The 69,505-nt window shown below is 38.4% G+C and overlaps 2 protein-coding genes across 2 annotated transcripts; one reads left to right on the top strand and one right to left on the bottom strand.

The window, feature by feature from the left end:
• The first annotated feature begins 9,162 nt into the window (after positions 1 to 9,162).
• On the top strand, positions 9,163 to 26,432 carry TMEM192 (transmembrane protein 192). Its single transcript, XM_039700071.1, has 6 exons — positions 9,163 to 9,312; positions 12,170 to 12,316; positions 16,349 to 16,613; positions 18,556 to 18,690; positions 22,396 to 22,498; positions 24,810 to 26,432. Exons 1-6 carry the CDS (start codon positions 9,271 to 9,273, stop codon positions 24,931 to 24,933), a joined length of 816 nt encoding a protein of 271 aa, XP_039556005.1. The 5' UTR covers positions 9,163 to 9,270; the 3' UTR covers positions 24,934 to 26,432.
• Positions 26,433 to 29,477: 3,045 nt separating this feature from the next.
• APELA (apelin receptor early endogenous ligand) lies at positions 29,478 to 34,825 on the bottom strand. The gene is made up of 3 exons (XM_039700104.1): positions 34,501 to 34,825; positions 33,997 to 34,093; positions 29,478 to 31,777 (listed from the first exon to the last, which is right to left on the bottom strand). Exons 1-2 carry the CDS (start codon positions 34,574 to 34,576, stop codon positions 34,005 to 34,007), a joined length of 165 nt encoding a protein of 54 aa, XP_039556038.1. The 5' UTR covers positions 34,577 to 34,825; the 3' UTR covers positions 29,478 to 31,777; positions 33,997 to 34,004.
• Between the last annotated feature and the right edge of the window lie 34,680 nt (positions 34,826 to 69,505).

Here is a 69,505-nt window from a genome sequence, read left to right as displayed (position 1 = left end):
AGGGCGCGGCGGGGACGGGCCGCTCTGCGCAGGCGCGGCGGCGGGACGCGGCCCGGCCTGTGCGGTCCGTGCTGCGGTGGCGGCCGGAGCTCCGGTACCCGCGGGGGAAAGGAGCGCCTCGCCGGAGTGTTCCGCCCCCGAGGTGGGACAGCCTCCTCCCAGGGGCTTTGGAAAGAGGAAGCTGAGACGCCGCTGCCCCTGCTGAAAGTGTGGCCTCCGAGTGGGATGAGCCTGGGTCTAGCGCCCAAGTGCGAGTCTCCCGCTTCCCGGGAAAGCGGTGGCTCAGGACGGGCCGGAGAGCGACACCCGGAGCTGCCCTGCGCAGCGACACGTCCCGCCGAGCGCCCGGGTCAGCGTGCCCTCAGCAACAGCGAGGGTGGCTTGGGGCGCTCGCGTGGGGACACACAGGTGCTGTGTCCCACGGGGGAAAAGAAAAAAAAAATTAAAAAATGAAAGCGGTCCTCAGTGAGAAAATCCACCAGCAGGTGCACACCATGAGGGACATGGGCAACTTCTTGGCAGGCCAGCCAAGGAGCTGGCCCGACACCAGCTCATGCAGGTGGCTTCTGCTCGAGCAGGGGCCGAAGGGAAGAGCAGAAGTGCGTCGGGACGGAGGAGCTGAACAGGGTCTAGTTCCCTGTGACCTGCTGGATGTTGCCGTCTTTTATTTGATCAACTCCAGCAGGAACACTGCTGCTCAAAACAGCTGGCCTCCTCTGTTTTGCAAACATTGCTGACGTTGATCATTGAGTACTTGAGTTGTGTCTCAGGGTTTGCTGAAGTCGCCTCTGTGATGCAAAATGGCAAAAAGAAAAACGAACAGACATCTATTTCAAATGTGTCTTTGTAAACAACACTAATTCAAGCAGTGATCAAGAATACTACATTTAGAATTTCTGACTTGGGGCACTAAAGGAGAATTTACTGTATTTAAACCTCTGTAAATTACTTCGAAATCTTTGGAGATTGTGTAGTGGAAAATGGATTTAGCAGGCTGAACACAATTCAGGTATTTAAATCTGATTGTGTCTGTAAAATTAAAATGCTTCTTCACTGGACTAAAAGATTTTAAATTGGAATAGTATCTCTAAAAGAATAAATCTACTAATAACCAACCAACACTATTTTTATAAGAGTGAGAAGAGTTTGAGGCAGCATATTTCAAGTAAGACACAAAACAAACTGGCAGGAGTGTTTTGGGTGAAGACTTATTGTAGATGGGTAGTGAAAGCCTTCACCAGTGTTTCTAATAAAATCACTAGCTATTAAAACTAAATGTATTTTAATCTGTTATTTTCATTTTTGCTAATCTCCAATAACACTCCTCACTAGGCAAATTCCATTTTCTTTTAGTTTTCTCAGTTTACCAATCCTTTTTCACTACAGTGATGTTTGATTTGGGAACACTTCAAAATTTTTTCAATGGGTTACCACTGGAGGTTTTTCTAAATTAAATCATCACAATTGGCAGTGCCTGTTTTTATGAAGTCTGTGCTTTGTAACTACTGAATTTTTCTCTTCTCAAGAGACAACTAGATTTGCCTCTGGGTTGTATTGGAGAAGACAAGGTACTTGCTAAAGATTTAAATGCACAACAAAACCTGCTTGCAGGGAAGTCGGCTCCAAAGGAGCCAGCCAGAAATAATGCTCTCTGAAATGGAGGTTTAAACTCAACTGGCTCCACGTAGCATAGCATGTCTGAGGTCTGAGTTCATAAGCAGGTGTGGCCTGGGTAGATCCGAGAGTGGACGATGACTGTCACATCACACTTCCAGGTTTCTGTAATTCAGAGTAAACTCCTGGACACATCACTTTGTAAGACAAGGATCCCAACTTCTACTGATCCATAAAACCTAAGTGAATTCTACTGTGTTGTGTTTAAGGGTCCGCACGAGACCACTGTAAACTTGTGAGCTGGTCTGGAAGCTGAGGAGTTTTGTTCACTCTTCACATATAAATCCTGCAAGTAGGTAGGCAGCTGCAGATTCTGCACATTCTGCTCCATGCTAACACGAAGAACTGTTTAGCAATGTTACTATTGTGGTTTAACCCCAGCCAGCAGCCACACCCCAGGCAGCCACTCACTCACTCCCCCAACAGTAGGATCAGGGACAAAATCAGAAGGCTAAAAGGTAGATAATTTTGGTTGAGATTAAGTTTAACAGGGAAAGCAGAAGCTGCACACACAAGCAAAGCAAATCAAGGAATTAATTCACTGCTTCCCAGGGCAGGCAGGTGTTCTGCCATCCAGGAGAGCAGGGCCTTGGCTCATCCTCCAGGAAAGCAGGCCCCCATCACATGTAAGGGTTACTTGGGAAAACAAACACCATCACTCCAAATATCCTCCCCTTCCTCCTTCTTCTCCCCACTTTATATACTAAGCATGTTGTCACATGGTGTGGGAATGTCCCTTTGGTCAGTTGGGGTCACCTGTCCTGGCTCTGTCTCCTTCAAACCTTCCATGCACCCTCAAATTCCCCACCAGCCTGGCCGTAAAAAGCAGAAACAGCCTTGGCTCTGTGTGAGCCCTGCTCAGCAATAACAGGAACATGCCTATGTTATCAACTCGGTTCAGCACAAATCCAAAATACAGCTCCATGCCAGTCACTGTGAAGAAAATTAACTCTACCCCAGCCAAAACCAGTACAAACATTTATTCTTAACATTAAACATTTCCTATCTGTGACTTCTCTCATTTTCTTGCAGTGTTCTTTTGGCTTCAGAGCGAATGTTCAACATCAGTTAATTTCTGTGATGCAGAGCATCAAAAAGAAACAAATAGGGCAAGGTTCAATTTTTTTTTCCTGAAAAGTATATCTTTGTAGTTCAGTAATTTCAAGAGGAATCAAAGCAAAAACTACTTCATCCAAAATACATTATGTGGTTATGGCAAAACAATTTGTATCTCTAACCATGAGAAAACACGTCCTTTAAATACAATGCCTAGATTTTGATGGGATTCTGCTAGATCCAATACCTCTTCTTAGAAAAGAACTTTCAGAGAAAAAACTTATTTATATATGTCTGTGGGTGTATGTATGTAGTTTTGAAAGGAAACGGGCTATGTATCTTATCTATGATGAAATAGCTGTCATTTTTGTTTATGCTGCAGCAATTCAAATTACTGCTTTTACTGAGAAAATTCCCTGTCATGTTTCAGGCTGTCCCTGTAATAATTCTCATCACTTTTCCACTTGTTTTAGTGAGTTACAAAGGAATGTGGCCAATGCTTACTTAGGATCACATGGCTCTTCAGATCTATTGACACCAGAAATACTTTACTCATACAGAAACCCCAATACTATCCATCAGTGAATTGCATCCAGTGAAAATGAAGTCATGCTACCAGAGCTCTGCTTGCTAACAAGATAGTCCCACAAGTTACATGGTCCTACAAGTGGAATAACTAATCCTGGTAAAAGTCAATGTGACTGCATATATACATGGTGGTGTATCAGCATGTTTAAGGGACCATGCTCTAGGCTGATGTGGTCACGTTAGAAGAAAATCTGGTTTAGGTTTAGCCACAGAGGACACTGATATAAGTCCTTAGTTATTTTTAATTGACAAATGTAGGTTAGGAAGACATCTCCAAAAAAGGACAAAATATAAGGTGGTAAGAACATTTGCTCTTGTTTAAGATGTTAGAAGTCATAACTGCTGAAGGGTTTGGGTAGAATGCTTATGAGGACATGCTGCTGAGGCTGGGATTCTTTTCATGAAGAGAGGAGAGGAAAGGAAGGGCTCTAGAATCGAATACTTCAGGACCTCTCAGTACTCCTATTGCCTCAAACAGAAAAACAATGTGCTTCTTCACTCTGTTAGCTTTTAGATTATCCATTATATTTGTATCCTACTGAATTGACTTGAGAGTAAATTATGTACAAAAATATACATAAAGATAAGTATGCATTTATCCAAAATATGTGAGGGCACACATGCATTTATTTTTCCATCAATGACACAACCATCCAGCAGCAGACCTTTATGCAACCCAGGCCCCTGTATCTAAACAAATCCACAAGGACCTTTGTGGAATTCATGGCAGGACTTGAGTTCAACACAGACACTAGCTACTACTACATTCTTTTGTCTAAGACACCAGCACTAATATCAGCATTAATCCAGCATTGCCTAATCTTAAAAGGCCTCACTCTAGTAGAAGAGACTCCTTTTTCTTGCTTGAGAAGCATGGAATATTTAAATGGTTCTTCAGAGAACCATTGAGCTAAGGACATCAATGCAGTTGAGAAGAATTACACTGAAAAGTAATGTGAAAAGGAAATGCGGGAAAGTGCATGCAGCAGACTGAGAAAGGGACCAGATTGCAGAGGAATATGTACTGGAGAGTAGGCAGAGAGAGAAAAAATAAAACATGTAAATTTGGATTGTGAAATAAGGAATAGCAAAGCAGCTGCTATCAAAGAGAAATTGTACTGGGACCAAAATCAGTTAAATACAATTAAGCATGGATTAAAATATTTTGTCTTTTCTAGCATTTATTTTCCTGTGTGAACAATTGCAAAAGCACTAAGAAAGACACATACTTAATGAAAATAGGTGAAGGGATAAGATTTGTTCTGTAAAATTCATGGACCTTATAATGATGATGATGATGATGAAAATTAGTAACTATCAACTGTTTTTTCAGTGTTCAAAACCAGATATAGTGTAATTCCTAAAAGGACTTGATAAGACACACAATCTAGTAAACAGACTTTAGGTACTCTAATCCTATTTCTGGAAAATAAGGACACATAAAAAGCAAATGGTATGACACTTTTTAATTCTACTTGATGGAGAAGCCAGGTCCCTGTGGTCAGTGCTGTGTTCCTTCTAGATTACAGCTTCCAAAAGGAAGTCCTGGCTGAAATAAGAATTACAAATGGAAGCAAATGTAGGTCATAGCCATGATTCATATTTGTACTGCAAACTACAAAGATGCCAAGATAACTTGTTGAGTAGTTCTGAGACCAAATGATGCAAAGGTTTGGATTTCACATATAGTGTATTCCTGAGATGACTGTGAAAGGGATGGAGCGACTCCTGCTCTCATACCTGCAGACTTGTGTTGCTTCCTGTACACTGGATAAGGCAGTCAGGTCTCTATACTGAGTGGGTTCCATTCACCAAACCAGAAGAAAGCCCATCAAAAATTACCAGATTTCACCTTGTAGCCATGTTACCACTTAGACCTGATGCAAAGGTACCAGCAGAAACCTGCAGCAAGGATGTCTTGGGAAAATGTCTTGGACCATCCCAATCAGCAATGTGCAAAGCTCATGAGGAGTTTCACCCTTAACACAGAATTATATGTTACTGAAATAAGTTATGCACCATTTTTTTTGTACAGCCTACACCAGAAAAAAAAACCAACAAAACTTATTTGTAACATTTAGGTTTTAGCAAACAATGCATCATAAGCAGTCATTGGAGTTTTTTCCTGATTATTTTACTTTATAAGAGTGTAGAAAAGACTTTTGTTTATTGTTGTGTTCTCTCCTACTTGTTTAGCTTGTCAAAACATTGTTTTCTTGAAAATGAAGCAAAAGTAATTTTCTTCATGGATAATAACTGCAAGCTACCTATTACATGCAGCCCGTTAAAGCCTGTGTACTTCTCCTCCATCATATTCCCACTCTAACAGCAATGTTGGGAGATAGTCCTAACCAGGTCAATCAACCAACACACCTCTTTCTCAGAAGAAAACGGCTACAGCTCATTAATTAAAACCACATTTAAACAATTGATGTACTGCCATCTAGTGCTTCCTGAATGCACAACGAGACAGAGAGATGGACTCGTTTAGGTAGTCCTGGGTATCCAGGATTGGCCTACTGCATACCAGTAGTTAAAATCATCAATTTCCTCTAATCGTGCTCATTGTGAGCTTACCTAAGAACAGTAATTGGGAGCAATTTATACTGTGAAAAGAGACATAGTATGCTAAAGTAAACAATCTGAATATGTACTGTTTCATATGCATATAAACAAGACAGAAGGAGCAGTATTTGCAGAGTCTACATCACTTGAGGGGACATTCAGTGAAAATGAAAAATGCTGTAGACTGGGAAAAAGCAAGTGGGATATACCTCACACATTGTACAGATTCTTTTGTTGTACAAAGAGGCAATGAAAACAAAGACATTAAAATACTAAAATGTTTAGGGAGGTATAGCAATTACAATCACATAGGTCTAGTTACTGCACATAATTTTGCAGAGAGGCTGTTCATAGAAAGTGAAAAGCAAATCATGCTGCTGTTCCAGAAATTGAGTTTATCTTCATTTGGAATAACCTTTTCTGTGTGTGTGTAAGAAAGACTAGAAGTATTTATACTTCTTGTATTTGTAAGCATATACTCATTGTTTAATAAAATAGCTCAGGATCAGTACTTGTAGCTATACAGAATGTCTATTAAAATTGGACTCCTAGTAAACTGGAAAAAAAAAATTAAGGGGAAATTTAAGTCAAAGATAAAGATATTAAAAGATTTAGTCTAATAATTCTGGTATAAGCAGGTACATAACGAGGAGTTTATTATGGTGTTTCTGGAGTGGAATTTTCACTGGTATCAAGGACAGTCCCTTGCCAATATTTCTATGCAAAAGAACATTGGGATCCAGACTAATATAGTGAGGTTAAAAAATTGGTAACTTCAGAACTTAAAATATTCAAAAGAATATTTGTTGGAATGTTAATATTTAACCATACACCCTAAAAAGTTAGTTTACACAAACTAGTTCTTGACAAATCAGTTTTAAGATTTTCAGACAAACTATACAGAAAATGAAGAAAAAAAACTGTGGGAAAAAAATAAACTAATTTTTCCTTGAAATTTCATTTTCTGTCTTTATTTCAATTTTATCAGTAGTTTTCTCAAGGTAATTATCTCAAACATACCTCTTTTTTAAGAAAATCACCTTAGAAAGTATATAATCTAAGGTGATTATATAATACTGAAATATTTGTAGAAAAAGCTCTATTTCCTTTTATATAGTTCAAATAAATGCTTGTCATATTGTGATAGTTTTATAACAGAATGTAAACAAAAATGTGATTTTGAAAAATCAGAACAAAGTGAAAAAATTACTCTGCAGAAGGAGTAATTTTCACCCTGCAAATTAGGCATTTGCTTAAGTGCTAAATCATGTAAAACTCAAAATCATCTTTAGCACAAAGTAAGATAGACTGTGATAGTTAATTCTGAACTTTTATACTGCTAGTGTATATTTCTAAGAGTAGCTATGAAATTGAAAAGTTGTATCCTTTATTTAACCCCAATTTATTTGATTTTTAAAATATCTAAGAAATCAGTAATTATTTTTTTTAGGAATCAAGAGTGCCCATTCTGTTTTTCACGCTTTTTCTCTTTGGTATTATTTTGCTCTTTGTCTCATCTACATAAAGTAGTCCAAATTCTCTCTCTACAGCCATATCATCTACCCTTTTTCATCAGTCCTAACTCTGGAATTCATTATGGACATGTAAGACATTTTGCAAAATCGTCTGTACTAATAGATTAGCTGAAGTAACCCATGGCCACACTAAGCCTCCAGCATTCAAATTTGTATATTAATCAGTGAAAGACTGAAAGAGTTTTTACCAATGCCAGTGTAACGCTCTTCTCTTTTCAATAGCTCACATTTAAAGGCCACAGAATTTTTAACGGGCATTTTTCTTAGGAAGCAAAATCTGCATAGCAAGTGGCAGGTTTTGATTACGTGATTACCGTGCATAAATAGCCCCGTGCTGCTCAACACAAAAAGTTGACACTTACATGATATGAAAATCTGAAACTATATACGGATTGAAAGGTTCCTTTGTATTAAACATATTCAGCGGTGAACTGGTTTTTTTAACCCCCACAGGAATTTAAAAATTTACAGGAGCTTGAAATAAAATTAGTACTTCTGAAGTGTCTGTAATATGAGGCTACAACATAGACTGCACTTACTACAGTATGCCTTTCAGGATTATTACAGCCAATTCATGCAAATAAAATTTTCTACTATTATTTTTACCTTTTCACTTCCCATTTGTATTTTAAGTAATGCTGGGATCTGTCACAACCCCATATTCTCAGAGCAGAGACTGTATTCTTTACATAGAACTGAATACAGTTTAAGTACTAATTGTACTTGTAGTATGAAAAAAGAAACAGTAATGATAATTATATCTTATAGCTGAATGTGAAAAAATTTGTGAGCTCAATCCTGTTTCCATTCATGCCAAATTTTACATGAAACTAAGAGGAAGAAAAGTAGATATTATGTCTTTTTGTGAGGATACAATTGTGCCAGCTAGTCCCCAAATATTGTAGTTATTAGTGATATGGCAAAGGTAATGCCTAAGTAGAGCATTTACTCCTGTGCATCTGTCTAAGTAGAGCTTTCCCTAAGGGCAGCATAGCACTGTTGGGCCATACCACATCTTTTTATCTTACCCTTACCAGATACTTTCATCATTACTGATGGAGTTGCAGTGGAAATAATTTAGGACAGGCCATATCTTCATCTATTTTAGACTGCCCAGCATTAGATCATGCTTCAGGAGGCAGACTTGCAAGTTTGTGTACACTAAAATTACAATGTCTGCAAAATTTGATGAGGATGGAACAGGAATGGAGCAGAAGAGAATGCTTCTTTATTAGAACCTATCTACATCACTAAAACCTCTCACTACAAAAAATACTGTGAATTTAGCAATTAAAATGATATATCAAAACCAAAACAAAGATTGAGTTATCTAGTAAGAACAAGAGCAGACTACTACTATAGAGATTACATACGTGTTTTACGTAAAACAGTTGAAGCTGGCAATCACATATTTCTGACTATGTTAACTGGTGTTGTATGCAGTAAGTATTTATGCACTTCACATATTTAAACTTGTAATTTTTTCCCTAACTGGGCTCTTCAGTAGTCCATTGGGAACTCTTCATTTCCTATTCAGTAAAAACAAGGTTTACAATTATATATAAAATTATAGCTGTTCAAATGAGTGCTAAAAAATGTAAACTTACTGGGACTTTAGGATTTCAAAATTACAATTAGAAGAATTTGTTCTTTTGATTTTATCTTAAACACTTGTCTAATGGCATGTCTCACACACACTGCACATATGTATGCAAATTGTGGCCTCACTTCACTGTCACTGCTGGCGGGGCGGGGCGGGGCGGCGGCGCTGCCCGTGGCCGGCCCAGGGCGGCAGGGCCGTGCCGGGGGTGCCCATTAAACGCCGCCCGGGCGGCTGTGGTGGGAGGCGGCGATGGCGCTGACGGCGGGGAGGCGGCGGCAGGACCTGGACAACGTGAGCGCGGCGGGCGGGAGCGGGGCCGCGGCCGCGGGGACCCCGCCCGGGTGAGCGGCCGGGCCGCCGCTGAGGGTGGGCGCCGCCGGGCGAGCGCCTCATGTTCCGCGCCGTCTCTTCCTTCCGCCTCTTCCTGGCTGTTTTCCGTCCCGGGCGCCCGAGGCTTTATCTGTTCCTTCCGGGGGCGCCCGGCGGCCCAGGCGCGTCCCAGGGGCCGCCTCCGAAGTGAGGAGGCCGCCGCGGCCCCTCGCTCCCCGCGCTGCCCCTCCCCAGCCGGGCTTGAAATATCCCCGAGGCATTTGGGCCTGGGCTTGTTTTTAATCGAGGTTATTAGCCTCTAATCGGGGCTGCTCGTGTGGCTGCTTCAGGTTTTCTGGGTTATTTTTCCACAGGCGGATCCTGTCTGTGCCATCTCTGGATTATGAGCTGCTCGCTGGCGTGACCGCGGCGTTTCTGTGTTTGTTTGAATGTTTCTCCCCGCCCCAGCTGGAAGCCTGCGTGGGCAAGGCTTGCTGGCTGTGGCTTGTTCCTGCCTGCCCTCCTCCTTGTGCTGCCGCTGGGCTGCTGTGGAAGCGATCACATGCTGGAAGTGGATCAGGGAGCCAGGAGGCTAAAGCTTTAACCTGTGCTCAGCAAAAGTGCCAAGCAAGTCTGGATTTAAGGCATCTTGACTTTTGACAGCTGTGGCTTTGGCTCATCTTAATGCAATGAAACCCATGTTTGCTCCAGTTAGGAAGGACGCTTACTGGCTTTTCTTTATGTCAAATTGACTGCATGGGAACATCATGTCCCATGCTTTAATTCCCCTCCTCTCCATGTTGTCTGTAATAAAATCTATTTGCAGATATTATGTAATCTAGTGCTTCCTAATGCTAGCTGTATTTTAGGATACAAAGATGGACTGTAGCCAGTCTTGTGAGAAAGTGGCATGGTCAAACCTCTGATAAAGCTTTGTCTGTGAAGGAGTGCCCTGATCCCTCATGGAAATGAGGGAATGGTGAAATGCAGAAATGGTGAATAATTTAGTCCCATGAGACAAAGGATATTGTCCTAGGAAGAATTGCTGGGTTTGTGGGAGATGTGAGCTGTTAACCCCACTACTGATTCTGTGATCATAGAATGGTTTGGGTTGAAGGTCCTTTAAAGATCTATTTCCAACCCCCCCTGCCATGGGTAGGAACACCATCCACTAAACCAGCTTGCTCAAAACCCCAGCTAGCCTGGCCTTGAACACTTCCAGGAATGGGGCATCTGCAGCTTCACCAGGCAACTGTTCAATGTCTCTCCACCCTCACAGTAACTAACTTTTTACTGATGTGTAATTAGGTGAGATGCCTTGGCTGCTGGAGTGTTGGTCCTTGCTCTCAGAGCTTAAATTACACCTGGCCTTTGAAAATGGGCAAAGGAGGGCTAGAGGGCATCTTTGCTTTCATGGTTCTAGATTTTATGTCAGTGACATAAGAAGAGTGCCATTTGTAAACATTTAGGTGTGCAGTAAAAGGTCATTTTACCAGTCAGGTATTTCAGTAAGGGTCATTTTCAGTCAATGACTGGGCTAACTAAAAGGTATCAAATAGCTGAGGCTGGTCTGTTCACACTCCTCTGTGGTAGGGCAAGTGTAGTGTTCACAGTTCTAAAATAAAACTGGTTGTTGACTGAAATAACTCCTGATTACTATTTCCTTCACTGTAGGTAGTTGTCTGTAGGTGAAATAACACTGGGGAGACAATCTACATTGTCCTCATTGACATGAGATATAAACCTAGGTGTAATCCCTCTCTTCCTGTGTTAGTGTGTAGAAGGATGGCATGTTTCATTTGTGTTGAGGCTTGTGCTGCTTTTTCTCATGGCAAAGATAAGTCCTCAGTTTATAAATCAGTAAATAGCCTGGTGAAACCTGGCACATCTGAGTAGCCAGAAGCCTGGAGTGGGATGAAGTCTGCCCTTGTCTTGTTGTTCTGGGCTATGGTTGGTATCATGAAGAACAGCAGTCAAGACTTGAGAGGAAATCTTGAGCTGTTTTCTCTTCTGAGGCAAGGGACGTAACAGGATGCTAAGGGAGAAACTCTAGCAGTTTTGGCCATTGTAGTGCCTTGTGTGTGTTCCACTTAATATGTATTGAATGACTTTGCCCTGGCCTGAAAGGAGCAGGGATGCATAACTGTGGGGCGGGTTCCTTGTCCAAAGTTTTTCCCTCCACCCATACTTAGTTTTACCTTCTGCTTAGTAAGAGACACTACATTTGAGCTGAATGTGAAGTCAAAGAGCTAGCCCTTGGCTCCAACATGACATGGGCAGGCTGCACTCTCTCTGGTGTAGGTAGAGAATGTCTTGCTCAGCACTTGGTAGCGCCTTCTCTGTGAGCTGCTGCTTCTTTGCTGCCTGAGTTCAGCTCTAGTTACTGCTGCAGGTGTTTTAACATGTCAATAGTATCAAAGGCTGAATACTCAAAACTGTTACACTGCAACTTTGTTGTTGCCTCCAGCTATAGTCAGACAAATGAAAGAACAACAAAGACTTTTGCAGTACCTGTATAAAGCATGTGAGAGAGACTTTGTGCCTTTTCCCCGTAAATATACTGCTGCTTCTGACATCTTAGGATTGAAGCTCAGATATTTGTAATACATTTTAAAAACTGAAGTTCCTGAAGACTCAGTGTGATACTGGGAAGTTGGATTCTTCAGGGACATAAAGATGTGATGAGAGTTTACCTAGATTTAAGAGCTTTCTGGAGATATGAACCTAGTGGAGGTTTTCCTTCTCAAGGCTTGATTTGCTAAGAGGAAATTCTAAAACCTTTGTACATTACTTTTAGAGCTTATCTGTTGCTATTGTTTGCCTTCCCCTTCTGTTCCAGGGCTCCTTGGAAATAACACAGAGTTTGGAAGATGATCCTCTACTGGATGCACCACTCATTTCGTCTCATACATTGCATTCCCAGCTGAGGCCAAGATTTCATGCTATCCCAGCAGTTCTCCTTGCCAATTTCCTGTTGCTAATACATGTAAGTTTAAGAAGCATGATTTCTCTAAGACACTTGTTGTCTCTTGTCTGAATCCTTCAGAATCCACTGTTCATGTGACAGAATTCTGATGATATGACAGTGAATTGCATACACTGGCTGTTCTTCCAAACCAGTGAGGTCCACTTTGCCAATAAATTTTGATAGTGTATATGCTATCAAATACTTTCTGCCTTCTTGTTCTGGTTGCTGGTGCTATGATACATCTTGTTAAGAGGAAGAGCATTTTAAATAGTAGTTCTTCTATGCTGTTGGAAATGTAATTTAAAAATAATATTATTGCCATAGAAGTGCTATGCTAGTTACAGAGGACTGAGATAATTTTCGTGCCTTGCCTTCTGAGAGCAAACCTAATTTCAGAGAGAGGTTAGCTAAACAATTAAAGCTGGACTTGCTTAGGGGGTGTTGCATGTTAGTGGAAGGAGAAAGAAAGTGATCCAAATGTTACTTCCTGCTCTCATTTCTGGAGGTTAAGAGCAAAAAGCACAAATACTGAACAGTATCTAGGCATTTATGGAGGCTGGCAGACAGAAGCAGAGAGAGAGTCCTGCCTAGTAGTGAGTTTTTCCTTGATAAGCTGAAGAGGCTTGTTGTTGCTTGTGAGTATGTAGCAACCAGATATGAAGAAGGAAGGCTGAAGAGCTCAGAGCTCAAGATCTCGCTGAAATGTCATTTTCATGTCTTTTAGGGACATGGGTTAGTTGTGGATGTGGTAGTTTTAAATAAAAGGTGGACTTGATGATCTTAAGGGTCTTTTCCAACCTAGATTCTATGATTCTATAGTACCAGTGACACAAGCTGTTTTAGAGCTTCATTAGATCTCAAATACAAAATGCAGTGCCCAGTGTTCTTGAAAACATGCTCTCTGCCAGGACTTGAAAAGCACATACCAACCTCTTTGGGCAGTTGTTCAATGTTCTTTAGCCTTCTAATTTTAGGAGTAGCTGTTTTGTGGCCCTTGTAGTAGTATCCAGAAATGCTCCTCTGGCTGTCAGGTAGACTTAAGAAAGACCTCTGCTGTTCTGCTGAGTAGACTACCACAATTCCCAACAGAAACCATGTATCCAGCCTTCTCCCTTCCCCTACCAAAAGAACTCTGTGTCATTCCCTTATAGAAGGCACTTGAAATGTGCTATTGGTAACAGGGCAGTGACTATTTTCTGCCAAGCCTTGGGGCTTTTCTGTCTCCTACCATAACTAATGCAGCCAAATGTTAAGTCACCTAGATCCTAGGAAACTGCTGCCTGTTGTCCTCCCACTTTTTCTTTCCTGCAAATGGAGAGAAGTGTGGTTAGATGAAATGGGAAAACTTCTGTGGCATCTGTCAACAACACATTTTCACAGGTTAAGTCTTGTTGTTGTTGCTGAACCTGCTTCAGTGACCAGTTGGTCCTTGGAGCAAAATGGAGAAGTATCCTTTTCTGTTGGCAAAACAGCATTATACTTGCTACCTTCAGTGGCACTGTCTCTCTCACTGAAAGGATGGGTGGGCAAAACAAGCTTATTGGATATCCTTCCCCTGTGCTTCTGCAAATGTGCATAAATCTTGTGGAATGTGAAGAGAGGCCAGGTTAGCTTCTGATGCACAGTCTGCCAAAGGGATAAATGTCCTGGGAAAGATAAGCCATCATAGGATTATGCAGTAGAGCTGTAATGCATCTCTGAAGCAATTTGTATGTAACTTGGAGTATTTCTTCTCCACCTTCATGTGCCAAGAAATGGAGTTAGGCATCAAAATAGCTGCTGTGATGCAGCTGCCTAGTTACATACAATTCTGGAAAGTGGTAGGATGTACTGGACTGTGGTAGGACTGGATTTTTGAGTGCCTTTCCTTTTGCCAAGCCTTCCTTTTCTGAGGGCTTCCCATCAGGAGGCTGGAGAGCAATGTGAAGAGTACAGGCTAGAAATAATGTCCTTATATGAATCCTTTCTTTCCTTTAACCTCTGTGTGTGTGCACATACACAAAATTGAACTTAAATACTACTCTTTATATTAATAACTTTTTGTATGTAAAAAATATGCATGGGGTGAAACACCTATTATTGAACTGCCCAACAATGCAAGTAAAACATATTTAATAAATACCACTCTAAATGCCAGCTTCCTGTTTCCTCTTGTGTGCACTGCTGTAGTAGTTTAGTGGAGATGCAATGCTAGATCAGTCCTGCTTGCATCAGTTTAATATAGCCATTTTCTTTACTGAAATATATTCCTAACACCTGGAAGGAGTAGAACTAATTGTATCACTATTGTAAAATGGCAAACCTAACAGTAAACAGATCAAATAAAATAGCTGAATTATTCATAGCTTTATAAGAAAAGAAGGTGGTAAAATAATAGATTAAACAAATGATAAACCTGCCTCTTATTTCACTACTTAACCTAGCAACTTAACCTATCTCAAGGTAATATGGTATTTAATTTGTATTTGAAGTAATGGTTTTATGGATAATGTGGGGTACACTTCTATTTTGGTTTGGGTTTCTTTACTTCCACCTTCTATCCTATCTGTCCTCTGTAATGTCTTTTTTAGGTATTGACAGTTGTGTGAAAATTATTCCCCTTTCTTGCTCCCTTCCCAATTACCTAACTCTGGTCACAACCTGAGCAAGCTAAGAGCAGTTTGTCTCAAAAGTAATTAAGTAGTTCTGAAAAGTTAATTTCTGTGAAGAGTGCTGCTTGAGAAAATATAAAAACAGGAAATAAAAGTTCAAGGGGGTGGAAAGGAGGCAGTGGGATGTTAAATATTCATAGAACTAAGTGTGGAAACAAAGGCTGCAAAAAAAAATGGGGTGCTTTCCTCTGTCTTCAGTTCTGATGTGCTGTTTCTGTCAGTTATGACATGCAGAACATCTGACACTTTTTTTAAGCTAAGTGTATTAGAACTCATTTTTAGACTTGAGACAAATTGGTTTCTTTTTGTTTTGTATATTAGTAGCTCTCAATTTATTTCTGTATTGGTGGGAGTTGTTTCTCTTTACAGTTCTGTTTTAAAAATATTCCTGTTCTGTAGAATGAACCAGAATGAGAAAGTATAATACTGTTCTTGTTCACTGAATGTACACAGTAGAGAAAATATTTTCTGTGACAAAACTCTATAAATATTAAGAAAGCCCTATGTGTATACATATACTACAGGCAATATGCAGGCACAGCTTTGCTAATTGGCCAAAAGATTGCTGATGCTTGCTGCTGATGCTGGAAATTTGGAGAGGAGTCTAGAAGACAGGAAAAGTTATGGCATAATGGTAGTGGTCTGAAAGGATAAATATATGTACAGTCTGACTATATATGCACTCAGACTGACAATCTGTCTGGTTTTTCTGACAAGTAAAAAGGTAAAGTGGAAAAATATGATGGTAAATATACTACTAAGGAATGATTACCAATTGGCAAAGATGCCTAGCTGGTGCTAATTCACTTTAAATTACTCTGATGATTCACTTTTCTAAAGTCAATGTGGAGATGATCTTCAGTGGCTGTAGGAAAGCATTGATTTTCACTTAGGAAATGTCAATTTTGGGAAATATCAGTTTCAGGAAATATGGAGTGTACTGATAAGATAAGAGCCTGTCCCACAGAGCAGCATTATGTGTACTTGAATGAGTCTAAAAAGAAGTGGTTTCTCTTTTCTAGGAGCATAAATTAAGTTTTCTTTAAAGTAAAAAGGCATAGTAAGGAGGGTCCAGAAATGAAATAAATTCACTATGAAGACTCAAGGAACAGTGAAATTGATTTAGTAGAAATTCTGGGAAGGGTGACAATTACCAGCTCTGTTCTGCTGGAGACTGCTTGCCCTCCTGGAAGTCAGTCTTACAATTTAGCAGAGTGAAATGTAGTGGCTGTAACAAGTGTCTAATGTTTTATATGTTACATCAACTCTAATAAAATCAATTCAGAAAGCAATGCATAATGAATTAACTACATAATCCTGGTTTTGTTTCAGGGGTTTTTTTCATATATATAGCTAAGTGTTGACTTTAAAGGTTTTTTTCTCTTCCTTTCTCTTCCAGGTTGCTTTTGTTGTTCTAGCATTTTTAGCAGCTATGTTTTGCTCCTACCCCAATCCAAACCAAGATAAGTGCCCTGGGAACTACACTCACCCGCTTAAAGTGCAGACTGTCATAATAATTGCAAAAATAATTCTGTGGGTTCTGCATGTCTGTTTTGAACGATATGTGCAACACCACCACAGCAGAGTCAGAAGAAGAGGTTACTTCTCCATATACCGATCAACAAGGCATCTGAAAAGGCTGCCACTGCTGATACATGCCACAGGTGACATGAACTTGGGGTTTCTTCCATCTAAAGCTTTAGACTGTGACACAATAAGAGACTGAGCAGGTTATATATCATTGTGTATTCTATATTATGAACTTTTAAGAACCTGTCTGTGAGCCCTTACGAATGATCCTTTAGTCAAATTAACCTCTGTACTGATCTTTCTGGTGCGCCAGATGCAGGTTGTAAGGAACTGTTTCTAGTGCAAAAATGCTCAGGACTAGGTTGAGTAAAACATTTAGTCATTAGCATTTAGTCTTCAGCCATGGAGTATTCAGTCAGCAAGGTTGGTGTTTGGCTGCTAGTGATCTTGATTTGCATATTCATTTGTCTGGTTGGATATGTGGTAAGCCTGCTAGTCCTTCCAGGAAGCTGCTCTTCTCTTTTCAAATTCAGCAATCCACATAGAAACAGATGAATTGCTTGTTGCCCAACAGCTGTCTGAATTCAGTGAAATAACCAATTTTCTGACCCTCACTGAGGATGTGTAACATTCAGCCCTATATCTGACTGCCTTTCTCTACTTTCTATGGACAAAAGGTGGCGTATTGGAGTGATTTAACTATATTTTAAAGTTACATCTCTGCCAAGTTTAGCTGTAAAGCGTTGGTGCACCTAACTGATGAAGCTTTTCTACAAGTCACTGTAAAAACTGAAATCCATTTAACTTAAGGGGATTTTTCCCACAAATAGCAGTAGAAAAGGGCAGAGCAATGGCTTCTGCAGTGTTTCTGCCTCTTATAATCCCACCTCCCTCCTGGAGTCAATAAATCCCTTTTTTTCACCGGAGTTAATAAGTGAAATGGTCCTGTTCTATATAGAAATCTAGCTTTCTTTCCACACAGTCTCTAAAAGAGCTAGTCAGCTTGATAAATGTGCAACACTTCAGGCTCTGGCCACTAGATAGAGCTCTGAAGATGTAGAAATGTTTGGGGTGCAGTGACAGAAGCAGGCCACAGGAGGCTTAATCACGTTAAAAGGATTATTTCTGCCTGTTGCAGTGTAATTGGCAATCCTTTACCCTGGTTTCAGTCTTAGATGAAGCCCACTTCTCCCCTACTAGACAAACTCTGGGCGTTTGTGAATGTTCAGATGCAATCAGGTGAATTTTGATCATCTGTTGTTGAGAAGGTAGTTCTTCCATTACTGCAAGCTTCCTGCCATGGTAATGACTGCTGATACCACTTCCTTCACTTGACTGGCACAGCAGGAAAGAGAAGTACAGTTCCCTAGCTACATTAATGGTCTTTATAAATGTAGTTCTTTATCCAGACACTGATCTGACACATTTTTACAGGAAGGAAGAAAACACTTCACACTCAGTATTAGAAAAGATTTTCAGGCCTGTAACTCAGTATTTTTTCTCCTTGACTAATTGTACTAATTTCAATTAAATTTTCAGTTATGTTCAAGTATTAAGATAATAGCAAGTGGAAGCCTATGTAAGTAGGCTTTGAAAGGAACGTGTTAAGGATTTTTGTTTTTTGCTCTGTTAGCCTAATTTAAATATGTTTTAAATCCACTGCTTGAGGAAAATACTCCCTCATTTTCAGCTGACTTACATGATCTCTTAGGAATTGAAAGAATGACTAAGAAGAATAGCATCAACAAAGCCAGAAACAGTTTAAGCCCATGTACCTATTTTAGGTATTTCTAGTGTGTTTCTTCCACTCTTGTTTTTTAAGTCAGAAGAATCTATAAGAAAACTCCTAATTGTCTACCATTACAAGCATATCCTGAAATGAAACCTCATTTTGCTACCAGCAAGTATGAGCTTGCATGTTAAGGAAATTAGCTGAAGGGGCAAGCATGGTATGAAATGGAAAAGCATTACTGAAGTGTTGCAACCTATGCAGATACTACGCATGAGAAAGCATTTGTTAATTTTCAATAGCTAATAAAATTAATAAATCTTTAAAATATAACATTTGTTTTCTAGGTAATACAGCCCTGCTCTTGATTCTGTCGGTGCAGCATTCCTTTCCTGATCACAGCAAAGTTTACCTGTATCTTATCCTGGGAATCCTGAGCCTGGAGATGATCAGTTCCCTGACATGCTTAGTGATTTACACAGGTGAGAGAGGCAAGCTTAGCCTTCTTGTGTGACATTCATTATAGCTGGTACTCAACTGTTTGTTTGCCCTCACAGTAGTTCACTTGTGGTTCCCCAAGGCATTTAACTGCCATTATAAATACAAAACTATTCTGTGCTTGTAGAAGGAGAACTAAGGCAAATTCAAAACAAATTGGGAAAGGTTGTCAGGCTTGATTTGGTTCCAAGGGCTGCTAAATGAAAGCTCCATGTTATCTTAAAGCTGTTAATCTAGTGAAGTGGCAATAAATGCCTAATTAATTCAAAAACTGTCTCGTGAACAGGTTTGTCTGTTTATCAGTGTTTCACAAATGCATGCACCACAAGCTGTGAAGCAGTAAGAGCTAGCTGGCTTAGTCAGAACTGTCTGGGATTTACATGTGGGGTTTGCGTACCTGATTGTGTGATTGTGCCTTTTCCAGTCTCTTCCTCTTTCCCTGGTCCCACCCCAAAGGCTTCAGTTTCTCTTTGACACTAAAATTGAAGATTCCTTCCAATGAATATTTAAAAGATGGATGGTTTTGGAAGCTGTGATCATATCAAAACACTGTAGTGCTTTATAAAACTGTGAGGCTTTGCTTTGTGCTATCACTGTTGGTTTGTAAGGTTGTCTGCTTTAGGTTTGGCATAACGTATGAGACTTGATAAAACATTTGGCTTTAACTTTGCAAAACTATCTAAAATGCTGATAAATGCTTAAAAGAAAACTTTGGTGTGTTCATAGTAATGCAATGGCACACAGAGATACTGGTAAGTAGCTTGTTTATCTAGGAAATAAAACCTATTCTGACTCTCCTTCAACAGCATCAAAAATGCACCAAGAAATAAGGTCCCAGTCCTAAACTATGTCTTTGTCTTACAAGTGTGCAGAAGCCTGAGTGCTGCAGGCTGGTCAGGCTTTCCCCTCAATGGCCCAGCATGGCTCAAGTAGACTGACTGTCTTCTGAAAGAATAAAGGCGGTGATGAGGGAATGCAATCATGGCAGTGCTGGAAAACTATTCCAACAATGCTGGAGATCATCCCTTCTTTGCATACGCATACTTACTTTCCTGGGAAACTCGGGAAATAAGAGATAAATTGTAAAACTTTAATAGTATGCCAGGAATTTCAGAGAAATGCTATTTCTAGCCCCGAGGCCTGCTGGAGCTCAAAGAGCTGCATTGTGTGACTCTTACCTTGGCCAAAAAGGATAAGTGCAAGAAAGATGACCTGCATAGTAGTAAGGTCTGAGCTTGTACTTCTGTAAGAACTCTCAAAACTATTTTTCTGCTTATTTGTCACCAAAAGGGTATTGTTTCCTGATTTTTACTTATGCCAGTTCCTGTGACCTTCAAATTCATTAACCATGTTTGTGCTATTACTGTTGGTTTGTAAGGCTTTAGGTTTGGTGTAACTTATGAAGACTTGATAAAAACACTTGCCTTTTAAACTTGGCAAAACTATCTAAAATCTTGATAAGTAAATGCATAAACAAGGAAGTTGTGGGGTGCATTGTTGTGCTTTGCAGCTCAAAGAGGCTTGATGAAGGGTCCAGTGAATCTTGGAACTAAGGGGAAGAGTTAGGAGTTGTATTGCTAGGAAGGAGTAAGGCAATGTCTTCTACCAACAGCTGCCTTATCTCTTGAGCAGACTCAAATCAACATAAAATTCATTCTCTACAGCTTGGTGTACAGAACTAGGGTTAATTTTTATGTGACTTTACACCTGCTGAAAGATGAGGAAGACTTCCAGTCACCCTAAGTTGCTTTTTCCAGTGGGTGATGTAATTTGTTCTCTTGTTTTCCATCCCAGTGCTTGAGATAAGCTGAGACTGCTTGCATGTCTGTCTTTATCTGTAGTGGTGGGTTTTAAGGTTTTTCAACATTTTACTATCGAATTAAGGCTGTACTGAGGCAAAACAAATGTATTTGGGGAATTTTGAAAATACCCTGAGAATCTGTAGTAATAATGACATTCAGATGGGTTTTTTCTCTTAGCCAGAGCAGAGTATGTGACTGGGTGGAAGCATGAAGCTTCTTTAATGGAATAGTTTTAAGGGCAGCCCTCTGCTAAGGTTTAGAATTCCCCTCTTCAAGGCAAGCACTTAGCAGATTCTGCTAAAATAGTATCAGCTGAGCAACAATGGGGAGACTAAGGTAAATTTACACTAAGAACTACTGACCCACCCTTTTTTGTATTAGTTTTGTATAATTTTGGAGAGAAGGCAGCACCAGTTCACATACTGTTTCTTCACAGTTAAGTAATTATTTAACTATGAGAATGAGACATAAATGCTTATCTGTAGAAGGTTCATGTACCTGACTTATTTTCTGTTAAATAATACTGTCTCACAAATCAGGAATACCTGACTGTAATTCTAGGTACTTCTCATGCTTGTTGGACCTGTTTATCAATTGTATGATAGACAATTTCCTGTGAAGGACTGCTGCCTTCCTTAAAATTATCTCCTTGCAGCAGTGTGTATATATAGCTGTAGGATGCAGAGGCAGAGATTCAGAAATCTACAAGGAATTGCTGTGATTGACCTATAATAGACTTGACATATATAAATCGTTCACGTGAGGTAAAAGTGCATGGAATGAAGTACGATACAGACAGCTCTAAATGTCAGCTTACTATTCTAAGTTTTTTACTGCTAGGATAGGGAGTAAAGCTTTTAAAGACTTACTAAATATATGTATTTAATTACTTTCTCACATACTTCTAATATCACTTGAATAAAAGACCAACATTCCCACAAACAACACATGTTGAGAATTCCACATCCATTCCTTTGTGGTTTTATTTGTAGAGAAATACCATCATAGAAATAACTAACCTTTGAGCCTAACTCGTAGTTAACCTCTGGAGGGTCTTAGCATTGTTTTAGCAGGGTGGCCTGTAATAAACCCCATCATAGTACTGACTTGTAAGGACACTCCTCTGTTACAGTAGTGTGGATTTCTCACAGAGTTGCACTGTAATGTTTTTTGTGGCATTAGATGCATTGTTTCACAAGCAGCCCTAACTGTAGAGTCCCAAATGCATACTCTGGATATTTTGATATTTTCTCTGAATCAGGATCTGACATTGAATGGCTTTAAATATTTTCAGCTTCCTTTTTGAAATAATGCAGAGGGTGCCTACAAATTTTCCCACCCATACATCTGTTAAATTTAGCCTTAAACTCTATTCACAGGTGCCCAGGAATGACTTCTGGGTTTGATAGCCAAGACTGCTTGGTTCACAATGGCTTTCTGTAGCAAGTCTGCCCTAGTCTGAGCAGGCAGACAAGGTGCTGCTTCACTGCAGCTGGTGTAGTTAAAGTAGTATTTATTGAAGAGCTTAAGCTAGAAGTTCTGAACCAGCTACCAGTACAAAACTTCTTAAAAAAATTTTATGCCATTTAGCTTAATTTTGCCTGAACTTGGGAGAGTGAATCTTGGTACCCTGTAAAAGGCAACTAAGGTTTCATCCTCTCTTAGGGGGCAGATTAAACTTTGCAGATGTTAAGCAGTATGTTCAAGCTTCCCCATTAAAGTCTGCTTTTGCTTTCCCATTTCCCATTCTCTACTTTGTCTTTCCATGTCCTATCCTAAGGTAATCTTAGGATCATCTGTTACAGATTTTTATAACTTGGACTCTGGTGTTAAAGCTTCTTTTTTCCCCCCTCCACTTTCCAAGTAATTTATAAAGCTTTCTTACAGTGAGAATAAGCAACTTCAATCGTGCCAAGCCAAGACCTGACATAATTGAAGAAGAAAAGATGTATGCCTACCCTAGTCACATTACCTCAGAAGTTGGATTCAGGTAAGAATTCTGTATTCATTTTGTGCTGTGTTCAGCAATGGTATATAGGTAACATGAATGGAATTGCTTGATTTCCTGTAGACTTCCATGCAATCTTAAACCTGTCAGCTAAACCAGAGGTGGGAATAACAGCTCTGAAGGAACTGTGTATAAGCCTCCCATTTTAGATGCACAGATGAGATGCAGCAGTCTTGTAGTTTCTCCATAGTAAATGACAATTTACTATGATACAGAAATCCTCAAACATAAGGATGGAGGTGATTTGACCATTTATGGCTGGTTACATGAATTTTTAATCTAAATAGTTGTGCTTAATCTGGTTTAGTTAATTTTATATTAGGTTTAAGGAGAGAGGGTGTTGTCTTAAACTGTTACTTAAAGCAAGCCTACAGAAGCCTAGCTGCTTTAGCTAGTTTTTTCAGGGAAGGAGATATATTTTGGGCAGTTGATAGACAAAGAAGAAAACTGAGCAGCTCTCAGTTCTGTGCCAGCAGTTGGACATGAGATTCTAGCAATTGGTTTGGAATCTATTTTGAGTTTGGGAAGGAACTTTTAAGGTGTGGTGGGCACTTAAGGAGTAAGGAAGGTCTCAGTGAGAGTAGAAGCTGTCCAAGAGTAACTGAAACTGTCCCAGGCACTGAGGCTTATTTTTCATTTGTTCTTTGTGTACCTGCCAACTGCTCAGTCATTTTTCAGTTGCTGAAATCAGTCTGGTATGACTTAATATAAACTAGTAATTGAAAATATCATGGATTTCTGTAGAAGAATTAGAGATTTTCTAATACAGTATGACTTGCTTCTATATGTGCTGCCTTCATGAAAGGTTGACTAATGAGAGATGACTAATACTTTGGGACTTTCCCTGGTATCACAAATGCAGCATGCACATGCTTTTATGGAAGTTGGAAGTAGATGTCCAGGATACAGGAAGGATTTAGAATTGTCTTGAATTTTGATACCATGTCTGACTTCCATTTTGATATAAAAACCATGGTGATTGTATGGTGGACCTCATTTCTTTCTCATTCATATTCTCCCCTGAGAAATTCTCAAATGCCCAGGGAATGTGTCTGCAACAATGACCAGCTAAGGAAAAAACTCTGCTCATTTTTGATTAAAGAGTGCAAACTTCCTGTGAGAACTGATTGGAAAACCGTTATTTTAATTTAGCTCTATACAACTCTGACTCTCGTTCCCTTGGGAGTTAACATCTATTGAAAAGTGAATCCTGTCAGCCCTTCAGTTGACCTTGGTATAAGAATGTTTTTTGAATATCATAACCTCTGTAACCTAAGCTACTGATTGGGAGCCTTAAGTTGGTAGTGCACTTTACTGGTAAAGGTTGCAAGTTTTCTGTTTACAAAATTTGTGTTCTGTACTTTCCCCAGTTTATCTGCAGTGGGTTTTTAATTGGACCTAAGCTTTTTTTTCACTCAATATCCTTCTCAACACTTTCTAAGAACTATGAAATGGGCAGTGTTCCTCTACAAAATGCTGTAAGGCTGAGGAACAACTTTCTCAGCACTAAGATGCTCACAAGCGTACTAAGAGGGCAGATTCCCAAGTCAGCTGAGAAGAAATAATGTGTAACAAAAGAGTAGACTACACTCAGGAATTGGTATTTCATCTTGCTGTATCTTAAAAATTCCTAATTAGATTTGACAAAATTCTGTACTTTTTTTCTCTCAATTAAGTGAGCTTTATTTAAATGTTTCAGTGTTACTATTGAAATTAAAATGAGAGATATCTGAAAACTGGATATATTTTAAGGGGGGAGGGTAGTTGTACAGGAGATCGTAGAAGTAGCACAACTTTTTGGTGCTGATGCTGTCATGGTGTGTGACAGATATTGCTGTATATAGTAGCATATAATGTATGCTACTCCAGGTTAATCAATTTCTATCTTTACGATGGAAAAGCTTATGGTCTCCCACAGCTGAAAGATATTATGCCTGCTCAAAACAAGCTTCCTAATGTGTGTGGGAAGGGTTCCACATTTGTTGCTACAATTCTAGCATATTGTCTGTCTTGGTTTCTTAAACAGTAAGATCCTCACTCTGTAACTGTCTAGCAGGAAATATCTAACTCAGTTCTATATACATGGCATGAAGTTCTTTCTACATTCTCGTGCAAAATAGAGTTACACATATAGGTGTTGTAGATTGCCTCTTCTCTCAAAAATTAGTTGATCCCAGGAAAAGTGAAACTAAAAGAAACAACTGTTTAAGTATGTGTTAATTAGCTCTGATATTTCACATATTAGAAGGCTGCTGTCTTTTACTGAAACCCATATTTACTTTTGTTACTCAAGGGAAAATTCCAGTTTAGAAGAGATAGTTGAGAAGCAAGGAGATGTAATAGAGTATCTCCAGCGACACAATGCACTGCTCAGCAAGAGACTGTTGGCGTTAACATCTCAGCAAATCAAAACCTAACAGCATTTGGGAAACTCCTGCAAGAGCTCTGGAGGAGAACGTGAAGTAATGTAATATCCAGACTGGCTTGTACAGATGTGACTCTTCAGTCATCTTTCACGTTTTGAAATGCAAGTTAAGCTGGAAGGATAAGCTGTGCATAAACTATAAACCTATTACAACTGGACACTCTGGCTCTCTTCAAATCCTCAGTCCTGGAAAAAAGTTCTGCGGCTTCAAGGATTTTTAATTCCTCATAAGTTAAAGTTGGACCTGAGTTAATGGTTTAACTTTGCCCAGTTGTTGTTATTATTTTGTACTGCTGTGTAACCATTAAGCTTCAGGCTACCAAAGTATTTTATATTTCTGGAATACAAATTTGTTCTGTAGAAAAATCTGACTTTCCAAGGGATATATATATATATATTCTATTTCTGAAGCTGAGATTAGATGTGTTCTGTCACTGATTCCCTTTACTTCCAGGGATAGAGGTGTGGATTACTTCAGTAATCCAATACAGGTACTTGTTTTCTAGATGTCTCCTTTTCTCCTTTGTCAGGTAAGTGGAGAAATTTGGCATCCAATTTGGGATTATAAAAAAGTGGTGGGTGGCCTAAAACTGTTAATCTCACATACAAGTTTGTGGTACAAAAACCATGCCGTGATAAGCAATTGTTCAGAATTCTGGCTTTAAAGCTCTTAAGAGGGATCCTTATTACTATCCCATTACTAGGAGTTTGTGTTAGTAACAGGACTCCTAGTCTGCCAACTGAACTAACAAAGCAAAAATACTTGAGCATGAGCTTTTCCATTGATCTGGTAACTAACTTGTGTTGAATGCTTTTAAAGATGTTGTCAAAAATACTTGTTACATACTTGCTCTTCACTTTGGCCCTTCAAGAAAGTCAGCATCTTGATTCAAAAGTTGAAGTGGTGTATGTGGGGAAGTGGAAAGCAGCAGAAGACAGGAAGGTCTTTTAGAAGTTGAAGAAACAAGAATTCTTGGTTTTAATTTATGGTGAATTAAGGCTGGTGAAAGAAACATTTTGTTCTGGGTACTATTTTGTCTACCAATGTAGACAAAGAATTATTTTAGAAGCCAATACCTCTCTGGGGATAGGGTAATCACTAATCAAAACTGGGAAGAAGACTCTTAAGAGGAATGGTCTTGTAGTTGAATATAAGAAAGGAAAATTAATGCATCCTACTTTGGTGTTAGGGCACAACTTTAGAAGTACCTAGACAGTTTAGTGTGCAAAAAATATGGGGGTTGTCTCATTCAGAGCAAAATAAATATTGGAGGCTTTGCTGCTATCCAACATTAGACTGTTCTCCTTAGCTGTTGTTTCTTGAAAATGCAGCCAGAATTTTATAGTATACATGTATGGAATAAAGTTACTTGTTTTTAGAACTCAGGTTTTGATGTGACTCTCTATGTCAATTTATATAATTTCTATGAAAACCAGTAAAATGTGACTGTGAAATCCATGCACAATAAATGCAACCAAGAAGAGTGTGAATTCTGTTATTTCCAAGCTCATGTACAGATGGTTCCAACAAGCAACCTGCAGATTTTTCTGTTATGCTGAAGTTCTTACAGCAGTGTTGGCACTTAAAACTAGCCAAACAAGGATAGCTGTTCACTTGTTTTGAAGCTTTAAGTTTAGCTTTATTCCCCTTTCTGGATAATGTGTCTTTCCATCATGCTTCAGACTTCTCTGCCACTTGTATTTCTTTCCAGCATTGAGAAGAATGCTGCATAGTGAGGCAGAATGGCTTTCCCTTGTTTTGAGGTCATTACTCAAACCTTCCTCTTATCTCTGACTGCTCAAGGTAAACCTTGGATTAACCAGTGGTGTTGCTTTCTGTGGAACATGGTGACTGGAAAAAAAAGCAAGTATAGCTTTCTGTGTGCACACATGTACATCTTCTGCCCTTTAAATGTTACCTTTCCTAAGTACATAAGTGATAACAAATGATAACAACCACCCACCCCTTGCCCCAGTTTTATATCTTTATCATACTCCCAACTATGTCTTGTTTTCTCAGTGTCTTTTTAAGCTTTTTCTTTGGGCAGGGTGGAGGCTTTTAACATTTGTATGGGCTCCAGCTGGAAGCTGGTTATCTGTAGTACTCACTCTGAACACTTGAACCACTGGCCATGGTAGAGCTGCAGTGAATTGTCAAGTAGGAGCTGCTGCTGTGTGTGACAGACCCAGGCCCCTTGTCTGCAGCAGATGGGCCAAGGCCAGCCTTGTTTGGAGGCAGAAGTATTCCCCAACCCCAGGTTCCCCTGTGCTGCCTGCCCCAGTGCATGGCATGGTGTTTCTGGGCTCTGTGGGCCTGGGCACCAGAACCTGTGTTCTGGTTCTGCAGGCACCTGCCTCCTCCTGGTCACCACCCTGCCCGTGGCTGAGCTCACTGCAGGTGCTCAGGGGCCTGTGTGCAATCAGCTGCTTCACAGGCCACGTGGAAGGGCTGAATGGCTGCTGCTGTGCAAGGGAGATGAAGCTCAGCTGTGACCTTGCTGTGTCTGACATCCACAGTGCTAAATTGAACAATGACTCCTAATTGTTCTGGTTCTGCTGTATCCTGTTTATCAGATGCCTCTCTGCTGCTGCAAGGTTGGGTGCTGGGGTGGCCAGTGCTGTCCGTGCCCAGTGTGGCAGCCTGGGTGCCTGTCCCTGCAGTGCCAGCACCTGCTCATGGGTTGTACTGTCTGAAGTGAAATCCGTGGTGTGCTGTGCACGCAGTAAGCACTGGAGCATTGGGTCCAAGTTTCAGGGGGGCAAAAGGTGCTGCTTTGTGAGCACGGGTTTGCATGTGCTCTGCTGCAGAGTAGTACTTTGCTAACCACCAACAAAGCCCTGCTCTGGTGAGGTGTGGCAAGCCCACAAAGCTGTTATTCTGAACAGCTGAAGTGATACCCTATGTAACCACAGCTGCTGAAATCAATCTGTATTTGCAGGTCTTGGTAAGAGCTACCTGATTGCAACTGGCGCAGCAGGAAGATAACAAAAGTGAAGAAATGTTTCCTAATATATGCTTAAACCGTACCTTAAAATAAAAATTAAAATAATGTATCATTATTTTATCCTCTTTTTTATTATTCAGTGCTACCCCAGTAGCTTTTTATGTCTAGAAAACCAATATATATGGGTTTTAGGTCTAAGAAAATAAGTACTTTGTGCCACCTAAGGAATATGTTGGGTTGCCTGAAAAATGTTCACATTGTGAGGTTTTAATAATTTTTAGATTAAATGCTGAACTGTGCTAAATATTCTGTACACCGGAAAGACAAGATGTGATCTCTTGTGAATGCACATCTTACATGAGGGAAAACTCTCAGTCAGTATTTCTGTTTTGTCTTTCTGAATTGCTCGTACTGGATATTCTGTACAGACACTTCAGTATTTCACTCTGTGAGGGAAATCACTCATTGTAAAAGATTTTAACAGTGTTTTCCTGCTTTAAGGTTCCATACTAACAAGTAAGTAACTAAGATGGAGTTAAGCAGGCTTGCTCTACGGGAAGTCCTTAATCTAAAAAACAAGGTTGCAGCAAGGACCACAGACCTGGGCAGAAAACAGTCTGAACAGGTAACTGGAGACATGGAAAAGCAGCTTCAGCCCTGAAATGAGTTAGGCTTTCTTTCTAAAAGCCGTGTTGCCCTGTTTGTGCTGTTGGAGTGTTTCCTGCTTTGCACAAATATTTTGCAGCTGATCTCTAGAAGAGAGAGGCCAGTAGAAGAGCAAGTAGTGAGAGATCAGTTGGCTAATTGTACTCTGATAGTCAACATTTGAAACTTCTTTGCCATAGTAATGTTTCTCCTGATTGATGTAAATTTAAATATTTTGTGACCCTTAGCAAAATTTGGCTTTGTGTAGACACTGAGATATTTATAGCATGTGTATGTGGCGTAAGGGAAATATTTCCAGTCTTTATTCTCCTATAATTTCCTTTTTTCCATACTGGAAAGGGAAGAGGTGAATTGTTTATTATCCTTTGGGAACACGCTAAACTGTTGTTTCTCACCAAAGCCTTGCATTTACCTCCGTTTCCTGCTGACCTGCTGTTACAGGACTTAATAAAATGTACTTTCAAATTATGTTTTCGTTTTTCCCATATTACAATTAAGTACAAGACAAGGAGTTAACTCAATGTTTTAGAAACTCACATTTTGCCTTCCAGAACTTGAGGTCTTAATCTATCTTGGGATCAAGCCTTGCTAGATTCATCTGTGCAAACACCAATTCTGACTTTGACAGCAATTTGTACTTGTGCAAGCTGCCTTCAAATGTACACTGGTACATGCACAGGGAGAGCTCAGTCAGTTTGGCTGTTGCAGGACTGTGTCCAAATTATTCAAATTTATAGATGTGGTCACACTGTAATCACACAAAGCCATTCTTACCATGAGCCTTATGTTTTGCACATCAAATGGAAACAGTTTCTACAAAGTCAAATGCAAATCTGACTTGAATCAGAATTTTGCATTTTTAGAAGGACAGAAGATGTCAGGAAATTTTTTCCATTATTAGCTATCATTTATTTGTGTCAGAAATTGAGTAAAAAATTTTCAAACACTAACTCTTATATGAATCCACAGGGACAATAGTCAACTTCTCAATTTTCTTTAGATGCATTGCCTTTGACAGCTGAAGAATACAAACTTTGAGGAGTGTACAAAATTTATTTCAAATAAGATATTATTTGAAATGCATACTATCTTTTTACAAAATATACAATCAACCAGCTAGTTGATAAACATATCTATTGAAGCTCACAATTAATGCCTTTTTTCAAAGCAGATCTGATGGTATCAGAATGCCTTTAAAAAACAGATATTTAGAATAATTTTGTAGATTGATAGGCGGCTTCCTAGGGTGCTATTTTATTTTTACCTTTGTGAAGGAACATGCATTTATAGCTATTTGATAGATGCATTATGTATTTTTTACCATTTTATCAAAGTTAATTGAATAATTGTGGTTATATAAAAGATCCAGTGCCACAATAGATCCATATACTCATTCATAAGACATAATTGTTAAATAGTTACTCGTCACGTCTCTTGCTTTCCCACACTCTTTACCTGTAGTTCTAAACAGAGTTAGCCAAGGATACATATCAAAGCCAAGTTCAATAAATAATTTTTGAAATATATGTAAGTGGTAGAACGCTTCTTTGGGAAACTGCTTTTTTTTTCAGGACTCCAAACGTTTACCTGCAGGACTGCTTGTTGGTTTAGATAAGTTTGACCATCTTTTTATGATGGTTTTACACAACTCCAGAACTGGGTCTGAAGTTACATTTTAATTTTTTTTTCATGGAGAAAAATTTGTAACTCCTATTAAACTCTGCCAGTATTAATTCAAGTAAAGTTTCAAGTTCTTAGAGATAAGGGGTTACATATGCACACTGATTAGAAAGTTTCAACTATCCAGTTTTTTTGATTGTTGTTCTTTCAATTATTAGAAACTATGTGTTGTAAGTTTAAAAATTTATTACCAGATTTAAACCTCAACACTTCTGTTCTTTGATTGTCTTTATATATTTTGTAAAAAATGTTGGCATTTAAAGTCTAGTGCAATGAGTTAAAAATTTGGGTAATTTTATTTTCAGGTTGTTTTGGTTATGCTAATGAAAGGGCTATCACGTTTTCCTTTGTATGTAGGTAGGTAATTTCTGCTGATATAAAAGGCAGATGTGAAGCACGTATTTTTAAGACCAAAACTCAGACTAAAAGCTCAATGTATTCTTGACCTCCAGTGCTGAAAAGAACAGCCTGTTTTCTGTTTGAAGTCTTCATTCATTGTAGTGCCATGTTCAAATATCCCATTCATTTAAATTACAGGAATAGAGTGCTATGCAACACTAAGGCTGACCAAACAAAGGATTCTTTTCAATGGTCTATTTTTATGCTCTATTTATAATACTGTAGCTGGTATTTTAGGAAAACTACTATTAAGCAAATAGCTCTGTAGTACTGAATTTTCAAGCATGTTTAACTGTCTGGTTTGGCAGCCCACTTTAAGAAAACAAATGATAGGCTTTGCAGTAACAGCTCATTAGACAGGAGGATGGGCTTGACCTTAAGGCCTGGCTTGAGAGATCTGAGTTATCAGTTTGGCATGACCCTTGGCTAATCTCTTATCTCTGTGTGCTTCAATTCTCTATCTACACAATGAGGGATAACACTCTCTTTGCTTTCTTATATTGTAAACTCTTACTATGCTTACTATACATGAAGCCAGTGGGACCACTAGTGTGGTGCTGGCTTTGGTGCTATTAGAGTAATGCATTCTATGTTTTTATTAAGGTAATTCTATAAAGATGTTAGATGTTAAAACATATATGTATATATTATTAATATATAAAAGTATAAACAAAAAATGGACTTTCAGAATTCCATACTGGAGTCTGATACTATTTCATCAGCCTGAACTGAGTAGTCAACAGTACTTTCAATTTCACTCAGTCTGAATATACCATCAAGAGTGCCCTTGGACAGATCCTTCCTTCTTACTGCCACCAGAAATCTAGCTCAGATCAAAATCTACCTGATGTTTGATTTGATCTTTGACTTTCACTAGTCACTGTGAGAGCCAAACAATTTGCAGGGAATGATCCCACCAGGTAAGTTCATGTACATCCCCTATCACCACACTTCAGCCCCCACCACTTCTCAGGGTGTGAGACAGGGGCCAGGTCCAGGCCCAGTAGAATGTGACAGACAGGACTGCTGAAGGTGGCACTGTGGTGGCTGTCAGGTCAGCTGTTGTTGATCTGGACTTCTGACAAACTTCTCTTATCGGTTTAACTGTTGCTCCTTTAAAACACTGGAAAGTACAGAATGAAGTGGCTGGGGGAAAAAAAGAAGAAAATGAGATAAATATTAATGAGAAATTTAGTAGTCTAAATAAGTCTCATATAAAATAGGATCTATTCTTTATTAACAGAATAATATTATTTATTATAATATTTCTTAATTTGGAAATTTCAGCTACAAAGTTGGAGGAAAAAAGACAAAAGCAAGAAGGCTGCTAATATAAAACTTTCTGCCATTTTTTTTGTCCTGTGTTTTGTGTATGGAACTAATGAAAAATCAAATTCAATCTTCTCATTCCAAATGCTGCAAGAAGCTGCTATGCTCATTTTAGTTTCCAACCGCTAGTTGAAATTCAGGCTTAAGGGCGCATCCTGTTTGCATCTGCAAATGGCTCTATCCATATGTACAACTCCACTGAGATCAATAAGATTACTCATGTGAGTCAAGCAACCCAGGCATGTAAATATTTGCTGAATTTGGACTAAAACTGGAAGGGAATGTAAATGTAGGTGGTAAATCCTACTTAAGATAAAGGATAGCACCCACAATGACTGAAGTTAAGAGAGTTAGTTCAGGTGCCTGTCTCCCCTTACGCCCTGGTAGAGGTTTACTGAGTTCTAAACAGTTTTATAAAGCAGAAGGATCTTTAGCTACATGTCTACAACATTTACTGAGAATTAGTAAGTACACTGTTTTGTTTGGTCATTGACTTTTATTACAAGAAATCAGCTCCCCAAAGAAAAGGAGATAACCCTGAAAGTACCTTTTATCTTCATATTCTGTGAGGAAAGGAATTCCCCACAGAATATGGGGGGTATATGCAGCTACTGCAGTCTCAAGCAAAATGCATCCATTATATGAGGCTTCAGAGCACTTCACAGAAAGTGTAGGTGCCTTCTACACAATTTCCAGACATGGATGCTGAATGGAAGGGGGTTAAATGTTCTCTTCTTAGGAACTGAAACAAATAATTCACAATTGAATCACAAAGCCACTGGGTCTAAATTCCTCTGTCCCTCTCCATTCAGTCTCTGCCTGCTGAGTGAATCAATCCAATTGCTTTATCTTTTTTAGTTTCAAGCTTAAACTGATGATGGAGTATGATTTAATCTGTCTCTTGTTTAAATGTAGCAGTGAGGAGGCGTGGCATTCAGTAGTAAAGCATCCTTCTGGCATGTCCTTTCTACTTGCATCTCAATTCCGGCACTCAGTATGCAGCCCATCTGAGATTCACTTTAAGATATGGCAATCTTTTTTTCAACCTCACAAACTTGCAGTTTGCCATCCCATATGCACATTCCAGGTGTTTATGGGCCAGCACTATAGAGTGGAATGGTACCCTTTTGCATGGCAGTTTTGGGAGTGGTGTTGGTTCTTTTCACCAAGGCAGTTTATGCATTGGCAAGATGCTTGGTATAGGGTTGTTAAAAGTTTTACTTTAGACTCCTTTTCACTGTTAACCACGTAGTAAATCAAAACATTTTGGCTCCAGAATACAGATTCTGCCACCATTTATTTAAGATGCTGACATGCCTGGGGCTACAACATTATTTTAATATATAATGAGGGATGCAAAACTACTGACTGCATGTTTTATTCATTCTTAAATTGCAAAGAGAGCCTGGTTTCCTTTTGATGCCTGCCCATTAGCATATTCTACCTGTGTGCTCCTGCGGTCACTTAGTGTTTGAATGTATCTGCCCTCATCAGCTATAAAGCATTAATGTTTTGCACTTGTATAGCCTTTCATCCAAGGAGCTGAAGGTCTTTTGCTGACAGTGATTAAGAATTACAGTCCCCTTTGAAGTGGGTTGAGTGCTGCTACCTTCATGTTACTGACGGGCAGAGTGAGGCGGCTTCGCCCTGCATCCCACACGGGGGAAGTGTCATCGCTTGCAGCCCCGAGCATCCTCTGCAAGCGCCGCTTTTCCCAGCCCTTGCACTAGCGACACTCTGCCCCGCAGCCTTGCCAACAGCCTCGGAAGGCAGCGTTCGGCCCCATCAGCGGGCTCAGTTGTTTTTCACTGCCTCAAGAAGGCATTTGGCAGGCGGGGTGGCCTGGAAGGGGGAGAAAGCTGCAGCGTGCGGCGGGACCCGCGCCCCAGCCCCGGGACAGCGCCCGGCCCGCCGCGCGCAGCTCCAGAGCCCCGTTCCCAAACCAGAGCAGGGGAGCCCGGGCGCAGCCGTGCCCCGCGCGCTGCTCCAAGGGCAGGAGCCAATTGCGCTCGCTGCGGCCCCGCGCGCGGATTTACCTGGCCGCTCAGGGGAAGGGCACCCTGGAGTGGAGCGGCATGCAGCGCCGGTGCGAGCAGCCGTGCCGGTGGAGCTTCCTGCGCAGCGCCAGGCTGGCTGCGGACAGAGAGAGGGAGGGAGGGAAGCGAGGCGTGAGAGGGGCCGCCGGCAGTGCCTCTCCCCAGCTGGGCCGGCCCCGGTGCTCCCTGGTGCCCGTGCCCTCCCGCGCCGCCGGTCTTTCCCGGTAGCAAGTCTGCAACAGTTGCCCACCTTGGGTCCCAATTTATCCCTGTTCCTCTCCCCCCAGCAACCCCCCGCCTCCCCCAAAGTTGCCAGACTCCTGGGAGAGGCGAAGCATCCTCTCCCGCTGCCGCTAGAAGTAGGGATGAAGCGCACAGATGGATGCGCCAGGTCCAAACTCGTGCCGAGGGCACACACTGGACGAACGCGCCCGAGGTGCCCATGGCCGGCACGAACGCCCGGCTCCCGCCCCGGCACAAGCATCACGCTGAGGCATCGCCTACCTGGCCGCTGTCCGTCGGCTGGGAGGAGGCTCGCCAGGAGCACAAGCACGACCCACAGCAGCAGCTGGAGCCTCATGTCTGCAGTCAAGGCGGAGGCGCGCTCTGGGGGTGTAATAAGTGAGTTCGTGTGTGTGCCGGCGGGGAAAGGCACGCACCGCCGCCCGCGGGGCCGTGAGGGGCCGTGAGGGGCCGGCAGCCCGCGCCGCTCACGTGCCAGGGCCAGGCCGGGCAGCCCGGGCCAGCCGCCTCCGCGCGGGGCAATGGCCAGGCAGGGCCGAGGCTCCCGGCCCGCTCTCTTCCCCTCTCCCTTTCTCTCTTTTTCTGTCACTCCCCCTTATTTTCCATAAGCAAACAGCGCAGGAATGAAAAGCCCGTGTAAACAGCAGCTCCTGTCAATGCGTAGGGGCAAGGAGCCTCTCGAACAATGCGGCCGCTCCACTTTAAATTCAACCCGGCCAGGAAAAAAACATATGTAAAACAAGCCCCGATGTTCCCTCCCCCATTTGCAACTGTTTAAGGTTTGCATTGCCCATATTGGTCCCACATGCAGACAGCAATGGCAGGGGCAGGAAGTGCCCCCCCGACCTTTGTTCCCCCTGCCGAAAGCGGGGGCAGGGAAGCCCCCCAAGCATGGCCCTTGTCCCAGCTCGAATGCCTTCTCTCTTCTCCCAACTACCTGCCAAGCTGTGGCCATTCAAAGTGAAACTGGCAGTACTTAAGGCTAATGGGTGTCTTTTGTACCGTCAACTATTTTTAAAGGATCAGAATATTCAGGAATTAATTTGTGAGGTTGTTTTGTTTTGTTTTTTACCGTGTAGGGTGAAATAGATATATCTGTTCCAGCAGTGCCGGTTTGAGGCCAGCAGTTTCGGGTGGGACATCCATTTGCATCGCCCACCTGTACATTGCATTATATTTACACTTGATTATGATGAGAGCTGGCTTTAACAAACCTCTGAAACCAACTGGTGCAGATACCCAAGGCAGAAGAGAAAAAAGGCAAAACCTGCGGAATTTGGGAGCAGCACTGATGGCTTTGAAATCCAGTGAATTACTGGCATCAATTGAAATTCCCCTGATCCTTTTCTTTTTTCCAACCACCTGATTTCTTGTGATGAGATAGCACCTACTTATTTGGGAAAAAAAAAATGTTCCTTTCTGGGAAAAATTTCGGTTCTAAAACATGCAGGAAAGAGTACATTTCTATATAAGTGAGGCACTACTATTATTACTAGGTAACTGTTATTGAAAATTGAATAAAGTTGTTATTTGTCTATTTCCTAAAAGAGTGGAATATATAGTTAGTTTGTTTTGGTTTGGGGTTTTTTTAGGTTTTTTTTTTTTTTTTTTTTTTTTTGTTTTTTTTTTTTTTTGGTTTTTTTTTTTTTTTTGTTGTTTGTTGTTCTGTTTTGTTTTAATTCAGTCGCCCCTGTATTGCTTTCCCTTATCAAGGGCTTTCCCATTTTAAAAACCTATTTAACTCAATAGTACCTGCTACTCTCTCCTCGAAGAGTTATACATCATTACTTGGTCGCCTAATTTGTCTAGGTAGAGTATGCCCGTATCAATTAAAAGACAAATTACAGCTTCAATACATGGAGGAAATAGTTACTAAATATTGTTTTAAAAGACTGCTGAGGAAGGTGTCTCAGACAAAACAGGAAAACAAAAGGAAAATCCTTTGCTGGTTGATCAGATTTGCCTGTTATAACCAGGAGACACATTCCAGTGTTCTTCTTTACAGCTTGGTGGTCATTAAGTTTTCTCTTTGTGATTTCTGGCCTTTAAAGTGAACTTTTAAAACATATTATTGCTACTAGCTCAGACGAAATCAGAGTCCCGTGGTGGCAGTGACAATTTTCTTAAAGAGGTTATAAATCCAAGTACAAATGTGGTGGAGTAGGAGAGGAGTGCTGTGCCCAGATCACTCAAGGGGTTTGTAACAGAGCCAGAATTACATCCTCAGCATCCTAAATGTCATTCTGTCTCCACCAGGACAGGTTTAGTAGTGTGTTCTCTTGCTCACCATGAATGAGAACACACTGGCCACCTCATTCATACAGCCCTGCAAATGACCATCACTTTCATTCAGCAGGTGAGGTTCAGGCTCATAACCTTAAGGTGGAAAGTAGTATAGACTTCAAAGTGATAGGGACTCTGCAAAAAGCTAAAAGGCAGAAGGAATGCATAGACCATCACCAATCCCTCGGGCTATCCAGGCCTCTTCTGCACCTGAATGTGGTGAAGTTTACAGACGTTCTGGTTCTGAGGTGACATTAAATTTAGGGGACTTGTGTAGGATGCAATCATTAAGTGCAATATTTATTGGGGTTTTTTTCCAGTTTTGTGTACTATAATCTGTTAATTCCACTGTTAACTCTGTTTACAAACTCTATGTTTACAAATGTTTATTTGACTAATAAAATCCAAGTCACTATAACATGAGCATCACATAGTTATTATCATTTTCATGTTAAGATACAGTAATAATTTTATGCTTCCCCACTAAAAAAAGTTCTAAAATGTAATACAGCCCCCCTCTAGAGTTTGTAGTTCTTTTGCAAGAAGCTTTCCCTCAGGTACTTCTTTCATGTGGCATAGTGCTACTTGAAATTAGGCAAATAACAGCTTGGTAGGTAGAATGCAGTGATGTAATAGTTCTGCCTTTTTCACAGTGTTTACTGGTGGGGTTTGTGCTGACTTAAGAGGAGAGGGAATGCAAAGTGCATAGGAAAGCTGGAAGTCTGTAGATAATGCTTCATGAGCTAGAAGAATTGGTTATTTGAATCAAAAGCTTTCCTTCTCTTATAATCTGGAAGGAACATAATGAAGGAATGACGATTTCAGCATTTATTACCTATATCTTGCTACTTCTCCAACAGACATTCTCTTCCCTATTTCCTCCTTGATATGATCAAATAGTCAGATTATCTGTTTACATCCAGAAAGTGAAAAAAATAGTTAGCATATTACAGAAACAATTTTGAAAGTGTTGAATAGAAATTGCCTTTCCTGAATTTCAAACATTAACTGTAAGTAACAGACGACATTATCCTTTGCTTAACACATTTCTGTAAGTACTGTATCACTTCTCTGCTTATGAATTCTTCTGGGTGGCACTTTCAGTAGAGTGACTGCTACAGTCTTATTTGGGGAAAAAGTGTTGAAAACATGGTTTCTAACAAAAAGATTGGAAGAAATAAGGGAAAAGTGGCTGAGGGAATATCAAATCATTTTGTCACATATAGAAGAATAAAAATTACCTCAATAAATGAAAGAACAAGTCACTGGAAGAACAAAAGATGAAATAATGTGAGGAAGCAGTAAAATATACAGTATTAAGAAATAGAATAAACTTGGATGATTGCAACAGGAGAGAAAGATAATTGGTCACCTCCAAGTATGGAGTAAGAGATTAATTAGCATTCCCTATTGCTCTGTTAGTCAGAAATTGAATACTGCTTTTGGTTTGAAGGCCAGCACATTGTTATAAACTCTAGTGTTTATCATTAATATTTCAAAACAGCTTTCACATGCTATGAATATAAAATGTTAAGTGATGCTTCTAAAGTACAGGAATTAATTGCTATATGTGGCAGTACTGTTTTCAATCATGGTATCTCAGATACCCCTTGGACAATAGCTCTTCCCCTCCTAGAAGCCTGTAAAAATACACAGATCATTGTGGATCTCCACTGTTTCATAAGAAAGCATGCTGAATGCTCAGCAGTGATAGTAACTGGTAATAAGTGAAAATTGTTTATTTTGACATGAAGCTGTCAGATAAGATATGATACCAGAGTTTCTAGTCAGATTTTCTAACTTAGTTTTCCCCAAATTAATCCATCCTGCTGATCCAGAGGAATTATTTCACTAACCGGACAAGATCTGGGATAAACATGTTTATGGGTCAAAGGAATTTTGTGAAGCATATCTTTGAGTCAAATTGCAAGTATCACTAGGGAAAGTTCTCAGCTTTTCCTTGCTCCTTTCTGTTACATTGCAAGATGATAAGTGGGCTGTGCAACAAACAAAATTTTAAAAATGCAGAAAGATCATGTGAGTAACCGCTTGAAAGCAAGAGGTTGACCAAGAAATGCTCACAGGGATAAATTTTGAAATGTTGTTTAGGTGTCTGTGATTTTTTTTTTTTTTACCACAAGTTTCACTGGGATTATTATCTCATGGTTTTATAGGGTCTATGTGCCTACCATGAATATAAAGGATGTTTTTTCTTCAGCCCAGGGTACAGCACCAGATGCCAAATACAATGTTTGCCTTCTTTGTTGACTGTAATCATGAAGACTACTTTTTCCAGGCAAAACCCATTAGCTCAAAAATTATGATTTTGGGAGAAAATGATACACTCTGTCCTGATTTTTATCTGTGCTTGGAAATGAAAACCTACCTAGAAACAAAACTCTATTCCTCCTGTTTGCCATTTTATGTTTTTTTCTGGTGGAAAAAATAATCCACTTCCCTACCTATTAGTGCTCACTGCTTTTCCTGCCTGGGGGGAGACAGTGCTCCGGAAGAAAATGGTAGTCAGCAAGCAGAAGGAATGTGCACTAGTAACCTGACACTGGAGACAGATGTGCTCAAGGAAAGGAAATGGGGATGGCTCAGACCAGGCTGAGCCTTGTATAACTTATTTTTAAAGTTTTCTATGTGTGTTGCAGAGGTGCACTGCCTAGAAAGTACCTTTTCTTTAATTTTAGTCTAGAAAGTAAGTATTCTGTGTTCCTGCCATCATTTCCAGGTTCTTACTGCAATACAGGTCAAAATTACAATTATTAGAATAATAATAGAAGTAAAACATGCTCTGGTAGACTTAGTCTTACTTCTGTGACCCTACAATCTGTATGGTTGATTTTTTAAAATGCAATGAAATACCAGCCCTGCTCCTGAATAATCATAAATTATGAAGTCCCTCCTAGACAAAAGACAATTTCATCAGTTACCTATTGAACTGTATGGATGAATTTTCTTTTTTACTTAAGGAAAATACGTTTACATGGGCTCCAAGGTGCACTTATTTTTCTGTTTCCTTCCATCCCTTAGAAGTAAATTTGATTCTAAGATTAATCTAGGAAATACATAGGCATATTTCTTCCTAATAGGAAAACAAAGAGGTCAGCTCTGGAGCAGCAGTGCTGTGATCCCCACCAGCGCGACCGCATGTTCCATCTCAGACAACCCATTTGGGGTCAGATTCTTCTCTGGCACTGGTCATAATTTCAGAGCTTTTTTAATTTAAAGAGTCATTTATATTGTCTTGAATAAATGATGTTCAAGAAAAAACCCACAATTCTTGCAAAGCACAAGGTTCTATAATAAATTTTTATTTGCTGGTTGACTTTCAAATATGTAACCCCCTTGCATATCCAGACCTTTCATGCCCTAGGTTTCAGCAGGGGAAGTATTTTTAAAAGTATATTTTTCATGATATAAAGAAAATTCTCATAAGTTATCACATAAATAAGGCAAACATTTTTGTACCTTTCTGCTGCAGCTTGAACACACACGTGTAGGAAAGAGAGGTGCTTACTGTAGTATTTAACATTGAAGTTACTGTTTATATTTACTAGGGAAATTTGAGGAAAGAAACACAGACATATTTTTGTCCTAAACTCCAAGTTTTAGAGCTTCACATGCAGTCAGAATATTATTAGTCATACCTAAAGCTATTCATTTAGTTGTACAAATTTCTGTAAGCTTTTCAGACAGAAAGAGTTAACTTCCTGAAGATAATTTGCTACATAACTGATCTTCTGTTTTGGATTTGGGCAGCCACTAGCCACAGTAAAATTTTAATGCAGGAGGTGTTAGGACAGGCTTGGCAAATTTCTGTAAAGATTGGTTGAGTGATTACTTAAAAGAGAATTTAAAATTAATCTCTGGCTTTTTGCATATTTATACTTTTGACTTCAGGTAGTAAATTTAGGTTGCAGCTTCAGCAGATCCTTTTTCTATGTTGCTTGCACGTTGCTATTAAGGATATGGTGTCTCATGAAGCAGCTTTGTAGCAAGAGTGAGCACAAGTTCCCATCAGGGAGTCTAGCGTGATGTAATCTTTTAATATTCCAAATAGTAGTCACCATTAATGCTAACCCTCTGCAAGCCTGGTCACCATCTTGAAACTAGGTGAAATGTGTGCTTTATGTAGGGCTTTTCTTACAAGGGTTTTGACCTGTTTAGTACAGTCCTCTGAACTTTGCCTCCTGGCAAAAAGGTTGCAGAACTGCCTTGCTCTTTATCAACGTCTGGGCTGTGACACTGCCTTTTCAATGTTTCCTATCTGAATTATTTCTTTATCTGCTGTGATCAGGAAGGTCAGTCTTGCTGTGGCCAACACAGCTGGTGAGAGGTGCAAAAGAAGAGAAGGTACCTATGGTTTCTCTGCATTTCTGACCATCAATCTTAAAAGAAGGAATTGCAGGCTTATGTTTAAATAAAATATATGAACGCAAGAAAAAGAATGGAGGCAAGAAAGTTAAGCTTATATTTAGGAAAATGGTGGATTTCTCATTGAATTCCTGTGTTGTTTGTGTGGGAAAGGCTAATGTTTTCTGGTTGCATTATGTGTAGTTTTGCTTATTTGAAAAGTTTTGTGGTGTTTACTCTTAGTCAGGATAACAGCACCTACATAATAACTAGCCTTTTGCTAGCTGTTCTAGATGTTGTATGCTTCTAACTAATAACAGATTTTTCAAAGTATAAGCTTTACATTGTAGACTTGTGAGATCTTTCTATGCCAGCACCCTTTTTTTTTTTTTTTAATTACATAGGCTGGATGACTGTGTAATATGCTGTGGTAACAAGTCTGCCAAACTGAAGAGATTGCCTTGGAGAAGATCTCAGTGCTTTAACTGCTGCACTTGCTGGATGCCTGCTGCGATCAGTGCTCACTGTGGATCTCACACGCTAATGATCTTACCATTTCTCCCCCTGCTGAAGCTACACTGATAGGAAAGATGGGAAATATTGAGGAAAAAACCTACTACAAGACAGACGCACTGTAATCTGTCACCCCTTGTACTAATCCAGTAAGGTGATTACTGGCTGTACAGCACTTATAACTATACCAAAAAAGGTCCTGGCTGTTTTGTATTTGGTGGTTTTTTTTGTTTGGTTGGGTTTTTTTGGTGTTTTTGTTTTTGTTTTTGGTGGGTTTTTTTGGTAGAAAATTTCTTTATCAATGGAAAGACCAAAGACTAAATTAGCAGGGATGATGTAATGGAAATGTTTGCAAAACCTGACAGTAAGTACAGGATATGGCAAAAAATATCCTGCTGAAGAAGGAAAGCATTGGTCATGCTTCTGCAATATTATATTAAATAATAATCATGTCTAACATGAATAAAAGGCATAAAGCTCAAAGGTTAATTTTGTTGATCTCAATGTTTACCACAAGAATTATTGTGTTAAACCCTCAAAGAAGATCTTGAGACTCCAGACTATTCAAATTTTGGTAATGGATACTGTGCTCCCTCAAAAATAGCTAAATCCAGGAAACAAAACAGCAGCCCAAACCATCAACCCTCAGACAAAATACATGCTTCATGGAAGAGAGGTTATGTTAGGTTATGTGCATAACTTAGCTGTTGTCAGGAAGTGCCGTTCATGAGATGTGTTGCATCATTGAATTAGAAACCCTCAGTTGAAATTGGCAGTGTTTTTATTTGCTTTCAAGGCTAGTAAATATTTTCAGCTTGCAAATTTCTACAAAATAGTAATAAATGTTACCAGAGACCCTGATGAACATTCCTTTTGAAATGTGCTATTTAACGTTTTTCTGTCTTTATTCAACTTATTTCTCATTGCAGCATTTGAATCTGCTAAAAGCAGAAAGATAATGTTATTCTAGATGCAGAGGTGAAGATGCAAATGTATCAGGTCTGCAAAATTTCATTAATTTTGAACAGTTCTTCCATTATGTAATAATGGCTACTTTTTTCCCCCCTTTTTTTGTTTGGTTTATTGGAGGTTTTGCTTATTTGTTTGAGGGGGGTTTGTTGTTGGTTTTTGTCATTGTTGTTTTGTTTGTTTGTCTGTCTTTGTGGTGGAATTTTTTGAGGTATTTTTTTTTTTGTTGTTGGTTGGGTTTTTTACTTTTTTCTTTTTGTTTTTAATGGGCCACCAAGGTGAGTAGTAGATTACTAGCACCGGGCTTACAGGTTATACTTGGAGCCAAAGTGATTTGTGCCTTTGTAGTTACATAAATTGTCTTAATTTTTCTGGCATGATACATGCAGGATGGAAAAATCACAGCAGGAATGTCATGGTTCAAGCATATGTTGTGATGATGATAGGTAGTAAATCACAGCTTTTAATTTACACAAAATATAATAGAAAATTTCCTTTGGCCAGTCCATCGTCCTTCCCATCACAGCAGCATGTGGTAACTGCGGTGTCCAGGCTGTCAGAGCTGCGTGGGGCTGCTTTAGCAAAAGCGCCACAAATGTGTGCCACCACTGTCCAGGCATCTCATGCAGCCTTTTCCTTTCTTCACTCTTGGGAAGGATCAGAATGGAGAATACCAGCTGAATTAATTGGTTTTGTGTCAGCAGTGTCTTGCTTCTGCTGTCTTTCTTGAGAGGCCCTTTGGTTTTCCATCTGTTTTATGGTGGTTGTACAGCTTTCACTGGGTGTGGAAAGGATATGGTGGCCTGAAGACTGGGAGAGGCTGAGAACAGGCTACCAGCTCCACAGTTTATTCTGGCAGACAGAAAATGTCATGTGGGCTGTACCTTGGATAACTTGCAGATGGCATTTCAACTGGAAATCCCAGTGAAGAATGGATTTATGGAATGAGCTTCTTCACAAGGCTCTTACTCTTATCACTGCAGGGGTTTACCCATAGCAGGTTTCAATGTGCTACTCCAGGTAACCATAGCAGTGTAACAGTGAAATAGCCATGCTCCTGAGTGTTTGCTCACGTCCTCTGATGAGTTTACAACTGTTCCTAGGGCCATGCTGCCATGGTGACAGGGATAGCCTTCCTGAGCTAACTGATTTAAGGCCATCATTCCACTGGTACTAATTTCAGCCTGAAACCCCAAAATTAAATGCTGTGTACTTAGAGAAATAAAAAAAATAAGTAGTGTGAGTAGTATCTATATTAAGGTATAAATGCATTCACTTGAAGGTCAGCAGCTTACATCTGCTGTCCATCACTGGCATGTAGCAAAATAAATAGACCATGATCTACCCTTGTATGGTACTTCACATTTGTCTACAGCAACAGCAGGGTTTTGTGGTTCTAAATATTTACAATACAGTGCTAGGCATATGAAAAATGTTTCAGAATTCAAACAGAAATTGACTGCAGTCACCTTTGTAAGGCACCAAAAAATTTTGCTATTCCTTGTCCTGTTTTTCAAAGGATTAATATGTTTTTAATCAGACCTTTATCACGGTATAATCCCAGATGGCCACTGAGCCCCATAATACAGCTCCCTCATGCTCCCACGGTTGGATGGGGGAGAAGAAATAAAGAGTAAAAGTGGGAGAATTCATAGGTTGAGATAAAGACGGTTTAATAGGTAAAGCAAAAGCTGGGCATGCAAACAAAGCAAAACAAGGAATTCATTCAACACTTCCCATGGACAGGCAGGTGTTCAGTCATTCCCAGGAAAGCTGAGTTCCATCACACGTAATGGTTACTTGGGAATGCAAATACCCACTCCAAGCGTCCCCTCTGTCCTTCTTCTTCCCTCAGCTCTATGTGCTGATCATGATGCTGATCATGATATGGTCTGGAATACCCTTTTTGTCACGGGGGGTCAGCTGTCCCAGCTGTGTCCCCTCCCAGCTCCTTGAGCACCCTCGGCCTCCTTGCTGGTGGGGTGGGATGAGGGGCAGAAAGGGCCTTGGATCTGTGCAAGCCCAGCTCAGAAGTAACAAAAACATCCCTGAATTATCAACACTCTGTTCAGCACAAATCCACAATACAGCCCATACCACCCAGTGTGAAGAAAATTAACTCTACCCTAGCCTGAACCAGTCCAATCTTTTATTTGAATCTCAACAGCAACAAATTTGGTTCACAGTCTTATAGATAAAGAAAATACTGTATAATTTTCTCAGCATGTGTCAGTACTAGTTCAGGTAATGGTAAGGTAAGGTAACCTTTATACTGCAGATATATTTCTTCCTGTTTGGTTTGTATAAGAAGACCTGAGAAGAACCCAAATAAAAATTCAAGGTTTATTAAACTCTAAATTACACCTAAATGACTTCTAGTGTCATATTTATAGAACTGTGACCACACTTTTTATATAGAATTTTTGTAGAGTTTTTAAATAAATCTCAGAGATTTACCAGCTGTCTTCTTGAAATACATTATTTTCAGGGTTTGTTGCAGTTGTTACACATTAACTTACAGTGTGCTAACAGCTAAGTAAATGTTTGGCAACTGATCAGAAGCCCTAAATGAGGTCATAACATATGGAGAGGTGCTGAGAGGTTACAATTCCTGTGTGTCTCAATTAATATTGTAGCTAGTAAGCATTCTTTGCAGCTCATAGGCTCCGATCCAACAGTGTGCTGGAGTGGAAGTGTATATTTAAACCAACAACCCAGTAAGTAGATCTGTCAGCTTCACTAAGGGTGCTCATATGCTCAGAAATATGTTCAGGAATGAATTCTTTGCAGGGTCAAGGTACCTTGGAATAAATATTTGTCGGGAAAGTTTCAGTACCACAAGCTGAAAAGCTTGGAAAACATCCTTTTCCTGAACGCTACGTTGCATCTCATCGGTGCATGTGAGCAGCAATAGATTTCTTTTATGAAAAGTGCTATTTTCTATCTGATTGCAGCTCATTTAAGTATAAACACATTTAATATACTCTTGTTTTATCCTTGCCTAGAAGCTATCATTGTAGCTGACACGATGAAAGAACTGTAGAAGTTTAGGCTAATAGGCATATTTCTTATGATGTCAGGCTTTAGTGAAAGGCACCTATTCAGCCCAGTATGTCAGAGGGATTAGTTTATGTTCCTTTCACATCATCTCTCACTGTTTTGGTATCATTTGGATTGACTGTATTGCAGTGGCCACTAACTGACATAAGTACAAATGCATAAAAGAGGAAGCATCTTCATTTATTTTTCCTATAAAATACTTGGGTATTCTGTAGGAAAACATTGTCTAAAGTATTTCATTGTAAGCAGAGAATATCAGTCTTTGCAGTTTGCAGTGGAAAGTTGGTGACTAATCCTTAAGATTGAGCAAACCTAAGAGAAATGAAAATGTGAGTTATTTAGACATTTGTATGAGATGCCTCTCAACTCCGTTGTAGAGACAACAAAAATACTGCTAAAAACCACAGAAAAGACAAAGTGTTGTCTTGAATTTTTGCTGTCATATTATCAGTTAATTCAGAGTTTCATTATCTCTTCTGTTATCAAACAGGAAATCCTTTCTTTGCTTTTACTGCCCCTGAAAGGTAGTCTTATCAACCAACCATTCTTCACATGTAGCTCCCCAAAGTTTTTTCCACTTCTAGTATCTCACAGAGCGATTAGTTCTGACAGAAGCATGCAAAGCCAGCCTGTGTTTAGCACTTGTACACACTACTGGATATTTTATTTGTGTGAAGACAGAAAAGATTAGTCTTGACTCACTGAGGCTGATTAAAGTAGTGGCCTGATTTTCAGTTTGTTCAAGATCTGACTTACTGAAAATATAATCATTACTCAGAAGGGATCTTGCCTTCAGAGAGGTCAGAGACATGTTTAATACTATCAGTGATCTATCTTTGGTATTATTAGTTATACAAAACCTACTTACCTGAAGATACACATCTTCAACTACAATGATTTTGAGAATGTGGTTCAGTTTTTGTTGGGTTTTGAGTTTGGTTTGGGGTTCTTTCCTGGTGTTGGTGGTGGTTTTCTTGAGGTGGTGTCTTTTTGGTGACAGGAAAAAAATTATCTTAAATACAGGGTACTCTTTGAGTCTCTTTTTTCATAGATCTTATTCCAGCTGGGATTTTGTCTTGTCATGAAGATCCAGAATATGTTTTGGGGTTTTTTTAAATATTGTTGGTTTTTCAAACCAAACTTAAGAAAATTTCCATTGACTTAAAAGTGATTTTTTTTTCCAACAAGATACGTTAAATGAAAATCCCAGTAACCTTTATTCATAACTAATTTCTCCCTGAATCAATACATAGATATAATCCCATACTAAATAGCAGCCATGAGCAGTGGAGACTTGAAGGATGAAGATGAAGCTAAATCCTCATAATAATTTCCTCATGGGTTTTAATAGGTAATGCTCATATTTTTTACTTGGTTTTAGCTCCCTCCTTCATGTAGAAAGGCCAGCAGAAATAGAAAATCAATCAAATGTGAAATAGACCTTATAATCATTGACTGCATTAAGACTGTCCCTTTACCTGAAGGGATATGTGGTATTGTGATTTTACCAATACATATTCTACTTTAGACTTGACAATTGCAAAATATCTTATTTCTGCAAGATGGCATCGTTGTGCAGCCATTATCTTGGCATTTAGAAACAAGCTTGTTACAGATTTCAAACAAACAGCAAAGCTCCAATTATTTTCTTGATTTCCCCCCACTCTCCTTGGTGTTCTCCTTGTCTATCCATAAGCCCAGTGGGTATATTCAGATAGGATAACAAGTTTGCTTCTGTTTTCAGTTTATCCTGTAGATGTTTCCAGGTGATGAAAGGAGACCTTTTGAAAATTGCATGTTCCTTTCTTTTTTCTGCAGTGATGAAAAGCACACCATGATGCTGACAGAGACTGACAGAGACTGCTTTTGTCTCGTTGACATGTACGCATAATTTATACAGCCTTATAAATCTTGGTTTTATGGACCATGTGTCTAATAAATGAGATTAAGGGTGTCCCTATCCCTCTCCCTCTAACCTCTTGGCCACCCCTTGGTAAAATAGCATAGCTTTAGAGTTAATGGACTAATTGCATGCACAGCAAACATCTTCATTTTCAAAATCAGTGCAAGCTGACATCTGTATTGTCCTGTATTAAAAAAAAATAAAGGGGAGGAAAAGGTTGGTAGGGTAACTTATACAGGAAAGCATAATATGTTCAACACAGCAAACTTTGAAAGACCTTGTCTGTGTTCATATCTGTTATCATAGTTATAGAAGATTATGGGCGTAGCAGGTACAAGACAATTATATCCCTCCTAAAATATTTAAGAACTTTTTAGAAATGTTTCAATCTCCTGATAATTTTTTAGGTTTTTTAATGGATAGCTTTGATCTTTAGTATTTTGGAACTATTCTTCCCAAAACTAGCTATAATATTTTAATTTTGATTTTATTCAGATAAATTTAGACCAATTTAACAAACATTCTCTGTGGAGACAAAATCTGTCCGAATGACAACGTATTTTTTCCCCTCTATTTTTCTGGAAAACTGAAAGACCTGAGTTATCCATTTGTTTTAGTATTTCATAGTCTTTTTTTCTTTTGTCCAGAATTATCTTTGACAAAAGTGGGGGATTCCATCATAGCATATTTAGGAGAGTGTCCCAGTTAATCAAAGACAACTGTTTTCAATTCAAAATGTACACATTTATTTTTTGTTAAAAGAAATATAACATAATATGTTAAATTTCCCTTTAAACACCTACACACTGAAAAACATAGTAAAAGATCTGTCCAGTATTCTTCACCAAATCATTAAAAAACTGCTAGAGGTGAGCTACCTACGAAAAAGTAAACATAAGTGAATATTTGATGTCCTGTGCAAATAGAAAGTTAGAAAGAAACAAAAACATTAAACACAGGTCTTCTATTGAGAAAAAAATATACTCCAAACCCAATTAAGTAGTCAAATTCTAATTATGTATTAAAGGTGAAGATTCATTGGAAAAAAGACACCTTTGGTTCCTTTTTCTCCATCAGTTTTTTAAAATCAGAACATTAAACACAGGTCTTCTATTGAGAAAAAAAATACTCCAAACCCAATTAAGTATTCAAATTCCAATTATGTATTAAAGCTGAAGATTAATTCACCTTTGGTTCCTTTTTCTCTATCAGTTCCTTTTTCTCTATCAGTTTTTAAAAATCAATTTGCTACAGTACTGCTTCAATTGGTTTGAATTGCTCACACAGAGCTAGAGAATATGTTCATCTGTGATCCTTGTTTATATGCAGGAATTGTGCCAATTTAATTCATTCAGATTCTGCTGTAAATTGTCACTGCTTCTTTCTATAACAATAACAGGTGATTTAATGTTTTCTCATAACATCTTAATGCCAATTAGCTACTATTTTTTATGCAATTCCATGTATTTTACATTAGATTAGGCTTTGAATTTTTTTCTGTTGTAGTTGTTGGTCCTTGACTACACAAACCCAAAAGCTCTCATTTTTAGAAGGTGCAACAAATTCTGTAAGAACTCTACCTCTTGACAGTATTGGTCCATCTAGTCCTATGTTCGTCAGAAGTTTATCCTGAATCTGGAAGACCAATAAGTAGGAAATAAGTGATCGATGAAAAAGTTTTGTGTGTATAAAAAGTGCAGTGCCTGAAAATATTCAGTGAGCATCATACTTGCTCTGGTGTAGCAGTTATGCAAGCTGGGGCAAAGACAGCTGAGGAGGTTTTCATACTGTGGCAAAACCTCATTCAGAACAGGAGTTTCCATCAAGGTCAAAATTTCTGATGTTAGCAGCCTAATACCTCTTCAGCTTAATATTTTATTACTGGGCATTGAAATGTGGCTCCTAACCCCTCTAATTAGACGCCGTGCTGATCTATAAGTAAGTGAGACTACAGTGAGGCAGCCGTAGGGACTGATCGGTGCCTGGGTCGGTCCTTCATGCAGCTCATCCGGGGCTGCTCACACCTCCAGCCACCGGGCTGCAAGTGCCCTCAGGGGCAGAGGGAAGGCAGTTCAAACTTCCCTGGCTTCCAGACCAGTGCATTCTCTCTTGAATAGATAAGGCCTCCGCCTAATCTGTCCTCACTATCTCTAATTCAAGTCTCTCCTGTTACAGATTTTTCACAAGGTACTCTTTGCTGCCTCCTTCGTTGTCCTTTTTTGCTTGCTCTTTCTGAACTGCTCCAGATAGCAGTAAGATAACAGTGAAATGTAGACATTGGTAAATTTTAGCAGTATCTGCTGAACAGCCTTCTAAACAGCTCCTGCAAAGTGGTTTCTAAGTACCTGAGATATTAAAAATTAGGGGGGGTAACTACTATATAAAGCAGCCCTGCCAATATTGCCATCATCCATGCCAGTATGTGAAATGGTTTCTCTGAAATTATTTTTCAAATAGGGTAGGAATTTGTGGCTGTGTAATGAACTTTTCTATATGTGTCAAATTGGATATTTTAAACTTTGGATTTTCAGTCTAAGCATTTTTTATGGTGGCTGGCAGATAAAAAAAATAACTGTGAGAACAAATTGCATTTACAGTTTTCTAGACTTTTAGTTACCCAGACTAGAATACAATAGTTCTGCATTATGTCTTTTCTATATTTTATCTGACTGGAGACAGACCTGAAATATTCTGGATGCTTTCATTTCTATTCCACACAACTGGTATGTATTGGAGAGCACAGATTAATATAGAGATACATGAGTTTGTTGGTAAACACAAAATTGGGAGGGAAGCTTGGTTGTCATGCAAATGGATATAAAAACTAAATTTCTCCCACCAATATGCTTGAGAAGTCAAAGAAATAGTAATAATGACATATGAGAGGAAAAAAAGAAATAGTGACACTTGAGAAAAAAAAATATTTGTAATGTTAGTCTGAAAAACATTATACATGAGTATAATGACTGGATATTTTAAGGAGATGAAAAATGTTAAAATGCACAGCCAGAAGGGCAGAGCCAAAGTAAAACTTATTTCAGAATAATCTGTGATCATTTGTTCAGGAATAACTGGATGTTACTGGAATTACAGTCCAGCAGTTGTGGTCTTTCACACAGAAAATAGGGACTTTGTCAGCTTGTGGTATGCAAACAAATGAAAAGATGTTGGAAATACTGTAAAACAAAGGACAAAGCCAATCGATAAACTGTATCAGGATTCTTTGAGAAGGACTTGCCCCAGACAGTCACTTAGAGGTCCCCAGCCATGTAAAAACCCCAACCAAAGAAAAAAACTGAGCTGTGAAAGGGTATTACTAGTGAGAGAATAAAGCCACCCTAAGGTGTGGAAGTCTGGGATTCCAAGTTTATGTACACCAGCACACCAGAATAAGCTAGAGAGTCAAGGGCAGAATTATATGTCATCATATTTTTGGGTTACTGCTTCATCATAAGTTGTTACATTCTCGTCATTGAGATGACTGAAGGCATTGAAGCAAAACACTACAACCTAATTTTTTGTGCTGTTTCTGGAGCATTGTGATTGTCTTTAGATTCCTCTTTAAAACATTGTTAATAATTCCCGTAAGCAATGCATATGTATACTTCGTGAATATGCATGGACACAATGTCTTTATCCTGAAATTATTGGTGTGTTACAAGTAGAAGTTGCAGTTCAACATGTTTAAAAATTCGATGTCTTTAGGGCAACCCTTAAAAACTCATTAGGTTCACAAATCAATGACTCTTTGAACTGAATGTTTGAAATGGAAGTGGTTTAAAAATAACCTGTTGGTAGCAAACAGAAGTAGAACTTGGCTAAAAGTAAAATGCATGCACTTTCAGAAGTACCTCAGGAAGTGTTGAATCATTCAGACACTGAACTATATTTTGTCCCAGCAGGCAGCCTATATAACATCACTTTCAGTAACAGTCACTGCATCAAATTTTTTTGTAACGTAATTGCATATTCTCTATTTGCAACCTACTAAACTTTTTTTGGTTGATTTGGTTTGTTGTTGTTTTTTAAGGTTTTTTTTAATGTTCAATAGAGACAACCAGTTCAGACAAAAGAACAATAGTAGATGAAAGTCAATGACACTTCAAAAAGAATCTAAAGGTAGGAAAACAATGTAAACCAAGAAAGTTAAGCACTGAAAATCTAAGACTTCTGGAAATCACCACGGTTTCAGTTATAGAGGTGCAATATTGTCATTGCCATAAGAAATGTCCAGCTACTGTTGCTCTCAGCTTCCTTTCAGTGAGCTGTCCTTGCTCAGTAAGGCATCTTTGGCATATATTCAGGGGCTGGTTGCTGAAGAGAGATCAGCTTAAGCACTTTTTTAACACCTGTCTTGTATGAGGGCTTTCAGTCTGGGTCTGCATTTACTGACCTGGCTTCCTTTGCAAGGTTTTGGCCAGTCCTAATTCCCTCCGGTGGCAAAGTTAAGGAGGAATTGTATGAACTTGTCAAAATAAATAAGTGACACAGGTTCTTGTGGAAGACCTCTTAAGGTCTGTGCACCTTTCAGGTTATAACTATCCTGGTTAGTGATGCTTTCAAGTAAGGGAATAGGGTTCTGTGAAAAGAAACAGTGACAGAGGAGCTTAAATTGGGAAAGTTGTATCACAGACTACATGAGCCTTAGCTCCTTGCTGAGGAAAGAGGGGACTGTTCAGTGTATTTGTTATCTGCAGCCAGCTAAGCAAATAAGTAATAATGCTTTAGTGGGACCACCTGTCACCAAGACACCAAAAGCTCCTTCCTGAAATAGTACTGCTGTTCAGATATCCACCTGAACAAAACCAAGTGCTTTAAAAGCAAAGCACACACTAATATGAATTGCTCACAGCGGGAGGCACGGACAACTATTTTCCTTACGATGGGGTCATTGATAAAGGCACACAATGTAAGAAAACTGGTTGAGAATTGCCATTCATATTCCCCCTGCGCTTTTTATGTCCTTTCCTACTTACAAAATCAGTAAAAGATACTTGGGAAGAGAAGTGTAAGAAGAGATGTTTTCAATGCAAAAGACAAAAAAATTGATGAAATGAGGTAACTAAACCACACATAGGCTTTTTTTTTTTTTTCCGAAATAAGGGAAAATAAATAAATAATTTAAAAAATTAGAGAATTTGGTGACTGATAAAGAATGAAGGGATGTTTTACTTTCTTCAAGCACTGAACTTCCTGTGCTATGAATGAGGAGCAGTGGATGCTGATGTCTAAACCAGTTTTTCCTGAGCATGCAGAATGTGTCCATAAATTGCTTTTTGGAAGGGATGTAGTATCTTCTTCTGCCTCAGTTTCTATTTCTTTTTTTCTTTTTATAGTGATTTTTTCCTCTGCTAGAATTTCTTCCTCCATGTTTCCTAGTATTGCTGAGTGTGTATTCTTGGACTTACTTGGTTTTGTTCATGTGACAAAAAAAGAAGCTGTTGAACTTGCTAGTTGTGCCTTCTGGCTGTGTTGGCAAGGAAATATTATGCCTGGCTGAAACTCATTTATGAAAAGCACACCAAAGTGGCAAAAAATTTTGCCTTTACATGTATTTAAGGGCAACTGTTTAGCCAAGGATAGTAGTACAAAATATTTCACTGAGGCCTTTAACTAAAAAAGAATTCTAAGAACTTAGGGATACAGACTATGAGCCAAGTTGGAAAGAAAAAGTTTTAAATATCCAAGAGTCATTTAAGTGATTCAATTTGAAAGAAAGGTAGTTATTTTACTAAACAATTAAAAGAGCTTCAATAGAATGGCTCTTTTTTTAGTGCAAGATCAGGAGTAATTAATTAAGGGGATACAATTGAGTAAAACATGTTCAAAATCTATTTCTTGCTTTTCTGCTTTTTTCTTCATTGTGTATTTTTCTTCCTTTCCTAATCCCTCTATCCATGATTATTTCCATATTTTTCTTTTACTCTTACTCTTCCTCTGTTTTTCTCCTTTTGTGTCCCTAACTCTCACCCTCCCTCCAGCCCCCTTCTTTTAGTCGTGCCCTTGTTTTCTTACCATTTTCCGAAACTGGTTCCAGTGTGCCAAGACCACAGAAACTACAGTGATAGCAATTTATGTCAGCTCCAGTAATTCAGCTTCAGGTCTTAAAAGGAGAACTAGACCCAAATCTGTAACTTTGTGTCAGTTTTGAGCATGTGGCTGGGCAGAGCTTGCTTCTTCATTTGGTGTTCATTTTTTAAGTTCAAGTGTTATCATTCAAAGATAAGCAGTGTTGGATCTATCAAGGAGGAGGGGAGCTTAAAGAATGTTCAGGAGGAGCCAGCTTTGGAGCTTTTGTTTTGAACTCAAGTCGTCTTTGACTTTTTGCTTTCAAATTTACAACCAAAAAGTGCTCAAGCAAAAAAATTAGTTTAAATCAAATAAATGCTGACTGAAAGCTAGTTACTTGAATTTCTGCTAATTTTATTCTAAATCATAAATTAATCAGTTGTAATTTATTACAATTTGAAACATCTTAATAAATGCAGTAATTGTAACAACTCTTAAACTTATGATTTTTTTCTTATACAAAAATACATAAATTAATTTGCTTTCACTACCAGTTTTTATCTTAAAAGGACAAGGTTGTGTTACCCTTTACTGTCATTTAAGCTATGCAACTAGTGTTAACTCAGGGATCTGAATGCTTTTCTGAGGCGGGGTAGGAAAAAAAAAAAGAAAAAGATGCTGTTAAAAGAGGGAAGTATTTTTCTGTAGAAAGTTAGAGATTCATAGGTGGTCACAGAGCCTGTGAGTGGGATTGAGATGAGTAGCTTTGACCTCTAGGACTACAAATGTATCTGACTGAAGACTTCAGGTCTGAAAAGGAATTTCTGTATGTGCATGCATAAGTGGTTCAGCACATTACAATGTCAATGGAGCTGTTCTTAAACAGGTGGTAATGGGCAATTTTAAAAGGAGCTAGATGTTCTAGTATGGTAAATGTGTAGTGTAGAAAAAAACATGAGTATTTACTGTAAAGAAAGCTTTGTTTCAAATACCGTGCTTAAGCACAAAATCTAATTCTCGAAATTATAAATCTTGCATACAGTAATTCAGAGAATGGTAATAAAATACATGCTTTTTACTTAAGAGTTATAAAAAAATACATTTGCAAGACTGGAGTGGTAATTAAAGGCTGATAAATGACATTTTGGTAAAGTAAATAGTTCATATTAAAACAAAGCAAAAAACCACTGCAGTCTTTCAAATCAGCCCTGGAAATAGTGAAAATTTTAATAAATTATAAATAAGATGCATCCTTATTGACTGGAAGAGGAGGACTAACAGAGTGGAAGGGAAGAGGAAGAAGAGGAGGAAGAGGAGACGAATTACGGGGTGCCCAAAAGCACCTAGCCATATCATGACCCTTAATACCTTTGTAAATATGTTTTTGTTACCTTTGTGTTTCTTGCAAGCAGACCCCAACATGCTGTACCGCGCCATTAGCGCTGCACTTTCATCTCTGTGGGCCCGGAGCGACAGCATCACAGAATTTATATCTGTATCATTGTCCCCCAGGTCTGCTAATCTTCCTCAGCAGGGCTGTAAATAGCACCACTCAGATTCCCTTTCAAATAAAAAACTCAATGAAAAAGAGAGAGGGAAGATCTGCAAATAACTCCTCCCAAGGCCATGACCTCCTCCATCTATCACAAGCAGAGCAGGTAGATAAGGGCGTTTGCTAGGAAAGCATCCTTTCTGAGTGACCACATGTTAAATCAACCTGCAGATGAAGCTTTGACAGATGCTGATAGGGCTGGCAGAGACCACGTGAGAACTGTGTGCTACTTATCCATTATTTTCCTGCTTCCTGAGGGTTTTTGGAGAAAGCAGAAAAGATTAAAATCTTCCATCTCTGTAAGAAGTTCTTTGCTCCTCTCTCACTAAGGTCTGTGCAGCTCTTCTGAAGCATTATATTGTTCTGAAGCAATATTTCACTGCAAATCTTCTGCTTGAGAAAAGAAAGACACAGGGACATGCAGCTAACATCTGAAGAGCTATGTTTTTATCAATTATAATTCCAGTTATTACTTTGGGCTTGCATCCAAGTGTAAATTGCTAACATTTTATGCAGTTTCCACAGTACAGAGAGTTAAATGTTACACCTAATAAATCAAAGATAAAATTATTAAATTCATAAGAGCGTTTCTTTGATATACACTACAAAATTTTCTGCACCTTTTTCTTGTGCTATATTGAACCAATATGACCTTTACTACAGTCATCATCCCATTATTGATATGAGCAAACATGAGTAGTAATAAAGGAAATTTCTTATCAACAAACCCTGCCACCCAGAAAAAATGTCACATTTTACATCTGTTTCACTCAGTTGAAGAGATCATACCTTGCAATCTGATATATATCTTTGTAGAAAATTTATGAAGAAGGTTATGGGTAGATTTAAAAAAAATAGAAAATATACATCAAAGAATAATCTTAAAGTCTAAATCCACAGTAGTAGCCCAAATGGAATATGCAAATAGAGTTTTAAGCTTCCAGCATGACTGCTTCCAGGACTAATTTGAATTCAACGCTTTAGAGTCAGAACATGTGAAGCAGAGTAAAATGTCAAATTTTAGGGCTGAGTACTTTGCCTGAATTCTAACAAAGCAAGTAAGAATATTAAACTTCAAGTTTTTGTGCCACAACACTAGTATGTGCATTCATAAAATCGTACCCTCTACAGGCGCTTGCTCAATTTGGGATTTATGTCAGGAGTGTACTTTTAAAGTGGATATCCCAGTCATTCTGAATTAATATACTTTACTTATTGTCATCAAGTGGTATCAGAAATTGCTAACTGGATTCTTTTTGACCTAACTGTGAATTGAAGATGAGCACAATAGAAGCAGTCCCACTCTTAATGGACGTTCAATCCACAGAAGGTGATTATCAACTAGTCTGAGTAAACACACCTGAAACACACAGAGTTTGGATGTTGCATTCTTGGTACCAACATGTTTGCTCTACAAGTGTTCTCCTGTGGGGCTGTCCTACTTGCTTATGCAGTTATAACTTCAGCCTTCTGAGTTAGAACTTGGTCTTTTTGAAGTCAGCCTCGCTGTTGGGATTTAAAGATAAGATGGGCATACTCCCTTATAGCCCATGGCAGCTCATGAGTGAGCCTCAAAGAAAATTAGAAAATAACAAGGAGCCCAAGTACATTATAGAATGAGATAAAAACCAAGACAGGATATATATATATATATATATTTTAATAGAGTACTCATTTTGTGATTGGTCTGTCTTGAACAACCTCAAAAAATTGTACAGGTTGTTAAGTTTGAGTTTGAGTGCACATGTGCATATATTGCATGGCTTTAATGTCACTGTACTTTGAGAGTTACTAGGAAAGCAATGAGAATATATCTTGAATTCCTTAATTTAAAAAATAAGTGAATGTTATTTTTAGCACTTTTATATGATCCTTTTTTTAAGAGTCTTTAACCATATAGTCCCACAAATTTACATCTGTCAATTACCTTTTAATAAATACAAGATTTACATGCAATGTATAAAATGGAGAAAAAGATTACAGTTTGTAGCTAAATCTTCCAAATAACTCACTCAGACCAACATACAAAATTTGGTTCTTAGTTGAATTAGATATACTATTTATGTCTATCTGCTTTCTTCTTTTGTGGCTTTTCCTTCTGTGTTCAATTACAACGTCATCTTTGAAGACATTATTGCTGGAATTAATTACTTTGCCATATACCAGAGCAGTGGCATCCTGAATTTGTTACATCAAAGGATATTGGCTGAGAAGACAAATAATTAAATGACCCGTAACACAGGTAAATGATACTCCTGGGATCAAAGGGATCCCCTAGGAATACTGTGTGCTGCTTGGTTCAGCCAGTCATGGAAAATGTCCTTGCAAGGACTGTAGTGAGGTAGCTTTTGTCAGTCCTTCAAAGTAAGGGGTTTCCAAACAGGATCTTCCTGTTTGTTTTCCTTGTTTGCCAATTGTTCTGAAAATAGGAAGATGAATGTAAGACTTGGTCAAATATCAATTCATATGACACGAGTACTTTAGTACTTGGGGGCCAGGCTTCTGAGCCACTTCCAGTGAAATAGAAGACAGTCAACAGTAGTCTGTCATGGAAATGAGTGGAGATGGCTGACTAAGAATTTTCTGGTGCAAAAGGTATTACCTTTAAATCTTAAATTAAACCAAGACCATTGGTTTTAGTCCTATAAGTTCTATGGTGCTGCAGTGATAATTTGGTATGATGAATTCTTTACACAATTTCATGTAAAATAATTGTTCACATAACCTTTTTCTTATACTTAGTGGTTTTTTATTAACTCATTACCTTGTTTTTATTACCTTTAAGCTCATGTCTTAGATCTGCACTTTTGGTGAGGTACTTTCCATTGCTTTCTAAAATTAACATTCTAAACGAATGGTACTCTTCTGCTTCTTATTGTTAAAAACCTACCAAAATTCAATAAGGAAGACAACAGTCAGAAGGAAATAGACTTCTCTGTCAGTGCAGACATAATACACTAAGGAGCAGTAACCACTGGACAGGACAAGAAAATAATTACTTCACCTCTATGGTGTCTCTTGGAAAGGATTGCTTGCCCTATGGGGAAGTCACTCTTATGGGAATTTTTGATAAAATATTAATTTACTTCAGCCCAACTGGATCCAGTTCTAACTGGATTCAGCCATAAACATTTTCTGACTTCAACAAAATCAGATTCACATTGTATGAAAGATTTACCTTAAGCCAGGATCTTTACTTGGGTTCACTACAGCTGGAAGACTTTGCCATGTATCACAGAAGTAATGGTTTTAACATGGTAGGACAAGGAGGGTACTTGGGAAGGGCAGAAATTGCCTTCAGGGAAGTTTACAGCTTCAGTGTGGTAGATGACATATTTTGTCCTCTTACAGAACAAAATGCCTCTTACATAGAAGCATAGTTAGAACAGTATCTTCAAATTGTGCATAGCAACAGAAGACAGCACAGAATTTTAATCTGGCAAAGTGCAACTACATGTTCCCAGTAAAACATCTGCCTCTTTACTGTGTATGCATAGCTGCTTCCTGTTTCTTAATGTTATACAAGTAATTAGGTGAGAATTCTATGGTACATTCAATGTTCCAATGTTTATACCTACAAATCATTAAAATTAGGTTGTCGTGACTGGACAGTAATGGTAAAGAAGTGATTTTATCTCCATATTTCTGATTTGCCAATGTGTCTGTGAAAGACTCATCTTTGCCTGTAAAAGAAGGCTAAGTTGACTTACTATGAAAAGTCTTTAAAGTGATACAACTCCTGTGTGGACATTCTTATTTCAAAGTAGTTTCTGTACAGTTCATCTTAAACGTGTTTGCAATCAGACTCTTAACTAAGTGTATGATGATCTGTTCAGAGGATCTCCTCTTGTGGAGAGAAATTTCTTTATAGTATTTAATCCTAATTTTTAGAGAGTCTCTTAAGACAGTCTCCAAGATGAAGCTGAAAATCACCTCCACCTAATGGCAGCTTCTGTTTGAAATAGCAGTTTAGTAATAAGAAGGGCACAGTATTTTTTTCACACATAAAACTCTTTTCATTGTATCCATGTCCCATTATACTGTCCCCTTTCAAAGTGGAATTTTACATGTTCTTAAAGCCATTACTCACTTAACTTGTAAAACAGGAACATAGGCCACTGAAAACATGGATTGAGATAAAAAAAAAACCCTATAATTTAATTAGTACACATGATATTTTCTAATACATTTACTGTACTGGGTGGTTGGTCCTGTACAGCTTTTATTAGTTAAAAGAAAGTTCTCTTTAGTTTTTCCCAGAATGTATGCAAAAACTTGGACTGTAATTTCCAAGAAGGACTGGAAATTCATGCTTCCAAGCCATGATTCTGAGTTAGTTCCCCTCTTATCTTTGTGTCAACACTGAAGTTTTCTTTCCTGATGTATCTCCCCACAAACATGAGTTGTTTTGAATGCGAACATTGGATGAGAAAAAGTGGTTTCTTTTTAATAAGAAACCACCAAATTTGTAGATTAAATGTCATCAAAACAGTAATTAAAAATTATGAAATTAATTAAAATTATTAAAATAATTCAACCTCAAAGAAACTATGTTTACAGATAAATACACTTTACTGTAGTTCTTAAATAAAAAGAATTAGAATGTGTACGTATTAGGTTCATTCATCTTAGAATGATTTGTAATCAACTCATGACAAATACCTATTAGAGCACTTTCTCTTAGAAAGTTTTGTTTACACAGAGATCTCCCATTAAGTGTGTTTACATGACATCTTAATGAAGATAAAAACAATTATTTCTTCTGTTATGTTTTATGTCCAGAAATACTGAAGTAGTTTTGGGTTGGAGGAAATTATTGAAAGAGTGGGCCTTTAAAGCATAATTTGCCTGGTCTGTGGGTGGTTTATTCACAATGTTGTTTATGTTCTCTGCTTACATATTTGCAAAAATAATTTGGTGTTTACACAAGGCAGACGGTATTTGCAGCAAACACTATTTCAATAATTTAAAATTTTTGCTACTTTTTAAACTGCATATTTTATTTTTTCACTAGTCTGACCATGTTTTCAGTACCAGTAACATTTAATGAGCTCTAGGAAAGTTAAATCAAAAACCAAACAGACAAAATAATGAAGACAAACATGAACTTGTCTTAACAATAGCATGCATGCTAGTAGAGACAGTTTCAGGGATTTTTGTCATGAAGACATTTAACACAGTGTGAAGAACTTTGTTTTCTTTTTAATTGAGAAAACTTGGCTATAATAAGGCAGTTTATTATTTTAACTGCTATTTAGGCTGTGGAAAAATATTATAATACAATAATTCTATGAGCTACTTCTCTTGAAAGGCAATGACTCCCAGTGAGGTCCTGCAAATACCAGAGACATTTCCATGTGCAAGTGCAAACAGTGGTTTTCTTCCAGTTCAGATTTAAAGAGGCACCAGCTGCTGAGATGTCTTTGCTTGATATAAAAACAGGGGAATAATGTATTTTACTATGGGAGGCTTTGACAAGGGCTATGTTGGACAAGGATTCCTGGGATTGTCTATTATTTCCAAAAAGCAGTTGTAACATAGATATCAGTTTTGATAGCGAATTGATTTGTTTTGGGGAAATCATTTTTATGCTAGCACTGTATACACATCAGACCCTGGCTGACCAATAATGTCTTAACAAAATATATGTATTCTTCCAGCAAATGGCTCTAGTATTTACTCGGTCTTGGATTATTATGCAGATTGATTATTTTTTAAATTAGTGACAAATATTAGAAGAAGGTATTCTCCTTACTTTCCTGAAGAACATTGACGATGTGAAAGCATCATTACTAGGCTGCTCAGCTATTGCCATCTGAAGCTTCATGATACAACAGGGTCAATTCCCTGGTATTTTTATACATGTCACTGTGGTGAGGAAAATAATTAATTCTTTCCTCTGCATATTACACCTTATAGCCCAGCCCAGAGCTCTTCCAGTCATCTCCTAGTATGCAAAAGGCAGTTTTCTAACAATTAGTCTATGAGCTACTTTGTCCTTCTCTTTGCTTCTTTTTGCATGTGGATAGAAGAAGCAGTGTGGGTGTAGCACTGGTTGAGACCTAAGGGAATGAATAGGATGTAAAAACTGCAGCAGTGCTTTGTCCATGAGGCAAGAAGGATCAGTTCCAGCCTCAGCCTAAGAAGTTCAGCAGATCTTCTGGACTTCAGAAGGGAGGAAGAAGTATTGCTTCATTAGTTATATCTGCTCTGTAAGGAAACTGAGGACTTCAGTACCAAGGCTGACTGAGGTCTTCCAAAAGCAGTAAATCAACCTGATTTTTGTAAAGCACACTGTTTCTAAATATTTAAAATCAAAGGCAATATTTGGATATAGATGCCATGGTACTGGAACAACAAAAAACAACACTGGTACTTTTCAGTCAGTCTCAGCAGCTTATTAATGCTAATGCAAACTAAATAAATATTGTAAAAATATTGTTTTATTGTGAAAAAATTATCCTCCAATTCTGATATTCTGTTGACTGAATTGGTAGAAAAGTAAATACATTGCTGTTAAATATTTTTATATATGACTGAAAAGTGGTGAAGAAACAAAAAATAACTTCTGAATGTAAGCTTCTCCTTTGGGAATTTAGAGCAGATGTGCTCTGTAAAATAAGCCCTGGTACTTTTATGAAGGCCATGAAGTGGGGCTGTAAAAAGGTGCTGAGGCAGCTTCATGGGTCGTGGTTCATTAACTCTAATTGTCACGTCTGGATTCCATCTGATGGATGACCAGATCCTTCCTTTCTCACATCCGTTTTCTCACTGTCTTCAGGTGAGCAGCTTCCAGAGATGCCTCTTTCACAAGTGTTTCCAGCAGTGGACTTGGGTAGTATTCTAAACCACTTCAGTCATATTTGAATGCTTCTTTTTCTTGTTGGATTTTCTCCTTTTCTTGTATTCTTCCTGTGTGTAGCTTTCCTCTGGAGAGAATAAAGCCATCATTAATGAAAAGCATTTTAGATGTTGAGGGATTATGTTACAGAAAGGTTTTCCTAATTGACAAAACTTATTTTTGAAGGTCACAAAATTTTTACTGACACTGAAAATGGAAAATGTAAAAAGCCTTATCAAGCACCACGTGCCTTCTGATTTCAGGCTTGCTGTAAGGGAGTGAAGAAGCAATGTTTTACATACCGCCCACGTAAAACAACCACATAATTTATAGTATGGGGCCATCTGTGTGTTTCCCAAGTTCTTGGTTTTTTATTAGAATTAGCTCTGAGCCAAAAGCAGAACATTAACTCCAAGGGAGAGAAAAAGATGGGAAATAAGTAAAGAATGTTCCTCCCTTTATTTCAGGCTTTTTGTCACTGAAAGTTGTGTCATGATTATTTACAAGAGGAAGGAAAATCAGTTAATTGAGTTAGTGAAATTAACTAAAGTAATTAATGCTTTTGGACCAATGTCAAATAGCATTTCTTTAGCAGTGAATATATTTAATTTGTACATAGCACTATCTGTTTTCCCCACTAAAAATAGCCAAAAAATTTCAGAACTTGGAAATTTTTTGGCAAGTCTAATTCCAAACCATAACCAAAACGTCATGTAAGGGTAACAGAAGGAATAATCTTTCATTATTATGGTAGATTAGAATTTGGTTTTCAGTGTGGTTTAAGAAATTTTCTTTAAAATAAGTAAATAAATGATGATGCAGTTTTAAGGGATAATTTCATTAGCATGATTGGTAGAAGGAAATTTTCTGAAATCAAGAAAAAAGATCTATAAATCTGAACACATTTTCTGAGTTTACAAAATCAAAGTCTAACATTTCATAAGGCTGTACTTTCTTGGCTGTTAATATTGTTGTAAGTATTCAAACCATCTTTAATTTTATATCCCTGATATACTGTGCCAAAAAAAATCAATAAACTTTAAGCATGTGAAACAGTTGAAACACTCCATATATTACTTTTAAATGTATCAAAATTGTTTATACATGTAGCTAAAGTTTTGAAAAGAACTCTTACAAATCCACTTCACAATTAATAGCACACCAATAACTTCCTAGAACTTGCCAATATTAAATATCTGTAAGTGTATTTTTTTCTTTTTTTTGATTGTTTTCAATTTTTGTTAATGATTTTTTCCCCTCAGAATGCCACCATCCTAGGGTATGTCTACCAGAATTGTCTGATACTGATTTTTCAAAATCCTTTCAGCATTTATATTTCTTTTGAAGTATCTCCTGTATTTTAAAATAGGAAGAAATATCACAGATAAACTGAGTATCCAACTTTCCACTTCTGTTAACTTGTTAAAAATTCACTTCAGGTATTGATAAATGCACTTGCTGTCTATGTAATTTATCAGTGTTACCACAGTATTATTCACTTTTTTTGGGTATATTACCTGAGCAGGTTTTTAATGCTTTTAGTTACAATCCTAAAATAATATAATATGCCTAACAAGATAAAACCAGACTCTCTTACCTCTGTTTCAGCATGTCTTGTGACTTATATTAAAAGAACCTTCCTGTTTTCTAAAACAGTCTGGTTCCACTCTACAGTATAAAGTCACTACTTCATTCTGGGCTCTGTATACTTATTTAATTATTTTACAGCCTCCACTTTTTCATTATTTATTACCAGCTGGGATAAAGCTAATCCTGGTTCAGCCATGGCATGCTCAGCTCATTAATTTTTAAGTCTGCAGTTTTCTCCAAAGTGTCCATGTGCCAGAGGGCATTAAACACTGATGAAAGCTGGTGGCTTATTCAACAGCATCTCTGGTCCTTAGTCTCACCATACTTTTGTATTTTTACTGCCTGAAAATTGACTTTTCTTTCTCCTGCATTTTATCTATAGGTAAAGAGCTTGATGACTGTTTTTACACTGCAATATTTAAAGTTCAGCCTGTTGTGGGCCTTTTCAATTTTCTTTAATAACAGAAGGAAATGAGAGGTGCTTAAATGTACACATAAAGCATTTTTATGCAGATCTCTCACTTCTTCAATCTCCAGTGTTAAATTATTTCCCTGGTTTCCACTTTTCCTATGGGAAGCTCTACTACTCTGCTTCCCTTTATTGTTTCATATGCATCTCAGTCTATGTTTTCAGATGTTTGACCTCTACTAGCTGAATAAAAGAGAGTATAGTTTCTGCTTTGATAGCATTCAAATCCTAAAATTTATCATTAGGGAGTTATTCCATTTCCAGCTCTTTTCTTTTGGACCACCTCTAGTGGTTTTAAAATTGCAGTCATTGCATAGGCTTAACATACTTTGATATCTGATCTATACAATCTGCCATCAAAGAAAACAAGGCTAACATATATATATTTGACCTGTTGCATAAATTTGCAGCAAGGAAAAATATATTTCTTAAGAAGAATGTTGGTGCCTTTAGGTACTGTGATGTCTAATTTGAATTTTTTTCTTTTCTTTTTTTTTGTTATTCTCTCCTCTCCATCTACTCCTCTGTACTTTCTCCATGACTGATTGGTCCTGAAGTCTTCAGGCATCTGTGTTCTTACCTTTAAAACATGCACTTTTGTTTTTGCAGCCTTCCAAAGAACAGTTATTCAATACTCAAACAAAGTGTTTGTCTAACCTGTTCTTTAATTATGTCCTCCTATATTTGAACTGTTACTAGGTGGAGGTCTTTGCTCTGGCCTTGGTAACATACCTTTTTAGAATTGTTCTCTCTGGATGGGCTCATGAGTCTCATTTGTCTCATTTAGGCTATGGCCTGAGTCGAACACAGCCCATTTCTGTGAGCAAAACAAGCTCCAGAGGGGAAATCCTACCTGCTTGTGTACAAAGGTAGTGCTTGGGATTAACCTAATCACTGCTAACTTCTAATGCCTTTGTTATTAATTGTCTCACAATGTTTCCATTTTTTATAAATATTTTTGATATGAAGAGGTCACTGAAAAACAGCTATGCTTTTTTTATATCTTTGTTATAAAACAGTTTAAGGACAGATCCATCACTTTTTTACAAAAATCTGCCCCCACCTTTTCTTCACACTCCATCATCCACAAACAAAATGTCTATCAAATTGAAGGCTGGATAGTGAAGAATACAGGAAACTAAAGAAAACAAAATTTATTTTGAGATATGTTAGCAGGATTCCAGCTGGGTCTGGCACCAGCCTCCCTAAGGTCACTGATCTGTGTTTCTACAGTTGCCTCTCCTTCACAGGTGCAGTTAAACACTGGCCTGAGAGAGCTGTGTGGGGTCAGTGAACACAGAGGCAGAGTCAGAGCTCAGACAAATAGAGAACAGCACATGGGAGCCAAGCAGGAGCATCAACTAATTTCAAATTTCACTCACATTTCAAACGTTTCTAGCTACAAGATGAGTCTGAGTGCATGCCTCACACGTGCGGCTTTGCCATAGTTTAAGAATGTTCTGGAGCACAAAGCCAGCAGAACTCCCTGAGATTGGTGACTTATTCCTTTCTATATTCTTTTAGATATTAACTCTCCCACAGGCAGAAAACTACTTGTAAAACAAGTAGTTTTTCTCGTAGTTTTACAAAACTACTCAAAAGTCTTTTCTAGACACCACTCACACAGATGGGGTGCAAGAGTATCATATTTTTAAGGGAGAAATAGAATTAGTAGACAGAGAACAGGAGCTGGTGGAGTAATCTTATTTATTGCCTTCTTTGAACCCAAACTGTTATTTTTTTAATCTGGGAATGGCTACTTAACCTCTCTGGCACTTACTTTGTTATACATATATATATATCAGCAATGTTTACCTCCCAGGGAAATAAAAACTGTTGTATACTTCTGAGTTTAGTAAGAATGTCATCCAATCCATGAGTGTTACCCAACATTTCAAAAGCAATCCTATGACAGCAATATGGACTGAATTTAGTCCTAAAATAATATATGCCAGTTCCTTAGGGATTCCTGGGAAAGTCTTAGTGTTCACTCTAACTCCCACATTATTAGTTTGAAAACACAGAGCTGTTTTTTTCTTTCTTTTTTATCCTCCCCTGTAGGGTTTTTCAAAGGTGACTTATTTTCCCTGAGTTTTGCCACTGAAGGGAGTTATTGAACTTTAAACTTTATATGCTGGGAGGCAAAGGGGTGACAGAAAAGCACCCTGGTAATATTTTTGTGTGTGGGAAGACTTGCTGTAGGCCTATTAGGTTTCTCAAAGAAAAAAAACAGCAAAAAAACCAAACCAACAAAAAACAAGACAATAAAACTATCTTGCTCATGAGGATGTAGACCCCTTGGATTTTGTATTTGATGTTGATACTACTGTCTTTAAATACCTCAGTTTCATTCTGATCAGCACATGGCATCTCATGGACCACTCATCATGGCTTTTTTGAGTTGAAACCATTAATTCAATCTGCACTTGATGGAGCAGTAGCAGGTGATGTTTATGAATGAAAACACCTCCTTGGTCCTTACACTGAGTGAATGGGAGGCAGGGAGGAAAAGCACTTGTTGCTATGGGGTGTTCTTCTTGCCAGCCAAATTACAGTTTTCACTTTCATCCACCTCTTCCTCTTCTGGCCTGGAGACCATTATGTACTTTCACACTCCTAGCAACTAAAATTGTTTATAAAATACCTTCAGACAAAGGAGTTGCTATAATAATTTCAGATTAAATTCATTATTTATTTAATTATTCAGCAATTACCTGCAAGTGTTCACCTCTAGGACCATGCCTGTGTTGTCATACAGATGGTTGTGCTTCAGCATTTCCTGTAGTTCCATCCACCCAAGGTGCTACTGTCACTAAATCTGTACACCATGGGTAGCCCTATACAGATTTTTTCATCTGAGTAAAAGGCCCTACATTTTCATTATGCAGTGATAGTCTGGTTTTAGTAGTACATCTGAAAATTCTGCTGTAAGCTATATTCTTTCCCCCAAACTTCCATGATTCTTAAGAGAAATTTATATATGTCCAAATATGTATAATACAGAGAATAATATGAAATACAAGAATCCTCCCACAGGATTTAATTCTCTACCATTTGTAAATACTTCACTTTAAATAATCAAGTAATTAGATAATCAAATTTGGAACAGAATCTCCCACTTTCAGTGTCTTCAAAGAGCTGAATATTTGGGTTACTTATATTTTTAGAATGTCCTCTTGCATTGATCTTCTATTAGGTGTAACACTGGTCTTAAGTACATTTGCTATTTTGGCTTTAAGGCTAAAAGTTGTTTTTTTGAGCATAAATCACATACAGTTTTATTACTGATTTGTGAAAGGTATATTCAGATCAACACAAGCTGTCTCTCAAGTTGAGAAATTGTAAAATGCATCCCAGGCTTTTTAAAAACTGCTTCAAATGGAAATTCATAAGGAATCTTTAAATTATAAAGCAAGAAATGAGGACAAGGTGGAATGTACCTCCATCCTCTCATATATCTAAGGATGTCATTGTCACTTCCTTGGTGCTTTGATAATATTCTTAGGTGACACATGTTGTGATTGTGACATAAACATGGTTCTGAAGGGATTCTGATTCTGAACCTCAAGTGAGTCTTTCCCACTGTAAACCTCATTTCAAAGTGCTGCAAGCAGTAAAAGGAGCATATGGCACATACTGATGGCTCTTAAGTGTTGTGGTGATTTCATTCAATTTGAAACCATGATCAAAATATCTGCTGTGACACCCAAGTAGTACCTCTGAAGTCCATAAGGCAGTGTAAAAAGCAGCAGAGTTTAAAGCAGTTACTGAAAAATACCTTTCTTTTTTTACTACAGTATCAAACTGTACCAAACGATGGTAAGGAGCTCACATTTATAGTGTATTTTAAACCCAGGAATATAAATTCCATATTCTCTTTCATCAAGTGAACTGAAATTTTACTGTAATCTCACTTAAGTAGGTAGAATACTTCTGAATAACTTATAATAAAAGTAAACTTTTGACCTCTTATTAGAGAGATACTAAAAGTATTTTAAAGAGTTTTCACACAGGGCAAGATCAAACACTAATGACAGAAGGATCACAGGTGTTAAAGGAAAGTGCTGATTGTAGCAAAGCCTGAAAAATACTAATTACCTTATTCCAAGCAGTGACACAATCTTTAATAAGATGTGAAAGTAACCTGAGAACAGTTAGGCAGCAGAGATAAAAATCATTAAGTAACTGCGTAATCTCACAGTCTTTAAAGTTATTAATTATGCCAGTGGGGTGAACAAAAACCCCCAAGCTAAAGAGCCTAAACCTTACTATTTTGCTGGTTTAGAATTTGAAAATACTGACCTCTAGAGCAGAATGCATCAAGCATGTGAATTGTGCTATTTCCCCTTTTCATGGAATGAAACTGGTACTAAATTATCAAATCAATGCAGGCCACTGAGGATTGTCCCAAGGATGGTGAAAAGTGTCCCTTTGTGACTAAGGGAAGGTTAAATATTAATTATCCAGGTTTCCTCCTACAGATCTAACACTGTTACTTGCTTTAATTTTCCCTAATAAGAACAGGTGCATGGCCAAGGCTCTTTATTCCTGAAATTGTGCTTTGTAGGTAACATACAGGTGAAGATTGATTCAACTGGGATGAAAATGTGTAGAAAACTTTATCATGTCATGCAGTTTTTTATTCAAAATTATTCAGGAATTCCTAGTAATCAGTTAGAAAAAAATGTGTTACATGATTAGATATTTCCTTTTGTATGGCATTTCCTTTTGTATGATATTTCCTTTTTTATGATATTTCATTCTCCAGTGTAATCAGATTTATTGACTAGTAGGAAACAATGTTACTCTCTTTCTTTCTTGCAGTTCTCAGGACTTGGCCCATACCCATTCCATTCTGTGAAATAGTGGCTGATGTACAAAATTTATTGTTCCCTTTGGTGTGATTTTGTAGGTTTTAGCTGATGTCATTTTGCTAAACATAACCTGTTCTTTGTAAATGTGTGATCACTAAGTTTACTTGAGTCTTTATTTTTATAAGAAAAAGGACTAGAAGGGTCCTTGTCTGCAGATTTGTGTGCTTGCAGCATTTTGTATGACTCCACGGCCCCACAAGGATCACCAGCACTTTGTAAACAAAAGAAATTATCTTTAGAGAAATCATGGAAATATTAAACTTTCCTAATATCCAACATACCAAAAATATTAGAAGTATCTTAAACAACAGAGGATGGAAGTTCTTGAGTGCATTTACTGTTTGTACTTATCACTGCTTAATATGTCAGTACTCCAATCATTACAAGTGAAGTCTTCACAGTGATCAGCTCAGACACCTCAGTTTTTAGGGTCACTATTCTTAAACATGGAAAAATTTAAATAATTTTAATGTAAGTAAATTTTTTAAATAGTGGTGTAGTGTAGGCAATACTGCCTTTATTTCCACTATATGTATAGTTGTTTTTTGGTTTTTTTTTTCTTTTCTGCAAAAAAAAATATAGTTAAGGAGAAATAAATTTTCTGGGTATTTTCCTTGCTGTCTTACCATTTGGATTGTGCTGTGTAAGTGGATCAAAACAGTAAATTTCTTCCACTGAAATTCAATTAGTGCATTCAAAACAGTAAATTTCTTCCCCTGAAATCAAATTTCCCTGAGGCAAAAATCTGCTAAGTAAATAGAAGAACTCCCTTTTGTGCACCTGTGCTTGTCATGCAATGGAGATATGAATGGCAAAACAGGCATTTCAATCTTCAGACTTG

This window comes from Passer montanus, unplaced genomic scaffold, assembly GCF_014805655.1.
Source record: "Passer montanus isolate IOZ18808 unplaced genomic scaffold, ASM1480565v1 scaffold14, whole genome shotgun sequence".
NCBI classification, from domain to species: Eukaryota; Metazoa; Chordata; class Aves; order Passeriformes; family Passeridae; genus Passer; species Passer montanus.
This window is presented reverse-complemented; position numbering and strand designations above follow the sequence as displayed.

Excerpts from the sequence above, each read along its gene's own strand:
- APELA (XM_039700104.1), bottom strand. The coding sequence starts at position 34,576 with ATGAGGCTCCAGCTGCTGCTGTGGGTCGTGCTTGTGCTCCTGGCGAGC. Across the intron at positions 34,094-34,500 it reads AGCCGACGGACAGCGGCCAG|CCAGCCTGGCGCTGCGCAGG; the intron begins GTAGGCGATGCC and ends CTCTGTCCGCAG.
- TMEM192 (XM_039700071.1), top strand. The coding sequence starts at position 9,271 with ATGGCGCTGACGGCGGGGAGGCGGCGGCAGGACCTGGACAAC. Across the intron at positions 16,614-18,555 it reads ACTGCTGATACATGCCACAG|GTAATACAGCCCTGCTCTTG; the intron begins GTGACATGAACT and ends TTTGTTTTCTAG. Across the intron at positions 22,499-24,809 it reads ACCTCAGAAGTTGGATTCAG|GGAAAATTCCAGTTTAGAAG; the intron begins GTAAGAATTCTG and ends TTGTTACTCAAG.